Source organism: Rasamsonia emersonii, assembly GCF_000968595.1.
Source record: "Rasamsonia emersonii CBS 393.64 chromosome Unknown ctg1118621760023, whole genome shotgun sequence".
NCBI classification, from domain to species: Eukaryota; Fungi; Ascomycota; class Eurotiomycetes; order Eurotiales; family Trichocomaceae; genus Rasamsonia; species Rasamsonia emersonii.
The window spans coordinates 1-67,771 of NW_013563264.1; the positions used below are offsets into that span (position 1 = coordinate 1).

Genomic DNA, 67,771 nt, shown 5'->3' on the forward strand with positions numbered 1-67,771 from the left:
ATAGGCGGGGGTTTTCGTAGCACCTGCGGGTCCTGGGAGGGAGGACCCCTGGTGTGAGCTTTTTTACATGGCACTGTCATGAAGTTCGAAGTGAATTGTTGTCATTTCCATTTTTGGAAACTGTGCGCGTTCCTGGCGTGCATTTGGAGGATTCCTTTTTTGGACATCCCAGTCCTGAGGTCATACTTTCACACGGATAAGAGGGTTGGATTTCGTCCACCACTGATTGCGACATCATTTTTTTGAGCCTCATTTCTTAGATCCACGCTATGAAGCTTGTGCTGCATAGTCATACTGACCGAGCCGCCTCTTTGGCATGGATGCAGCTTGCAAATATCAAGACGTGATAACAAAAGTCTTAGCGCGCGATGCCGGATCCACCGGAGAACCTCCGGGGTCACAATCTACGAGTAGGTTATTTGTGAACAAGCAGGGACATCCCAGTATCGCCGCAGACCCGGCCAAGGGGGATCCAGCAGACTTACAGCAAGTTCAGCAACCATAATTAATTTAAGCAACTGCTAGTCAATAATCTCATCACATGGCTCGCATCGGCCAGGATCTCGGAAATTCGGTTCCAGCAAAGACCCGTCTCCTTGGTATTGATCGTTGCCTATCTGGAGCACTGGGCACATCAGCTGCACCTCTACAACATGGACTTGAAGCCAGCATACCTGGAGGCGGCTTCTACAGAAAAGATTTGCCTTTTGAGTATTTTGAACAACACGATCCTTGCCGATACTGCCGTGTGCACTAGATACCTGACCATCGTTTCAAAAACGTGCTCAGGCTGAAGTGTTCGAGTAGTGGGATGCGCATGGGTCTGCACGCAATTTGCGACATGGCTTGAAGTCTTGCCTTTTCAAATATGGGAACAGTTTCCTTTCCTACCAGCTTTCTCTCAACCCAACCCCAAGGGTCGTCGACTCGTCACGTCATTCTGGATCCAGTCCAATCCAATCCAATCCTACCCAAGCGGCTGGACGCAGCCCAACCGTCGGGCATCGGCGACCATCCGAAGAAAAAAAAAATTTAGAGTGCTGCTAGGGGTGTTGACGAACCTTCTCCAGGGTCTGCCAAGTAAGTCAGCGGCCGGGGTTCGGATCAGTAAGCAGACAATTTGTATTACCTGAGCGTGCGCTAGCCAGCAATCGTCAAGTCGAGGACGTCATACCTGCCTCCTTTCAATGTTTTCCGGTGTTTTCCAGTCCATCCGTTGTGTAGGAATTTGTATTTGTCGGAGCTAGCCACAGTCTGGCCGGAAACAAGAACTGAGGACAGTGACTGACCTGCTTGTCTGTGTACCTACCTAGCCGAGGCTCTGGCTGAGATGGCGGCTATCGGCGCTCCGGTGAATGCTTTTACTTTTGATTAATGCTCTGGCTGCTGCAGCGTGACACGCTTTCACGTCGTGGGAGTTTGGTATTTAGTAGACGTTTCCCCCGTTCTCCTCTCAGTTGGAGTCTGGCGCATTTCAGCAAGAGAACACTGTCCTTGCCATTCCCGTCCTGTACAGTATCTAAACATTCACCACACGATATCCAAATATCAGAGCCTTCCTTTGTGATTTCGCTACAAATGGACCCCCCATTTATGAGCTCCCCTTCCAGCTCACCCGACATAGCGGCCATGCCTGTCCCATTCCCAGCATTTTGCGACCTCAACTCAGATTCGTCGAATCCGAATTCGCCAGTAGTGAGTGTCACGCTGTTTCGTACTCCTCGCGCTACATTCATCCTATATAGATTGCTCACATTCACAGCAGAATAACAAACCAGTCCTCTTTCCTGTCGGCTCGCTATCATATAATGTGCCACTGTACGAGGGCGGTCCGATGGAACTCTACACACCACTGGGAGAGAAGATGCCCCTAACCACGAATACAACAGCTGAGGGGCAAAATCGACGGCGGAAGTCCAATACTGCTAAAGACCCAGAAACGATCGCGAACATGCAATTTGTCAGTGACATCTTCAATCTATATATATTAAGGTTGTTATTTATTACTCCAGCTGACATATTTTCTTCTCACAATCAGAGACGCCGTGCACAAAACAGAGCATCCCAGCGCGCCTTTCGCGAGCGGAAGGAGAGACATCTCAAAAGCGTGGAGAGCCAGCTGCACAATCTCCAGAGCTTACACCACGATCTCCTGCAGTCGTATAACCAGCAAGCAGAGGAGGTCGCCCGACTGAAGCAGCGGATCCAAGAGCTGACGTCGGAGATCGAGAAGCTGCGCAACGACGTTCGATATGATTCCGTACCCGAGCATGCCTTACACCTATAATAATAATAATTCCGGACCCGAATCTTGTTTTGGGAGGAGCGCAGTGAAGCTTAATACGCAAGTTGATTTTTCGAAAGATAATGACTCTTTGTGAGAATGTTTCTCTTGATTTCTCTTTCTTCTAATATGTTCTACGGAATGGCTGGCGTTATGGGCTTGAAAGAGGCAACCTCGAAGGATGCTTTGTTTTGCTAAAATTTTACGCAGATGGCGATCGCGGGATAGGTCTAATACCGAATTTGTCAAATTTGCAAAGGTGTGACATGTATAACAACTCATGGGCGAAGTACAGTGCAGAGATACCTAAGCTGTGGTTGAATCGTAGTGTGTTCACACCGATCGAAATGCTCACCTCCTCTTGGTAGCATCCCGTCCAATAAGGAGATGGCATTGATAGGAAATCGGCGCCCGCAGTCGGTGAGGTCGACAGCAGGACAGGGGGAGTTAATATCGCTGGAAGCAACTTGTCTTGAACTTCCTCTTTTTCTACTGTAAGTGGCATACATGGCCTCGGAGGTCATGCATGTCAGACTTGGCAGCCTCCTTATCCACCAGTAACAATGGCATTTTGATCTGGGTTTCCTTCAGCCCCTCATCACATGCCTGCTTGACCCGAATGGCGATTGCGTCGGGCACCCGGCCTTTCGCCCGGCCACCTCCCCCTCGCTCTCTGTTTCCCCGGAGTCTATCAAAAGTTAGTGAGTCAGTGGCTCACGAGTCACGAGTCAGAATACGGAGTGCCATCCTAGCTGGCTTGCGACTCTTGTTCTAGACCTCTGTAGTGTAGGTAGTCACTGATACTTACCTAGCTAGCCTAAACTCCGCAGCGGCTGAAATGCGTGGATTGCCGTCGCTTAGCTTGCTACCTGGCCTTGACGCGTGGGGTTGTCGAGTGGTTGTCTGCTCTGTAAGAGTACTGAGTACGTATCTGCGACTCTGCGATGATAATAAAAATAAAAATAAAAAAATAATAAAAAAAAATAAAACAAATGGAAGCCCATGCTGATGAACTTCGGGCATTTGTCGCGCCAAATGCATTGAAATCGAACCAGGCTATAAGGTTTGCCTTGTGTCACTCAGTGAGCAGCACCAACACAGTGGCTCCAGTTTACGATATTAACAGCATGACACATCACATATTTTGAATTACTTTCTCAATTCTATATATGATAACCCACATTATACTTATGAATGAATTCTCCAGAGCTTAAAGCACTTTAGGTGATTACCAGCTTACAGGAGTACCTTGGATAAGATCCATGGATTGATGAGCTCGATTTCCCATTGGCTCCCCGCATCGGAAACGCCTTTGGGGAGCCGCCGGCTGGCAGCCAATAATCGACCGCCGTTGCCAAGCAGGTCCCGCTGACTCAGCACTGTAATGTTCCAAGTTGTCTCAGCGATGACCTCACTCCTATCCCTACCATGGAATGAAGCTCGGTGCAGAGCCAAACTGATGTTGTTTGGGACGAAGCTTCCACTGCCCTGATCATTGGAACTCTGTTAATAATATACTTTCCATTTCTAACAGTTTCTATATCCTCTGACTTCGGCCCGCTCTCGTGGTTCTCAACGTTATCGAGGTAAACAGATGCTCGGATTATGACCATGGAGAAATCAACACCGCCAATGTTGGTAACCATCAACTCGATACGTGTAAGGTTCTAGGGACTAAAACTGCCTCAGAAATCAATGGCGAGAAGGGGGCTCTCTGAGCTCTGCGCCTCTATCCTCGTTTGTCAACAGCAAGGATGCGTTGACCGCTTATCGTGATGACGAGAAAGAGATGCAGCATCAGAGCAATGCTAGCCAGTATATCCCGCCTTTTTGGTCTCGAAGGCGCAGTTGGTTGAATTTGCGGGCGATCTCCAGATATGTCATGATAATTATTGCATTGGGTTATCTTGTTACTCGCATTGCTATGATAATAATATCAGGCACGTGATCCCAGTCTGTATGCCAATTGCCCTTTGTCTAACAAGGCCATGACAGATATATCACCCAAGGATGATTCTATACCAGTGACTGCGCTTGAGCTCTGTACTGCTCCCGAGTGTGTCCATGCTGCGTCCGAGATCCTGTACAATCTGGATCCTAATTACCAAAACCTCGATCCATGTACCGATTTCGAACAGTATGTCTGTGGGGGCTGGAGGGACCGCCACGACATGCGTCCCGACCAGGGGTCGATCTTCGCTGGTACCATCATGGAGGAGAATGCCCAGATGCGCTTGCGTCACATCTTGGAGTCTCCTCAAGTACCTGGGGTCCCAGCGTCGGCCGACAAGGACAATTTCCAAAAACTGAAGGCCGCCTACGATGCTTGTATAGATGTTCCCGCACTGAAAAAGAGGGGCTCGAAGCCTTTGGAGGATATGCTGGCCCAGATCGAGAGGGTCTATCCTCTAGGTCACGGTAGCTCGCGTGAAAAGCTGACCGATGCGATATTGTATCTGATCAACATTGATGTGCGAGCACTGACTGCCTTCTCCATATCTGTAAGATGACTGGCAATATTCCTTTTTTTAGACTTTATATACTGACCACTTTGAAGCCCGACGATCGTGACCCCGATTCTGTGGCGATATTTGTCACCCCTCCACGGGAGATCGGACTCCCGACAAGAGAATATTACAACAATTCGAAGACGGTTGAAGACTATACAAGTGTTGTACAACAGGTTCTCGGGAACTTTGAATCTTCTTTGTCGTCACACGGAACTTCTGGGTATCGAAGACTCGCTAAGAATCTCGTGCTCTTCGAGACGAAACTGGCGAATGCGACCCCAGACACGCAAGCACAAGAAGATGTGACCAAGTACTATAACCCCCGGAGCCTTGAGGAGACTCAGTCGCTCGTGCCAGAAATCTCTTTCGTCGACATCATCTCGACCCTGGGTCCGAAGGACTTTAAAGCGGACCGCCTCATCGTTGGGTCTCCATCGTACATGAAAGATCTTTCGGCAATATTGAACGAAACGCCAAGGGAGATCGTTCAGGCGTTCTTGAAGTGGAAGGCGATCCAGGCGTATTACTCTACTATCGAGGACCCAAAGATAGCCCCTCTACGGGAGTTTGACAACCAACTGGCGGGCAAAGATCCTCAGGCGACCGAGGAGAGATGGCGCAAGTGCATCGGGGTGCTGGACGAGGGCATTGGATGGATTTTGAGCCGATTCTACGTGCTCGACGCCTTCCCCGAGAAATCCAAGAAGCTGGGAGATCAAATCGTGTCGGATATCAAGGAGCGCTTCCTCTACGTTTTGGACCAGACCAAATGGATGACCGCGGAGGTGAGAAATCTTGGTAAAGAGAAAGTGGCAAACATTATCCAGAAGATCGGCTATCCCACCAAGAGCCCCAATCTGATGGATGCGGGGGACGTGAAGAATTATTACCGGGACCTGAAGGTCTCCAACGAGACGTTCTTTGAGAACACGCTGGCCATGGCTCAATTCCGGGTCAAGCAGCAATGGTCGCAGTTGGGCAAGCCGACTAACCGTGACGAATGGGGCATGACTGCGTCGACCGTCAATGCGTACTACAACCCGCCAGGGAATGAGATTGTCTTTCCTGCCGGGATCATGCAGGCTCCCACTTTCTATGGGCCGAAGGCACCGTTATATCTTGCGTATGGAGCCTTTGGTGCGATAAGCGGCCATGAACTCTCGCATGGTAAGTTCGATTCCAGGACGCTCTTGGGAATTGTTACTCATCCATTGTCGTAGCTTTTGATTCGACCGGCAGACATTATGATCAGACAGGCAATTATACGAATTGGTGGGATGACAACACGGTCGAAGCGTTCGAAGAACGGGCCCAGTGTTTTGTCGACCAATACTCGAATTTCACCGTTCCGGGACCTGAACCTGACTCGGAGCCTCTTCATGTGAACGGACGTCTTACGTTGGGCGAGAACATTGCTGACGCGGGCGGTCTGTCGGCGGCGTTCCATGCGTGGAAGAAGCGTGATGAAGCGTCCCCGGATCCGCTCCTGCCAGGGCTGGACCACTTTACCAAGGAGCAGCTTTTCTTTATCGCGTATTCGAATTGGTGGTGTAGCAAGACTACCAAGGAGGCGGCCATCCGTGCGATCTATGAAGATCCGCATGCCCCCAAACCGGCCCGCATTCAGGTAAGGCGTGGACCTATCCCCAATTTACGTGAGTTACTGACTGAGACGATGCAGGGAACATTGGCCAATTCACGCGAGTTCAAGGACGCGTTCCAGTGCGCAGACCGGCAGCCGACATGCAAGTTGTGGTGATGGATAAGCCACACCGCCCATCATGTTGAAGAAACCAGGATTCGATCTGGTTGGAATACAAGCATGTTGGTATATACGATCGCGAACACGTCAATTCAATACAACTCCAATATTTCCCTTTGCTATGGTGTCATCAGTATATTTTATCTGTTGAATTCGGTGATTTGTATTCAGCTACTTTGGTGATGGGCGAGCAGAGGATAGGCAGGCATCATTGGATTTGGTAGTTCATTTTGGTCTGTGACGCTCGATGTCAATTTAGGTTAAGCTCAGCTCACATTCCAATCCCGATCGATGGGGACGATTTTTCAATCGGAAGTGAGATGCGTGTATGCACGTCATAAACTGGACTGAACTGAACTGGGTTGATCCGAGTCTGGCCCTGCCACCGACCCACTTGTGTCTGTACGGAGTATACACCAGACATGACGATTTCCAGCTGGTTGAGGACAGAGTACATATTCATTTCTCACCGTATCTTCTCCTTGCAGGCTGCCAAATTAGAATACAGGACTGAGGAAGGTTATCTACCCAGGTTTGTGGGGAAGTATCCTCCGTACGGTGCAATTGTAATCTGTAACGGTGGGCTCTGCCAAGGGAGAGAGGGATCGATCCAGTGAGTGGGTACGTCCGTAGTGCTGGGATTTGAAGTGTTCACTTTCTCTTTCTGACTTGTACCTATCTGTACTACTGCACCCAACCAATAGTAAGAACGACCACTGGGTAACTTCGTCCTGTCGCTAGATTCATCGTGACCAGTATACTCCGTAATGATGGTTGCGAGCCATGTGGCCATCCCTTCCACTCCTTTGGCCCCCAAAGCTACCTGAGCATCGAGGATCCGTGGTTCAGACTTGTGAGGAGTCGAAAGTGTTAGCACTTGGGTCAGTTCCTGTTCTTTCTCAACAAACGTCAATCCTTTTAATTTCCCCACTCAATCATTGCCGCCTGGCTGAACACGATAGGATCGTTTACACTGATACCAAACACAGTAATTTGTTTTCCCAAATTTCGAGTGGTGGACCAAGGAACCCGCCTCTCCAGGGACAGCAGGACAACGGGTCCACACGCGAGGTTCCAAAGGTGCCTGCACACAATTGGCGTTAGTGCTATTCCGATCCTCTGGATAAACTACTCCGCAGACAACGGGCCGGCGTTCCGTCTGACATCTCACATCCACAACGCTCATTGCCACCCAACGACTTTGCCATCATGACGATGGAGTTACTCGATCATGATTTATCGCGTTTATCAGATCGATGGCCCGGTCGTCTGTTGGTACGGAGAGCCGGAAGCCAGGCCCATCACCCGCGAGCGAGCGTTGTTGGCGATGATTGGGCGGCCCAGCGGGCTGGTAAGGATCAGCACTGCTCGTCTGGTCGTTGCACCGGCGAGCTTGGCGCGATTGCCAGTCCAGGGCTCCGAATTCCGTCCGGCGTGATGGACGAGCCAAGGCCCTTTTGTTGGAGCCTCGGATCGGTCGATGGGAATCCGTTCCAATGGATCGCTCCGCAACTTACAAGCTGATACGCTTCTACTACAGCGAGCTGCAGGGACGGAGGCTGCTTTCTGGCTCACATACCACCGCCTGGCAGGCATCGGACATAATGTTCTGCAGGCAAGACGGTGAACACACTTGGGCAGGAGCACAACCCTTCCGGACTAGCAGGCGCCACCCAGCCTGCAGCCCCAAAGTTTGGCCAACGGCGCCGGCCCGCCCAGGCCTGCAGCGGCTCCTATTGGGCAGGCGCGCCTCTGCAGGCCGCCTAGCAGCAAGCTCGCGCCTGCCCATGCCCGGCTGCTGCCCGTCACTGCTGCAGCCCCGGAGTGGACGCTGGCGAAGCCGTCCGATGGCACCAAACCAACCACGGGCCCGTGACTCGTGTCACGCTTCTGTATCCCTCGCACCGCACCTTGGATCGATCCCTTTCCTCTCCTTCGCTGCGATCAACAAACGGCCAGCTCTCGCCCGTCCTCGCCGCAGCCACTCATCGCAAGGAGCTGCGGTGCTCCAGCGAGACTGCAGCGCCCCGGTGTCTCAGCCTATGTACGGTACATCCATACATGCCCGCTGCAGAACCCTCGGTGCGTCTCTACGTCTCTTGCTCCCGTCAATCGAGCCGCATTACGTTTGATTGCAGTCGCGACATCGTTCCAGAGCTTTGTTGACGAGTTCCGAACCGGCAGACATACGTCGAGCTTGAACTCAGCTCCCTTGCGCTGGACAGCCCCGAACAATAATACTACATCTTACCTCCTCAATTCGCCCGTATAATTTCCAATTGCCCTTTACACACCCCAGACAGCCAGGCGATGTCACGTCGTACGAATGAATTGGTCTCTCAGCTTTGGCTGCTTGCGCATCCCGCTGGCATGTTCTAGCTGTCCCAGACGTGGGAAAAGCGTTTGCCCTGCTGTGCCGGAGTTACAGGAGCAGCTGAAACTCTCCTCCGGATAGTTGCCGAATCTCGTTCTCTGCCCCGTATCGAGCAATCGCCCTGTCTCCCAGAATGGCATCTTCCACCAACAAAGCGACCCCCGGGCCTTCCTTCGCGCCCTCCCCGTCGAAGCGGAACGATGGGCCGACTGCGGAGTCGCCTGGTACAAGGGCGTCGACTCTGGGGATCTCTGCTTCCATCCGCGGCCAACGGTTCCAGTCCAATCTTCGACGTGCCCAAACAGTCACGCAGCCCGGAGCCACCGGAAAGAAGACTGTCGTCAATAGAGGGAAAGGGGATCTGGCAGCCTCACTGCTTCGGGTGAAGAACAGTACCGAGGTCCTGCGGCAGCGCTCGTTGAAACGGTCAAACCCGCCCCCGGCACCGGATGCCTCGTCCAGCGGTCGAGAAGGGACACACTTCACTGTAGGGAACGTGGGCAACAATGGAAGGATCTATTTGAGGTATGGCGGAGTATACGGGGATATCCCCAACCAAAAGATGTTTCCGTGATGATGCTGTCTCGGGAGTGAGCTGACGTCTGTTTGTGATTGTTCGTCCAGGCCCCTGGCAGATTCATCGCTGAAACGAGCTCATACCCAACCTTTGTCCAGTATCTCCGCGTCGGCTCCTACCAACACGCATCTGCAGCCGCCCAAGCCCGTTGCTCTGCGCGATGCGAGACACAGCATTTGGTCAACTTCTCAGCTCTCAGAGCTCCGTCCCGATTACACTCGGGAAGGCAGCGCGGAACCGAGTGAGTCTGGCGACGCAGAGCATCACAAAAGAGCCCACTCGTTTTCGACCATATCGGAGTATGCGCAATCAACAGACCAGAAACATCGAGGGGAGTTTCGGATTGTGATCGACCGATTCGAGCAGAGATCAGAGTCCAACGACAAACCCTCTTTGCCGGCTCTCGAGGTCCCGATCCCTCATTACCGGTTGGGCACGCTCCAGTTCAACTCCGACGGAATACCGGATCTCCGGAGCTCTATATACACGCGGACCTCAGTGTCAGATAATGTCCTGTCGTCAGTCCCCAAAGAGGACGCTGAAAGCCCCCGAATTCCCCCAGACTCTTATGCTCCAGATTCATTGCAACCAGGGCGGACACTTTCGGTAGCGATGTCATTGTTTTCTGGCGCGGCTCCGAGAAATTCCAGCTCTACGCAGAAATCGGCGATTTACTGTTTGAAAGGACCCATCGAGCCGTCCATCTTTGATTTTCTCATGGAGGACATGGATGACCCGGCCGTAGTTCGATATCTTCCGGGAACAAAAGACATTAGCGCGGCTACACCAGCAAGAATTGTCGCCCAAATTTCTTCGGAATCGTTCATGGACTACGAACTCGTGTCGGACTTTTTCCTGACATTCCGCTCCTATCTATCTCCAGAGACCCTTCTTGCCCTGCTGATGGCCCGGCTTGAATGGGCCATCAATCGGCTGCAAGAAGATGGAAGAATCATTCGGATCCGAACTTTCGCCGCTTTGAGACATTGGATTCTCAACTACTTCGCTGACGACTTTGTTACCAACCGCGATCTCCGTGTCCAGTTTTGCGACAAGATCAACTCCCTGTATGAGAGCGTTAAGAGCCGGAATACTGGTGGCACCAGTGATATCAAGATTCTCGTGGACCTGAAACGGTGTTGGCATGGACGGTGCGTGCTTTACTGGGACTGTCCAGATCTGGCCGGTCCTGACAGCCCGGTCGTTCCAGGAGGGGTTGCGGGGAGTCGAGATGTCAACAAGACAAGGCTCAGCGACACCCACTCGTCCAATGCGGATGCGGTAGTTGACGCTGAACTTGAAGCAGAACCGCCAGCGAACACCGCCGGAGCCGGACTGTTGCGTCGTTCCTCCACCACTCGTATGCGGAACGGCGCCTCAGGAATGGCAAAGAGGCGGTCGACGAGTGACCAGAGTATCCAGGCCCTGTCTTGCTCATTTCCCACGAAGCGATCATCGTCACCCCTAGAGAGGGGTAAAGTGCCTCATCCGGTCCCTATTCAGACGCAATTCCCTTCGCCTTGTTCCAATCCTTGCTCCCCAACCGCTGCAAGTGTCTACCGACACCCATTTCACGAACATAAGCGCAGTGGCAGTTTTTCCGACTCTGCTCGTGATGACCGGGCTCCTCTTTCCCGGGCGAATGCGGATGGCCAGGGACAGTTTCTGTCGCAATCCATGCCAGGCAGCGGCAGTCTCATCCGCGGTAACCTGCTCCCTCCTGTAGATGCCTCTGTGGGAGTGACGTTGCCCCCGTCGCCAACTCTCTTGGACCCGCCCGACGAACCTGAAGCTCTCAAAACTCGAAGCTCATCAGAGGGGAATGTTAAGTCGATTGGGGCCAGCCCAGGTGTTCGGACGATCATCGGTTCGATCCGCAAGGTCTTGCATAGCCGGCAGGGTGGACAGGGCTCTCCTTCTCATACCGCAAACGTGAACCCCTCTTCTCCGCTAAGAGGCAAAACGGCGACCCTCCCTGTGAACGTTGAATTCAGATCTGATCTTTACAAAGATCGAAAAAATCCGCCGTTGTCAAAGAGCTCCTCGCGGATAGACCTTCTTTGCGATAGAGCTATGAAAGACTACCGTGAGGCGCTGGGTATTCGTTCGGAGAAACCCACATATGATATCACGCTCTGTCAAGAAAATGCCGGTCAAGATATTAAATCAGAACCTGATCCTTGCCGGCTGCAGGCTCCGAAACCTAATGACCAACGTCTGTCCAGCCAGGTGACCTCGGGGAGTAAATCGATTGTTATCGTGGATGATACTGGTCTGGATCTTCCTGTGATGTCGGGAGGGGTCGGGTGGCCTCCCGCGGGTAGCGAGAGAAGGGACGATGAACATGGACATAGCGAGCAGTCTTCCATTACCCAGAGAGACCACTCGTCCTCTGAGCACGCAGAAGTCCCTGTTGCCTTCCCGGAACACCACCTCGAACGCTATGCCTTCGCTGCAGACACAATGACCCTGTCCTCCCGACCTTCAACCCGACATCGGCCAAGATCGTTCGCGTTTACTCGCGATGGATCAATTCAAAGGAGCGCTTCCGACTCGAGTCGACTTCGGAAGTATGCTTCTTATCAGAGAAGTATGACACGGCATTTTCCAGAAAGTGCCAGTGACAAGGTTACGTCTGCATCAAGTGAGAATCTGCCAGCAGACCAGCACAAGCCGCTTGCTCGTATGCTTCGTAGGAGACCTGGTGGGGACCTTCGCAAAATTCAGAACGTGCACGATCTGGAGCCACATTTACGACCCCGGTCCTCCGCTTCGGATACGTCTCTCACAGATTCCATTACCACCTCGGCTGCTCCTTATCCTGACCCGACATCACCAGACAGGGCCGCGTCAACTAGATTCTCACTGATCAACACACATTCATCCCAAAATCTGCGGCCTTCGTTTGAAGCCGCAGTCGCGGAGTTCTCCCGTATTCCTGATGACGAGGATGGAGGAGTTGAGTCAACACTCCTGAAGCTCGAAGGAAAGTGGCCGCCGAAACAGTCTCCCAGTGACAGCAACTATCCTTTTGCTCATCACGAAAGTGGAGAAAGTGATCACCATGGTGACAGTCAACAACATCAACAGGAGACTCCTGGCCATCCCACCTGGCTGGAGCAGGGTCCTGCTGGCGATACGAACGGAGCACAGGCCGTGGGAGGTCAACGCATGGTGACCTCACAGCTCTACCCAGAGTCGGTGGCAGAATCGGAATATTCCTACAGCTCCATCCCTCTTCTCGAAAGGGGCCTGAGTGATGATTCAATGAAAAAACCGAAAGTGAGTTCACTTCCGTCCGAGACGGCCATGTCTCGTCCTCCCTTTAGTGGGAATGTGAGTAAGGACACCAATGAACGTGAATCGTCGCATCCATCGATTCAAACTGTCGACGAGACGGAAAGCCTTCGGCGGATTCCTCCTGGTTCAACCGTCCCGACGACTGCGGATTTTGACAGAGACCATCGCTCGGAGCTGTCATCCGAACTCTCGGTTGATGTGATCGAGAAGGATGAAGCCCGTGAGGACTTGAGCAGCAGAACTTCGAGAGACTCACGGGGCCTGGCAATTTCTTCGCTCGACATACCCCCACATCCCCTTGCCCATCCTCCTTCTCCTCCGATAACTATTCCGCAGAGAGTGTCGACAGTGCCACATGCAAAGCCGGAAACTCCAGTGGCGCCTCAGGCGCAGCCTCTGACTCCTGGTCCGTCTCCGACTCGCAAGAACGGAGGTAGTCCTCAGAGGGGTGTTGAGACGCAGCAGACATCGAATGACACTACCTGTATTCAAAATCCGCAGCAACCCCGTCATGTCCCATTCGTCCTTGCCTGTGATTCTCGACTTCTCGCACAACAGTTGACACTCGTGGAGAAGGCGGCATTAGACGAGGTCGATTGGAAGGATCTTGTCGAGATGAAATGGAACAATAACTCATCCTCGGCGTTGAATTGGGTCCAGTTTCTAACCGAACAAGAACGGAAGGGGATTGATCTGGTTGTGGGCCGTTTCAACCTGATGGTGAAATGGGTTCTCTCGGAGATTGTCCTCACTCGAGATATCCACGAACGGGCTCAGACTATCACCAAATTCATCCACGTGGCGGCCCATGCTCGGCGAATTTGCAACTATTCCACCATGCTTCAAATTGCTATTGCCCTGTCCTCCGTTGATTGCACGAGACTGCGAAAGACCTGGGAGCTAGTCAGTCCGGCAGATAAGCGTCTTCTCAAGGGCATGGAGAGCCTCATACAGCCTGTTCGCAATTTCCATGAGCTCCGCGTCGAGATGGAGACTGCCAACTTGCAAGACGGCTGTATACCCTTTGTCGGTATGTTTCTTTGGTTAGTTGATTTGAGTTGTATGTATTGTGCGCTGACTCCACAACGCAGGCCTCTATGTCCATGACCTCACGTACAATGCGCAAAAGCCTTCACAGGTCGCAGGCACCCGTGATGGAGACGCGCTTGTCAACTTCGAACGGTACCGCACCGCCGCCAGGATTGTCAAATGCCTGCTTCGTCTGATTGACGCAAGCAACAAGTACACGCTGGAGCCTGTCCACGGCGTAATTGAACGGTGTCTTTGGATCGCATGCCTTTCTGAAGACCAAATCCAGGCGCTCAGTAAAAGCCTGGAATGATTGATGACTTGGAGTTTTGTCTCTTGCTTTATCTTTGTATACACCATATCCATGTTTCGCGCATTTCCTTGCGGTCTTCCCAGCCATTTGCGTTGTTCATATGGTGCCCTCTGAGTTTTGCCGTCTGCTTTCATATGCATATTGTGTCTTGGACCCGAGTGTTGCTGCATCTAGGTTCTGGTTTCTGGTATGATCTAATTACTATCTATATACCTCTCTGTCTATTGTTCTGGTCGTCTTTGTTGGACCGTCTGAAGCTTATTACACCGCGCATTTTCTGGCGTGTTTGTACAGACAGTATATACCATACTAATACAGTCTCGAAGAATTCCTGGACAGTGTTAATTGACGTCTTTTCCAATAAATTTCCAATAATATTATTAGGAATAATACTAATAGTTTTGCGTGCCGGTGCCCTGATCAATATTCACTCCCCTGCGTGGGGAAAAAAAAAAGCGTCCCACGAGGAGGTCACGTGCGTCGAGGTACCCCTGTGCATGATTTAGTACAGGTGAGAAGACCCCACGAAAAAAGCTGAAATGTGCTAAAGCGGGTTTAGTGAGATCAGGGCGCAGTCATTTAGCCAAGTCCAATAAGGTGTCTATTGTCAAGTAACAGAGGACTCGTAGCAGAAATCGAATTGATACCTAACTTGGAGGCGGTGTTCCCGCCCCGGGTTGTTAAATTAGGCACGCTGGTCGACGACACTGCGTCATTTCCGATGGGGTAATGGACATGCAGAGCACCCGACTGCCTGCTCAACGTCCACAGCCACCGTCGTATCTGCTCCACGGACCAGATCCCCAAACGAGCCTGACAAGCTGAGGGCGCTGCTCCATTCGCACATTGATCTCTCTCTCTCTATGGAGGAGGCGTCCGCGAATCGTTCTTCGGTTTCAGTTTTGATCCATCGACCTCGCAGTTGATTCTCGACTACTGACACCACACGATGGACTTTGAGAACCCCCCTCACGGGGGTTCGCCCGAATCCAAAGACGGTGGCACCGCGCCAGAAAAGCCCCGTGTTCTTCCTGATGACCTCCCAAAGTCGCTGGACGACCGACGCACTGTGCCCGAGTACGCGGGGGAGACAGAGATGTACGATGGCTGGCAAGGTTCGTCCGTTCGCATCTGGATCACTGTCACATTGCATTTCCTTCAGACGCGCTCATCTGCTGACTGATTTGCGACTTTTTTTTTCTAGGCCAATCTCAATATTTAACAGCGCCGATGGCTACGAAGCCTTTGACGTTCAATCTTGCCCTCGATGACAACTCCCACGATGAAGAGCATGAACTACAGGCACGATATTCTCGGGGATACTACGGCGATGATGAGTCCACTACGGCGCGCCTGGAGGACAGCGATGCCCGCTTGATGGAGATGCTGGCCGCACAGGCGGCGCACCGAGAGATGGATTCCTTGGGCACGGATGAGGATGATATTGCCACGGACCCCAAACTGCCCGATGCGGAGAAGAGGAATATCTTACAGAAGAGTCTGAACATGGCTGCCAGCAACGGCGATGTGGAGCGCGTGCGCAAATTGGTCAATGGGAAAGCGCGCGATTATGTGGATGTGAATCAGCCCGATGAAGAAGGAACGGTTCCATTGATATACGCCAGCTGTTTTGTGAGTATTCCTTGTGCAACGGATCGACTATACCGCCTGGAAGGCCGCTGACTCAACCAGGGCCATCAAGAAGTCGTATCGGCGCTCCTCGACGCGGGCGCGTATGTCGATGCGCAGGATCGCAACCAGTGGAGCGCATTGATGTGGGCCATGACCAACCGACACAAGACGATTGCGAAGATTCTCCTGGATCATGGCGCCGACCCGGACATCAAATCGTCATCTGGAGGGACGGCATTCGATTTCCTCCAACCGGGAACAGACATCTCCCAATATCTGCAGGAGAATGGCTATCACTTCGGTTCAAGTACCCTCGAGAATGATTTCTACGATTCCGGCTTCGGGCAAGACCGCTTCGAAGAAGAGATGGCCGAAAATGAAATGAAACGGCGCATGATGATGGAGGAGAGTGCCATCAATCTGGAGGTTGATCTGTCGAGTCTGGGACTTGACGAGAAGTTCGACGTATGTTGACTGTCTCTTTCACACCGTGTGGGATTCCGCTGACTTGGATTATAGTCGATGGATGAATTTGAAGACGATCAGCAGGAATTCGTCTGGGACAAGTGCCTGAACGATCAAATGTTCGTCTTCCAGGAGAGTGAACTGGATAAGATCCTGGACATTATCATCACCAATATGACGCCGCAGCGCTCGCCGTCTCAGAAGCCGGTGCCGGCCAATCTTATCTTCCTCAGCGCGCGGTACGCGCATTACCATGCCAGTCCTGAGCTGCTAGAGAAACTTCTCATGACGGCAATGGATAAGATCAACGACGTGGTGGAGCGCCACCAGTGGGACATGACAATTCTCGCTTTTTGGATTTCCAATGCGACGTTGCTCCTCCATTACCTAAAAAAAGACGGGGGACTGATGGAATCCACCGTGGAATTCCAACTACACCTGGCAGAGTTGATCAACGAGATTTATATTCTAATTATCCGGGACGCTGAACGACGGATGAACAAGGTGTTGGACGCGGCCATGCTGGATCATGAGACGATCCCTGGACTTGAGGACGTTCACTTCCAGAACGAGTGGAAGATCTTCCGCTCCAAGTCCAAGGCAAAGCCCGAGCCACCAGAGAAACGCTTCCGTCCGCCGTCCCCAAAGCGAAGGGCGCAAATCTCCCCTCGCAACATCACCTCTTTACTTTCCTCCACCCTCTTTGTCCTCGATCTCTACGATGTTCACTCTGTCATCACGACGCAGATCATCTCGCAACTGCTGTATTGGCTTGGTGCCGAGCTCTTCAACCGCATCATGTTGACCAAGAAATACCTAGCGCGAACAAAGGCCATGCAGATTCGGATGAATATATCAGTGATAGAAGACTGGGCCCGGGCGAATAACCGGCATCCGGAGCACTACGAGAACGGGTCCATGACGACGACGGGAGAGTCGACGGTCGAATCGGCGCGAAAACATCTGGCGCCAGTCATCCAGCTGCTGCAGTGGCTGCAATGTTTCTCGTCTCTTGGGGACGATACGGAAGCGCTGGTGACGACGCTGCTGCAACTGCAACAGCTGACCCCTACGCAGCTGCTCCAGGCCGTGAAATCGTACCGGGCCGAGGTTGGTGAAAAGGGGCTCACGAAAAACGCGATGAAGTTCCTTATCAACCTGCAACACGACCCGGATCTGTTATATCGGGAGAAGCAACGGATAGAGCGTGAAAAGGCGGCGTCGGCGGCGTCGGAGCAGGGCGATGCTCCTCCAGCTACGCCTCAGACGGAGCAGCCTCCACCGCCTCCGGAGAAGGACGATCGATCGGCTGTGCAAGAGCCGACTACGCCGTCGGCCCATCACCCTACGTCGCCGCCATCAATAACGTCGCCGCAGCCGGCCACTTCGGGACCGGAAAGCTACCTGCTCGATCCGTCGCTGACACTTCCATTTTCGTTGCCGACCAGTACGGACATGCTGGTGAGCTACGGTGCCGGGTTTGGAGGGACGAACCGGGAGCGGGCGCGCAAGTACATTCCTACGGTGCCGCCAGAAGTGCTCAGTCGGTTTGATCGGGTGTGAACATACTAGTAGTCGGTGCCTACCTATGTGGATCAGGTAGTAGTAGCTTATACATGATATGATACCTTGTATCTGGTTGAACTAGGGAATATATACCTTTGGCGTACAGCAAGATACCTTAACCAGGACAAGGCTGTAGAGAAAGCTTAATCCCACGCGGGGTTGACGTCTGGTCTTTTAGCCTTATTCAAGTTTTATCTTAAAAAAGGGAGTTCAATTCCAAAATGATGCTCGGCAGACAGATTTATTATCCCTGTGTTAGGGGGGTAGATTTTTCATTCATTCATTCATTCTTTTTTTTTCTGTAAAGTCCAGTTTGATATACTTACTTGAGTACCTGTCTGTATATTTGCAAGAATAGCCATAAACCGATCTATATAGGTAGATATGGGTATATAGAATGGATACTAAGTATCAATGACGAGATAATCTAATCTTGGTGGAGTCCCTACTACTTCCTATTAAAGCAGCAGAAGGAAAGGAGGCAGGGAGGGGAGGGTAGTGATCGTTATTAAGTGGCGTCATCATTAATTCATTATTAACTATGAAATGAATGCATGACGTTGGAAGCTGTGGTTCAGACATCCTGGTAGCTATTACTTAGGATGGTGATAATAATAATGACAATAGTAATTACAATGGTAATAATCAATCTGAGACAGACAAGCTCATCGAGGATTAATAATATAGTAGTAATTTCCACTGTGATATTTCTTTCTTAAGTACAGGCCAAAGCTACTCCTATACCAGTATTAGGTCCGTACCTAGGTTATCTACAGACCTGGGTAGGTACCTAGTACTGCTGTCTGAGTCTAGCCGCCAAGAGATAATTTCAGAGCTTATTATTGATATCTCCATTCGGAAGGAAGGTTTCCCTTTCCAGTCTAGAGGGGCACCGTGTGGATCACTGCTTACGTTGCCCAACATCAATCAGGAGACGCGGCGCATGGGATCTGTTTCATTGTTGTATTGTTGAGTCGAGGAATGGATGAGGGTATCTTCATCTCGGAATGTTATCATTACTAGAATACCTGTAGATTATGTAGCTAGTTCAGGTCTGTGCTGTATCAACCTACCAATTCCTGCTCATATGCACTGTGCATACATGCACATATGACTATGTACTTCTTGTCCTGCCAAGCAAACCTGACTAGGATGCGAGGTCATAGTGCATAAGCTCTCTGTCTAGTCTTGCCGAGGATACCCCAATCGTTCCTAGTCGCCAACGCCAAGGCCGCCATTGCTCAATCCACCAGCGTGGAGCCTCGCACTAGCTGTCTTGGGCAAGGAATACGGTTGCATCTGCAGCGCACCCCGTGACAATAACCCAAACAGGCTTCGACTGCTCGAAAAAGCTTCCGAGGGTGCTCTTCGCAGCAGCATGTCGCGAGCGCCGGCACGCAGGACGCGCTCATAGGGCCGTGACAGGGCCCCGTCGGCCAATGGCAGCCGCTGCCGATGGGTTCCGCGCGTCCGCTGGCTAGCCTGTTCACCTGCAGGAACCTCTCTTCTCATTAAGCGAGCAGGGAACTTCCCCAGCCGACTTCCGCGTCGTCAGCTACCTCTGCTTTTAGCTGTTAGCAGCCTGTCAGCCACATGGCCTCCCGCACTGTCCCCAAGCGGTTAGAGCATCCATGCAGGCGCTCGATCACGACGCGTGCCCAATCGCACGCGCCCTCCTGCCCGGGATCCCCGCGGCCAGCGAGTTGCCGGAGTTCGGCAGCGCTGCAGAAGCCCATTCAGCAGCAGACAATCTGCGACATCTGCTCCACCGCCAGTATCTATTCATTAATCTACGATCCCACGCTCATTTCGTTTCCTGGCCAAGCGCCCTCTAGCCTGCCATTAGCCGCGCCACGCGTGGCCCCGGCGGCCTTCCAGAAGGCTCGAACGAGCCCTGGAACGCGTCTCCAGCTCCGTCCCGCGAGCCTAACTGCTCCAAGAAAACGGGTTCCGGAAGCGCCACTTCCCTTCTTGGCTGCCATGCCATTTCGCGTGCATACGCCATGCCGGCTCCGGCCAATCCCGCCGCCCGCGCTGGGCCTGCGTCGGACTTTATTTGGAACTGAGTCGATACGGCTGACGAGCCGGTCTTCCCTGGAGAGAGCTGCCCGCCGCCCGTGCGCATCCATCGTGAAATTTCGTCGAGCAAGCAAGCATATTTATTCCTGTGCAAATGGAGACGCCGCCAGACCACTTCCTCCCTCCGTTCTGCCCCATTCCCTTTTTATTTAGCCTTTCTTTCTTTCTTGTTTGCGTCCCGTTCTTTTCGTTTCCTTTTCGTTTCGTGTCTCTCCCTTTTGCTTCTCTCGCTTTGTTTCTCGCCTGCCTGCCCGCATTTGCATTGCATTGCAACTCTGCGGAAGTGGGATCCGGCCCGGCCTCCCGCCAAGTCGGGGCCGCTTTGCTGCTCGCCTCGATCGACTGGTCCGATCGTGGTCTCGCGTTTGCCTGGGCATTCCAGCACCGGCAAGCAGGGCGTGCGCGTTGCCGTTGATGAGACGCTCTGCTCCATCATTGTGATTCTCCGGGGGCCGTGCTTTGCCCAGACCATTGCTCAGTCAGCAATCCCGGCTTTGCGTCGTCTTTCGTTGCCTCTGTTCTTTGGTCATCGTCGGCCCGGCAATACTCCCAGTGGACCGATGCTTACTGATTGATGATTGACTGACTGATTATTGATTGATTGATTGATCTGGCTCCATTTGAGTCTGCTCCTACCCAAGTAGGCAGTTCCCACGTCCCGCCAGCCGCGCGTTGGCCTGAAACAGTTAGAGGCGGGCGCGTTCCGAACGAGGTAATTGCAAGTCGCTCTTTCCCGATCAGTCCGCCCCTCGTACCCTCGCCGGCTGCCCTTGCCTTCTTGGTCTGTCTTGCGCGGCGGCGGAGATCTTCCTCGCAGCAAACGCTCCTTCTCTTGCGCTCCTGCACTCTTTCCTTCCTTTTCGTTGCCATTGCCTGGGGCGCTTTCTTTTCTTGTCATTTCCTTTCTTTCTCTCTCCTCGGCTTGGGGTTTGTTCTCGCTTATCTGATCGGCCCCAGTCAGCTTGGTTCGTATTGTATATGATCTTGCTGTCTTGGTTCTTGTTTTAGACTGTCCTCGTCATTTTACCTTTTCTTCGTACATATTGGTTTTTCGCCTGTCTTGACATTTTTTTTTTTACTTTGAATTTTTTTTAAAAAAAATTTTTCAATCGGGATCATTTCTTTGTTTCTGCCCTCCCGCCAGCTGCTTTTGCTCCCCCGTCCTTCATTGCAAACGCTTCGCAGTGATACCCATGTTACTCACACTCAAACCGCCCGCTCAGAACGGAATCAAAGGTCCTCATGAATACTCCGTCATTCGACAGTCTGTCCCGGCTTCCCGATCCTCTTCTACTCCTGTCACGGCCGCCTCTCCTTCGACCACAGCCTCTGCGAAACCATCCCCAGAGCGGCCGATGGACAACTCCCGTAGAGGTCTTCCTCCCCCGCCGGCCATGAGTCTCGCTCCCGAGCCCAGTCTACCCGCCGTCAGTCAGCTTCCCCCTCCCCCGCCGCAATGGCACAATTCGGACGAATCCATGCGGCAATGGCTGCAGGCAAAGGCCGAGGAGGACCGGAGACGGCAAGAAGAAGAGCGAACGCGCCAAGAGAGCCTCAGGCTAGAACAACGAAGGATTGAGCAGAGCATGCTCCGCGACTCGTTGCAGGCGGGCGTCCCGCCGCATATGGTGCCATTGATCTTCGTCGGACTGGGTGCAGGAAATCTGCCTCGCGCGACCGTGGACGCCATCCAACAACTCGTCGACCAGACCAGTACCCAAAGTCAGCCGCCGCAACACCAACGTCCCCCGCCGCCTCCCCCGCCGCCGCCATCGTCGTCCCAAGCGCCGCCGCCTCCATCCCATGCATTACCACCGGAAGTGCGACGGGACAGTCGGGGCATCCCACCGAATCCATACGGAGCACAGGCAGGGGCTCCCCTTCCGGCACCGCCTCCTCCTCCGCAGGGCGTGCCACCGTCGCCCACGCAGCAGCCGTATGGTCAGAGTCAGCAACCCCTATTGCATCCGCAGCCTGCTGATCCGCGCGCCCCTCTCTCAACCCTATCGCGCATCAATACGGCGGAAATACACATCCAACCTCCTCCTCCGAATGTAGGCGCAGGACAGTATCAACCGGGTGCGGCTGCACCGCCGCCACCTGCGGCACCCGTTAAATCGGAAACGCAGCAGCAACAGTCTCCTTCCATCTATTTCCACCACTGGGTTCCGCCAGGCCAGTCACAGCCTACGACGCCGTCCGGGAGAGGACAGCAGGAATCCACACCTTCCTCGCAGTCTCATCTCCGGTCGGAATTCCAGAGCTCCCCTGGGAGGAAACGCAAGGCTCAGGGCTCTCATCCGCCCCCTCCTCCACCGTCGTCACAGCCTACCGAACCATCCCAGTCACCGCGACATGCGACCCCGGCGCGGCGCGGACCCGGCCAAGGACATCTCCGTCAGCAGAGTGACACGAGTCATGAGCCCCGTTATCAAGAGTTTCAGGGGTCTGAGCAGGAGAGTGCACATCGGCAAGCCCGATCGGGTCAGTCCATCATTAATCCAGCACCTCCTCCCTCCGAGAGAGATCCGATCAGGAGGAGCAGTGGCTCAGGTCCCGAGACTCAACCAGTTAGTGACGGGAGGGAACAGCATCCCGTGTCGGCGCCCAGCGCTCCACAGAGCCGCTATGGGGAGCCCCAAACCTCCCAACCTGGTGGGTACGGCGGCTATCCTTCCCACGATAGCAGTCGCCGATAACTTGACAACGGCGGCGGTAGCAGCAGCAGCAGCAGCAGCAGCAGCAGCAGCAGACATGCCAGCACTGCAAAATAGTGCTCTAGAAGTACTTGGACATTTGATACCCTTTTGGGTGAGGAGTGGTTTCAGTTTATCTTTTTTTTTTCCCTTCAACGGGTTTCCTGTCTTGTCCTTTATGGAGGGATTCTGGCGTCCTGCCTTACTTCGTGGACATATCTATACTCTTTGATGATCTTTCGGCTGGTTCCGACAAGGTCTGTATAAAGTTTGGCTGGTAGATATTGGATAGAAGTAGCTGGATATCCAGCTTCGTTGCAAAGGTTTCCAAAGTATATTTTTCTGTCGACAGGCGGGTGAAACAGAGAAAAATAGAGGCAAACAGTTGTCAGGTCAATTAACGATGTACAAGAGACAAAATTAAGGGCGTATTTCTTTCCTTCGGAGATCTTAATCATTCCAGGTTAAATATCATCGCCTCTACCATATACTACCATATACATAGAAACATTAATGACTGTCAGTACTTTAAACAAGAAAAGAAAAAGAAAAAGAAAAACGGGAATATGGTGGAATGGACTATGAATGTAAAGCCCGCTTAGAAAGTGGATAGTAAAGAAGCCAGCCAGTCAATCAGTCAATCAGTCAATCAATTAGTCCTTGGTATAAACAGACAGACAGACAGACAGACAAACCAGGTAATATATATACGTATATATAGTTAGTTTTTCCCTATCTATAAACATATTTACATGAAGAAGTGCATGGAAATTATAACGAAAGTAAAGACTAAAGGGGTAAAAAAAGAAAGAGAGAGAGAGAAACAGAAACAGCAGCGAAGGTAGGTAGATAAGAAATAAGAAATCAGTAGGGAAAGTAATGTATCTGAGACTGAGCAAGTAGGATGATGGATGATGAAGGAAAAGTGTCAATGAGTGTAGTGTATTAAAAAGCAAATGATTTAAATATAAGGAAAGAAAATGAAATGAAAGGAGTGATGTAGGATCGACACATAAACCTATGGAGGGTTTGTAGGGTTACCCTCGATGTTTCTGCTGCTGTTCCTCTCATTGTTGGTGCTGTTGTTACTGCCACTGCTAAAAACACCAGACCCAGTCTGCATCTGGTCTGGACATCGTTCAATCTCCTCCTCATCAACCGCGGGGATCGTTGCTGTTGCGGGAGCAGCAGGTTTTGCCTTTACGCTCCGCCACTCCAGCAGCAACGTCGAGACAAACGCCAATCCCGCCAAAGGGACCGCCGCGACAAACACCTTCTGCAGCGCCGCGTTGTACACGGCGATCATGGCCGGAAGGTCGGCCGGGTCGATCGTGGAGCGGAACTTGGTCGCGCCGGCCGCGATGACGGCTTCGATGTCGATGCCCGGCAGCTCGTTCGCGTGGCTGGCCCGGCGGAGGTCGTTGGACAAAATGCTGTTGCCGATCGAGACGAAGACCGCGCCGCCCAGGCTCTGGAAGCAGGTCACTGCCGCCGTCGCGATGGGGATCTGTTCCAGCCGGAGCACGGCCTGCACCGCGGTGAAGCTCTGCTGGATCGCGATGCCGACGCCCACGGCTGCCAGGAAGACGTAGCCGACCCACTGCGCGGTGGTGGTCGTGGGCTGTAGCGTGCTCAGCAAGCCCGATGCCGCCGTGGCGATGGCGCAGCCGATGATGGCCGGCGGCGTGAAGTAGCCCGTCTTGGTGACGAAGATGCCGCTGAGCAGGCTGAAGATGGCGTTCGGCAGGACGAACGGGAGCATGTCCACGCCCGACCGCTCCGTCGACACGCCCTTGATCGCCTGGAACCAGATGGGGAGGTAGTAGCCGTGCAGCAGCATGGTGCCGTAGATGAAGAAGGCCATGATGCAGCTTCCGGCGACGGTGCGACGCATCAGGATGCTCGGGTCGATCAGGGCCCGCTCCTTGCGGTGCCACTGCCACGCGATGAAGACGAGAAGCGTCGCGGCAAATCCGCAAAGAAGGCCGACCACTAGCGGGCTGGACCATGCGTAGTCCTTGCTATTGTATTCCAAGGCCAGGAACAGCATCACAAATGCCGCGAGTACAAGGAAGCTTCCTGCGATGTCGAGCTGCAAGAGCCTTCGGACGAAGCCATTGTCGCGGCTGCGTTGCTTGGATGACTTGAATAAGAACACAATCACTAGCATGGTGACGCTGCCAATGGGCAGGTTGAAATAGAAGCTATGCAGTTAGCATCCCAGTCTGAAGAGAACGTCATCACAACTTACCACCACCGCCATGTAACCATGCCCGTGAACACGCCACCGAGGATGGGACCAGCAGCGGCCCCAACTCCGTACCTAGTACGACATTAGCATATTGCAAACTTGTCACGAGGAAAAGAGCCTACATCACTCCGATAGCAGCCGTATACAGAGGCCTCATTTCCAGCGGCACAGCGTGGGCCACCATGACGAATGCGCCCGTTAGGATTCCTGCACTTCCCCAGCCTGCAATAGCTCGGCCCACGATGAGGGCTGTCGAATTCGGAGCAATGGCACAGATCAGACTGCCCAGCTCGAAGACTGCCACGGAGTGGAGGAACGTCCACTTGACGTCGAACAGGGTGAAGATCCGTCCATAGGTGGGTTGTAACGCGCAGGCAGTGACGAGATATGCAGAGCCGTACCATCCGACGGCGGACGTCGAATGGAATTCATTTGTGATCGAGGGAATAGCCTAGTTGCATAAGTAGTGATTCCAACACAGAAAAAGTACACTCGGGGACAAGGCTTACCGTCGTAATAATAGTCCTGTCCAGCGATACCAGCAAGACGGCCAGACAGATCCCAGCGATCAATAACGAGAGCACGACAGCGTGCTGATCGTGAGGGTTGTTTCTTTCCTTTTCGTCTGATCCTTGCGGTTGCTGTTCTGCAACAGCACCATCCAATTGAGCTTGTTCAGGATGGGGAGGCTTCTTTTCCTCCCCCGTTGTCGGATTTGGCGAGCGCAAACTATCTTTGACCTCTGCGAAGTCATCTTCTAGTTTCGAGTCCCTCTTTGTCGTCGTCTCGAGCTTCGCTGAGGCTGCGTCCCGGATGGTGCCATCTTCCGGGGCGTCGGAGAATTGTCCGTCTTCGTGCTCAAAGGATTCTTCGTCTTCACTTGAGCTTTCCGGCACGGGCGACAACGTCTGCGGTGGCGTCGACTGCTCTATGCGTACCTGGAAAGGCGGCCCGTCATAGAGCAGTTTTCGTATGGGATCAGATGGTTCCATAGACGGCATTGTCTCAGCTGGGAAGTATTTGCCACGATGTCTTGCACCGGTAGAAACAAACGAATGACTTTCAGGAAGGAAAAAGCTCAAGCAAATATCTTCAGTCAAGACATGGATTGATTAGCGCTGAACAATGCCAGAACGCCGCCGTGAGTCCGTGTCATGGGGAGAAGGAATTCGACGACACGAGAATCAGCTGCTTCAACGCGACGACGATGTCATCTGGCTGGTATGAAGGATGGACTTTGTTGGAGACAGACAATTCCACAGGGGGCCAGTCCTACGTTCCGATCCCTAATCGAGCTTTGTAGTTCCTAGTTCCTTGTTGCCTAGTTTGCTAGTTGCCGTGCTCTGTTGACAGTTGACTAGGAAGAGAAGCGGTGTCTGAAGGTGGACCACGGCCGCATCACGAGAAATAGTGGAACCAGACGCATGCGTAGGAATCAGTAGACTCGAGGCAAATATGCATCACGCAGGAAGTCTTCAGGAAATCTGCATCTCGTCTCCACTCTGGGCAGAAACCCTGTAGAAGGGGATGAAGGCCCTGTCGTTCTTCAGCTGCAGGGAGCATTGGCGCGTTGCCAGAGATGAAGACCGTCACGCGCAGGAACAGGGGGCCAACGTGCCCTGCAGGTGGTAGTTGATTAACTCCTAGACAGGAACAGGCAAAACTAAATCGAAGCACAAATAGGACTAGGTAAGGGCTAGAATATAGCGAGCTATCGATCGGTGAAGTCGGAATAAACTGGTGGCCCCCTCGCATGACTAGTACTAGTGATTAATTTAGGGCTGGATCCGATCGATCGATCGGAGGGCGTTGCAGATCGGTATCGATAGCTGGTTTGTTACGGCGCCGTTACGCGTATTGCTACGGTACGCCGTACTATACAGTACATCGTACAGGCATACGTCCTCGTCCTTCAATAGATAAGGATGCATATTCATTAAACTAGCTTATGCACTTGGCATTTATTCTATAGTACCAGTAACATGCAAGGACTTGCACTGAAACTAGGAATTATGATCTTCATCCAGTCTCCTTTCCATGTGGAGATGGACGTACTATTGTTATGTAGGAGCCAGGAGGACAGATACGTAGCAGAGGATTCTCTTGAAAGGATAACGCGATGGACAGTCCTTGGCAGGGGAGCATTCTGACTTCTCTTCGGTAGGTATGAGGCAGTTGGATAGGCAGAGGCAATTCAGGTACATGATTCCCTAATCCCTACTTAGGATTCTGACCTTTCTTCTGTCACAGCGAACAGAAGAGCAGGACTGTTCATCTGTGGTCGTCGCAGTCAAAAGCCATCGACCACGTCCAGCGCATCCTTTTGAGGGCATGATAGGATTGTGTTCGAGTACGCCTTCACAGAATCATCCGGCATATGTCTACATGCCCACCATGTCGCTGAGCCCGTTGCCCTTCCATCTCGGTGACTTCTCCATCCCGTCATCGTGGATCTGGACGCTGCTTTTGACCATCGTCGTCCTGACCAATTTCAAGTGCCTCCCGCTAGCATGGCATGTGAGTATGTTGGCTGAATGTTCAGGTCCAGTTTCACAGTTTCTGACAGCACGCCGTCTGGTAGATCCGCGTGCTTCGAGGATATCGATACCTGCTACGATCCAACCGGCCGAGGGATGGTCCTACGCCCGCGCAGCTCTTTCAGCCGCTGATCATTTCGTCGGGGAATTCGCTGTTTGAATTGGACTATAACATACACAGTAAGCTTTTTTTTTCTTTCGATTGCAACGGTTTAGGACTTCGACTCATGCTCGCAGAATCGAACAGCACCTACTTCGCCGACCTGGACATCGCGCGATGCCATCTGATGTGCACGCTGTTCTCGCGCGGCGTGGACTACGCGCGCAACGCCCGAAAACGAGCCGGCATTCTGGGCGTCTCTGACGATCTGATCGGCCTAGCCCTGGGGGCTGTGAGCTGCACCTTCCGGAAGGAAGTGAAGCCGGGCCAACAGTACGAGATCTGGACGCGCGTGCTCACCTGGGATGAGAAATGGATGTACATCGTCTCACACTTTGTGCGCAAGGACGTCGTGCGACCGCGCTCCTTCACTTTCATGTCCAGCCAGTCTCGTGCTCCTCGACAGGGAAAACTCAAGGATCTGGCGGGCAAAGAAGACGCCATCTTCGCCTCCGCACTGAGCAAATGCGTCTGGAAGAAGGGCCGTCGTACGGTCCCGCCGGAGATCATGCTGCAGGTCTCCGGCCTGCTGCCCGCTCGACCAGGACAGGAAGACTTCGTGGCTGCCCTGTTCGACGAGCCGCTGGGCAAGCTCACGTTCTCCAAGCAGGCGGAGGAATACTACGACATCCCGTTCAAGATGCTCGAGAAGATCGAGACGGCGTGGGACACGCTCAAAGAGCACTTTGTCTCGATGGAGTCGGATGAGCAGACCGAAGAGGAGGGCCTGATCAAGGATATGCATATGGGTCGTCGCCAGCGGCGCACAGAAGAATGGACCTGGGAACGGGTCGAAGCTGAAAGGCAACGGGGTATGGAGATCGCCAAGTGTCTTGCGCAGCTGGACCAGCTGCATGGCGAGTTCTCTGCCGATACAGACGCCTTGGCATGGCGACGAGATTGGTGGTGAGAAAGGAATATCGGTGTAATTTACTCAACTTGGACATCTTCGAACAGCTGGACTATAGGCTGTACTGTCCTATAATATAATATCTACTCTGCATCACCATGTCTCATCTCTGAAACGGCATGAAGCAAGCCAAGCGTTACGTAGATGCGTACCTGATAAACGACGAGCTAAGCAGGAACTAAGGACATAGGTAGCGATTCCACATCTGAGACACGGTCTTTGTATATTGCAAACTCGGTGTTTGCCATCACACTCTGTCCATACTCAATAGTTCGATAACCATTGCATATGACATATCCGGCCAACTAGCGACTTGGCACATGTGTCTGACTCTGGCATCTGGAGCCATAATCATGGTACAGTAGTATGTGCAACCATATGCTTATCGTCTCCATTGATTGGATTGCATGCAACATGGCGAAGGTTGACATGGCTTCTTGTGTTCATTCTTTCTCCTGCTTATAGATATACTTTATTTATCTACCAGAAGTCGACCAGTAAATATCAGAAACATCATGTTCTCTGTACAGAATAGAATAGAAATAGACATGCATTACGGCATTACTATTGAGCTCCTTGCATCTGCAATACCGATTCTGTATCATACACCTGCATGTACAGTGCATACTACAGTTTCATAGTTCATATTACCTCTGTGCTGGATCTGCATCACATGGAAAATGATGTATGGGACCGAACAGGGTTCTTACGGGAAAACTGCCTACCAGATAAGGTATAATGTGTATTTGATATAAATCATAAGCATATAGGTGGCATGTATTTAGGACGGTAGATATAGATACAGGCTGATAAATTAACAATCGGTATAGTGTAGAACAATCACATGAGTTACGCCACGTGTGCCAACAAGAGCTTCGTTCAGATATCATATGAATGATGATAAGAGGAACAGAAACTATCGAAATATAAAATAACTCCCAGCGCCGAGCGCGTCAGCAAAAAATAATCACAGAATAATGGTCATAAAATCTTAGAAGAGAAAAAAAATAAATCGAAGACGGATATTAAAAAAAAGATTGGAACCAACGAAGGGAAGTCGAAGAGAAGCCAAGACACGAATGTAAAAATACCGAGCTGTAGTTCTTCTAGCCTGTTTATTCAATCTCCCGTCAGTGAATCGCTGGCGACCAACCGCCCTGCCCGTCTACCCCAAGACGAATATAAAAAAAAATCCAGAACGGTCTTGAGGTTCTGCCTGTAATCATACCCAAGTCACAATACCACCCAGACTTGCCAGTACAGCCAAACCTCCCATTTAATCATGCTGTCTCTGGATTGCTGACGCAGCCCACTGCCCCTTGCTGGATTCAACCATGTCCATGCTCGCAGGCCCGAAACGACTGCGAGCAGACTTGAGCGTTTCCGCCGCTCGTCCAGTCGCAGTAGCGGCTCCCTGCTCCTTGGCGGCTGACTGGGCGGCAACCTGCTTGCGATTCTTCTCCACTGGCTTCTTGTAGGTCGAGATGTAGAAGCAAATAAAGAGCATCAAGTACGAGGTGAGGATCAAACAACCAGAAGCTGCAGCAAAGAGCTCACCCTCACACCGGCCGATATGGAAACTGTGGTATCCCCATTCATCCGCGTAGTGATCCCAGGTTGCGAAATAGACGAATCCTGTGCAAGATGACCTCATCAGCTTCTCTTCCTTTATCGACTGCCGTGTCTGGAGATCGTACCCAAATCGAGAATGAACTGGATAATCTGCAACCGAGTGATCCACTCCTTCCACCAGATGCGGATCCCCCGTGCACTCTGGAAGTAGTACCAGTACATGATCACGTGCACAGTCAAGTTCAGCGTAATGGGAACCCATGAGAGCGGTGTCCTGCCAATGAGTTGGGTGTAGCAGAGGAACGCAGTAGCGCCGTGATGATACGTGTGAAGGAAGGCTGTATAAACCAGTTAGCCGTGTTGTGCTCCAACTCGCCGCCGGAAGACGACCAACTGACTCAATGGCTTCTTCTTCAGGACGAGGAAAATGGTGTCCAGCAGTTCGAAGTATTTCGTAAGATAGTTGAGCTATGATTCATTAGCAAACGGAGAACATCACCAGGTCCAAGCCTGGGTACCCACGTAGTACAGCACGACCAATTGCTTCGTCCATCCTGGGCCACTGCAGATGCACTTGTATAGCCCGTGCTTCCAGAGCGACGGGATTATCTGTTCCAGAAAGAGTGCCAGCAAGGCCCCGCTAATGACGGTCAAAACAAAGTTATGCAGCATGAACAGGGTCTTCAGCTTGAAGGGCTGGCGCTTTTTCATTAACTCCCACCCGGCCCAGATGGTGAAATAGTACAGCGAGATCATGACAAAGGTTTCTTTGAACGTAGACATGGGCGTCACGCCCACCCTGAAGCGAAACTGGGTCACAGGATATCCGACAATGGCGGTCCATGCTCGGTCGAACAGCGCCCACGGGGAGATCTTCAGCAAGGCCGGGCCGGGGAAGGCATCCAACTGGTTGGTCGACATGGTGACGGGACAAGAAAATTAGGTAAAAAGAAAGAAGAAAGATAACAGCGTAGGGAACGATCGAAAAGAATAGGACGGGTCTGGAGGTACTGAACGACCGCAGAGGGGTAGATATATACGGCGGAGCAAGGCTTCCCTGCAGTTCCGTGCTCTCCGGGAACCGGAAACAGAGCCGCCAGCGTCACGGGAGAAAAGACTGAGGCCTGCACGGGGCGGGGTCGAAAGAGAAGGAGAGACGGACACTGGGCTCGACACTAAGGCAGCTGTCAGCGATATATAATCTGTAGGAGATAGGAAGCTGTGGGCAGAAGGGAACAAGGGCGTACGGTGATAGCCAGAGAATCCGGCGAGACCCACTACATAGGAACGGAGAACCGGGGGGTTTCTGAGGTGAAAGGACGGGCACAGCTGCCTCTGAGAAACGCGACGACCTTGCAGACGCTTGCACGAAGGCTCTCCAATGTCAATGGGCGAGGCAATGGGAGTCCGGGTCGTGGCTGCGCAGATTGCTGGCGAGCGGCTGCGGGGGGAAGGAGGCGGTCCCAGATCGAGGAAGCGATAGATTCGATAGTTCAGGCTCGATGCGTGGCATGCAGTTAGGCGCGGAAATAAGAAGCGCCGAGCAGCTGATTACTCAGGCGCCAGTTGCAGCGCAGCCATGACGCATACACTCGTTCCTTCCTCAATTGGCCCGCAGCGAGGCCCGCCAAGGGCTCCTTCCTTTCTTCTGCCACGAAGCAGACGGCCGTGGACCAGGGAAAGGAAAGAGCGTGTCACGCGAATTGAGTCCCTTGGTTGCCCGTTTGGGTACATTGGAGATCCCTTTAGGCGATACCGCCCAAAGTGTAATTCCATTATTGAAGATGGAGTGGGATTTTAGCTTCCTGCAGAGTCAAATGCCAGTGGAGGGCGGCTGTTGTTTACTATACTCATGCAAGGATGGTGCCACGCTAGAGGAAATAAGGCATGTTTAGTATGCGACTTGGCAGCTAGGGCTGATCAGTAGTTTTGCCGCCACGAAGCTAGTCTACCGTTTTATCGGTGTTCTCCATCGTCATGCTTGTATAGCAGGAGTCCAAGGTTCAGACCGTGATCATTTGCAGGAGACGTGGAGAAAGCTGTCTCCAAAGGGCACCCCTCCGCAGTGCCTGCCTCTGCATGCGACCGATCTGTATTGTGTTCGGCCGTCATGTAACAATACCGTTCGATACCCGTCATGACGCCCCCTTACACGACATTACCGGCGTACGATAAACACCGCAATCACGCCTTCTCCTCGCATGCAACCTCCTCGACCATCCTTGCGGTCTTTTGTCACAACCTCGCAGCCAAGACGGCAAACGGCAGAGCTAGATGCAGATGAGCTCTTGTTCAAACTCAGACCGTAACAATGCCTTGTTCCCCCATTTTGATTCTCATTTGCCACTTCTTAGCCTCAGTGGTGTTGTATACAGTACGATCCGTACTGTATTCCAGGAAGGAGACCCGGATAGTCTAGTCGCCGAGTCCCTGCCTGAGGTTGGCCACATTGGCAATTTGGCATTCGCAGCTGCAGTCTTTCAATGACCATCCCTTTCTTGCATGTGAGGAGTCAATCTCCAGGAACTTGACAAAGGAGGCTGTTTCCTCAAATATAACTAGCAGGCCTATCTTTCGCTGTAGATCATCTTGACCGCGGTTCTCGACGCTGGCTCGTCTTGTGCTTCGTCGAGCTCGCGGCCTGTCTCTCGTTTTGTTTCTGTCCACTGTCACTCGTTTCGGCTGTCCAAAATGGCAGCTCCCAAAGCCAGCAAAGCACCCTTCAAGGTGCGTTTCGTCCCGTTGATGATTGCATCGACCATCGCGGCCGGTGTGCTCTCCAGGTTGACGGCCTTGAACACGGCCACGGCTCTCATTTACATCTACTCCATCGCCATTCCAGCCTACGTCTTCTACTGGTCGTACCTTTACCCTTATTACCTCTCGCCGCTGCGACATGTCCCCACGGTTCCCGGCACTCCTCTTTGGGGACAACTATTCGACATCATCAACAATGAAGTCGGTGTCTGCCAGCGTGAATGGCACAAAAAGTATGGCCCCATTGTTCGATACTTCTTCCCGTTGGGCACGGAGAGGCTGTCGATTGCGGAGGACTCGGCCCTCAGGCAAATGACGGTCAAAAACCCGTACAACTATCCTAAACCAGTCGGGGCGAGGAAGTGGATGACTCGAATTTTGGGAGAAGGAATTCTGCTTGCAGAAGGCAATGCCCATGTTCACCAGCGCAAGGCCCTCACTCCCGGTTTCTCAATCGGTTCCATCAGGACGCTTGCTCCCATTTTCTGGCGCAAGGCCTTCCTTCTGTCCAAGCTGTGGGAGGAGGAGATCGCCCAGAGCAAGACGAACACCATGTCCTTCGAGGTCCTCGAGTGGCTTAACCGAACGACACTAGACATCATCAGTGAGGCGGGTTTTGGTACCGAGGTTAACTCGCTGGAGAACCCGGATACCCCTCTGCGAGAGGCCTACCGGAAGGTCTTTGTGTTCGACACAGCCAGCCGGGTGATGCATGGGCTGCAGACTCTGTTCCCCATGACCAAGTACTTGCCGGTCAAGATGAATCGTGACATGGAGACATCCCGGAGCATCATTCTGCGTTCCGCGACCAAAATCATCAAGGAAAAGCAGGCCTCTGCGAATCCAGCGGACAAGGACATCCTCTCCCTCTTGGTCCGTGATAACCTCAAACTACAGGCTGCCGGCGAGACAGGCCTCAGCTTCGAGACGATGAGGGATCAAGTAATGACCTTCCTGGGTGCCGGACACGACACGACCGCCACGGGGGTCGCCTGGACGTTGCACCTTCTCAGCAAGCATCCAAACATTCAGACCCGGTTGCGCGAGGAGATCCGCACTCACTTCCCCTTCCTTTTCGACTCTGCCACTCGGGAAACCTTTGACACGAGCAAGATCGACCCGGACCATCTCCCATACCTAGACAACGTCTGCCGGGAGTCACTGCGGTACATTCCCCCGATCCCCATGACGGTGCGGGAGCTGGTCGAAGACGACCAACTGGGTGAATACACCGTGCCCAAGGGTACGACCGTCCTGGTCTACTCCAACGCCATCAACCGGCTGCCCGAATACTGGGGTCCGACCGCCGACGTCTTCGACCCAGACCGATGGGACAACCTTCCGGAGTCGTACACTACCAACGCCTTCATGACTTTCTTGCAGGGGCCTCGCGGCTGCATCGGGCGCAAATTCGCCGAGACGGAGATGAAGATCCTGCTCTGCGTGCTGCTTAGCAAGTTCAGCTTCGCGCGGGACGAGTCTGTGCAGGATCCCGAGGAGCTGAAGATGTGGCGGCTGGTCCTGCGGCCGAGGGACGGTATCTTGTTGAAGGTGTCGAAGCTTGAATAAATACATACATACGGTCAGCAATCTTGGAATGAATGAAATAAAACTTGTTGGTTGGAGATTGGGAAAAAAAAAGTGAAAATCATGTGGATGAACTGATCAATCCATTTCTTTCTCTCGGCTATTAGAGAGGCAGCTATACTCTCTATTTTGTTTGTGTGTGTTTCTTTTTTTTCCCCCCCCCTTCCCTGTCAATCTATTCCAACAGCCTGAGTAAGAGCTGCATAGCAGAATCTATAATATAATCACAGATAAATGAATGGACATTTATTTTCACTATTATGACTTAACCGTTGACAGATCTATCGCTGACTCGATCTAGATAAAGACTTAATAAATATATTGTCAGCGCCTAGATGTCCTAGGTAGGTCGTAGTGATCTATCTCATACGGGAGCTGATCGACCGACCAACACTAGTTTTCTTTCGTTCTCATTCCCCTCTTTCTTGATTTGTAGTGATCTAGATAGACAGTCAAAAAATAGAAATTTTTTTCTTTTTGGTCATTTTACCATATTATCATCGGCGTCGTCGACATATATACGCGTACATATATACTCCTATAGCAGGAGCAGGGTAGGTTGAGAAGAATGTCGACGGGGAAAAAAAAAGAAAAAAAACAGCCCATATTATTAATTACCGTAGAGACGTGTTAGTTACAAGAAAGCGCTGGGGGGAAAAAAAGACACAAAGGCCAAAGCCAGTTGGCTGGGGAGGAGGAAGCCCAAAGCCCGTCTTGCGGAGAAGAGATAAAAAAAAAGAAAAGAAACAAGAAGATGAAATAAAAAAATGCTAGCAAAGATCATCAATAGCAGCAGTTGTATTAAATATGTATTAGATATATGATCTGATATGATATTATATGAAACATAATAAAGGAAAGAAGAAAGCAAGGGGCAGCGTAGGGGGGGTATCGAATGGCGTGACTGTGGCTTATTAGCTGATTGATGAGATCGGATTATGCATGTAGACAAACTGGTGATGATGATGCAAGATGAATCCGGAATGGGGGAATACAAAATAACTGAGGCAGAGGCAGCAGTCCACTCAGAACAATATGAATGAGGGGAATATATAGTAAACGAGCGTCAAATCTGAACGGTAACACAAGGAAACAAAGCGAGTGTGATCATCGGCCGTCGACCGCCAGAGTAATACAGGGGGTATCATCGCAACGTGTAGCAAGGGAAAAAAAAAGGAGCCAGAACTAGGGTGAACGAGTCCATAATCAAGACAAGTATCCGACAATCACGGACACGCAGACGGCAAAGCCTGGTGGGACTCGGGGTATTGTTGATTGAATGGTCTGCCAGACCTCTTGGAAATTGACCCGGCACACACCCCGGGGCGGAGTGAGGCAGCCGTCGGGTGCTTGCTGTGGCCTCCTAGGTACATAGAAGCACCGAGTCGTCTTCCATGTGAATCAGACGTCTATCGTGTAGACCAAAAATAGGTCCTTAAAACATGCAATGACCGAGCGACGCAACGGAGCCTTCAATCCTAACTGTCTCCAGATATCTCCCTCTATCCGGCCTTCTTGCGATGGCGATGGACTTTGTATTCGGCCCGGGCAACCCGCATGAACAGTTCGATGTCCTTGATAGGGACCCAACTCGTGAGCACCTTCATCGCGTTTTCAAAGTCGGATTCGAGAATGATCTCTCGCATGCCATCAATCAAAGCAGCAGCTGTCGCATGTAGGACATCCAGGCCCTTTCCGAATGAACTCCTGGAAGTGCCCGGTTGTTCCGAGTCGGGCTCATCACAGTCGCCTAGAAGCATGAAAACGTCCCAGACGCGAAGTTGTGCTGGAAAAGGGATAGAGTAGTTGAAGAGCGTCAGATACCACCGTGTACCATAGGCAGTTGGGGTAATCCCTAATTGATTCTGGAAGCGGTCAGCATCACTGAGCCAGGATCGAAACAAGAGTAAAAAAAAAAGGCATACCAGCTTTTCAGCAACTTCACCACCTGCAAGCCACTCTTTCTCAAAGTCGTTCAGAGCCTCCATCAAGCCCGCGAACCCAGGCTTATAGAGGCGTTCTAGCCCTCGGAGTTGCCATAGCCGAACCAGCATTATGAATGCATGTTCCTCGTCGTAATAGGAAAGGAGTGTTGCTGCGAGAGCTGCCATGCCTTGAACATACCCAGTGTCAGGGAAATACAACGACATAGCGTGCAGAACCCGGAAGAGCAATCTCTGGCCTCCTCGATAACGTCGGCGGAACATAATGTGGCTGCTGATGGTGCGAGGCACATCAAGATCGATCTGGACGTCGTCCGGGGACGACATCTCCTGGAACTCATGATATGCCTGAATAAGCTCGTCCGCTGATGGACTGTTTTTCCGTTTCTTCGCGCTGGCCTCAAGAAAAGCATACCACGCTGTGGCTCGCCAACTGTCGGGAATACCTTTCCATGTCCGCTCGATGAGCTTGCTGCTGGTTGTGTCGAACTCGAATGTCATCCCGCTCCCATCTTGGGTCTTTTCGTTGGCTTGGCCATTTTCTTCCACTTATCTTCGCGTTCCCACTCCTTTCTCTTCATCGCCAGGGTTGCGGGGGTGTCTTGACTGGCCTCCAGAACTTCAAATGGAAGCGTTAGCATATCACCTGCCTCATCTCTGAATCGACGGTCTTTATTGTGCGGGAGACGATTTGCTGCGTATCGAAATTTCGACGGTGATCTCCTGAGGGACGGACTATACGCGCTTTGAGAAGAGTTCGGCCGATTTGACGACACGGAGTGTCTGCTGCCGTTGCGTGTGGGTGACTTTCCTGTGAGAGACCGGCTGCTTCTGATTGATGACGGGGCACGCATGAGTATGTGTCTCCGCCGTGGCGTTTCTGAGGCAATTAGCAAACTTGTTGACACCCGTTGCATAGGATGCGCATCGGCACAGGGCTCCTGGCTGTCTTTTGTGGCGCGTGGGATGATGAAGCCGTATCTGTCAACGTCACCTGCTTCGAGATTCTGCCAATCCTCGATGCCGCCAGCCAGCTCGTGGGCTTCCCGCTTGATGGCGCTCTTCGTACCGATGGACGAAACACTCCTGAAATCTGTTGTAGACGCGTTCCTATCGGATACGGCATCTGTCCCGTCTTCCGTCGGACTGGGTTCTTCCCAGAGGACACCATTCTCCTGAGCCATTGCTCTACTCACGTCCGCGTCGCTCACATCCTCTTCGCCTCTCTCGTACATCAATCTCACCCGTCGTGACAACATATCCTCATCCGCAGAAATCGCACGTGTGGAATAGACCGATTGCCTGACACGCAGGGAACTCGCCGCCCTTTTGCGCGGTGAAGCAGTCGAAACCGTCGTTGGGGGCTCGTTCGACGCCGACGTAGATGGCGCTACGGATTGCTGCTCATTGAGGAGGCTACCCCGTTTGGAGAATTCCATCGAATCCACTGTCAAGTCGTCCAACCCTCCTGTTGGTATACTCAGCTCGATTCCTTGGAAAGACGTTTCCGCCGGTGGCGCGGGCCGTGGTCTCAGTTCGGACTCAGTAGACTTTCTACCTTTCAGGATGCCCCATTTGCGTTCTGACCACCGTGAACTGGGACGAGACGCTGCATCGTCCACGACTATGCTGGGGATGCTGCGGGGTGACTTCAGGCTGCGGGAAGACCGGTTGTCAGATGGCAGGGCGGCCTTGCTGCCCTTGACAATTCCAGTGGATGGTCGCACCGCTTCCACCACCCGCACAGAAGAAGATTCCTCTTGCGGTTCCGCGGTCTGTTTGTCCTCGCCATCGGATGTCTTGGGTGTAGGATTTGCGGTTTCCGTCTGCTTGCCATTCGTGTCTGGTGATGATTCGAGCGGCGTGGGGGAAGACGCGGTCCTGGCAGGAACGGGAGCGGATGCTGCAGCTGTCTGGTCGGGGGCGACCGCCTGGACAGGCGAACTGGGTTCCTGCATCGCGGATGGCGATGGTGAGTCTTCCGTCTTGCTTACCATATCACTGGCATGGCTTGTCATTGACTTCGGCCTCGAGATGTCGTCCACCAGGACCGCCCGATGTAAGAGGCAAAGTCGGATCCGAGGGGACGGGGAACTTCAGATGGCGCGACTCGATCGAACGACAGCACGGGGCACTTGGAGAGATCGGGGCTGGGCCCAGCGTTCTCGATCGAACACCCAGATATAAGTACGTGGAAACCATGCGCGACTCGAGCGTGCAAGGAGAAAGAATTCGAGCCCCTTTGGGGCGGCACGTTATTATTAGCTGGAGTCCTAGTGTGGAGCTCGGCGACGCAACTCCGGTCCGGGACCAGCCAGCACAGACTGGGAAGGGCCTCTCATTCCAGGGAACAAAGGCCGGAGAAAAAGATTGGGCACGCGAGATCTAGATTTGGGAAACAATGTGCGGCATTGCTGATCAGCAGTGCAATTGCTCCCTGGCTCCAAAGAGGGCGTTGTGGAAGGGGCAGCGGCGTAGCCACACCTTGTCCCACAGCGCAAGCACGGACAATTAATTAGTTACGGCGATGGAGACTGGAGAGTGGAGCAGTGGACCGGCTGGAGCAGTCGCGAGCTTGAGATCCAATGCTGAGAAGAACAGCTGCGTATATTAATAGCGCTCGAGGTGTCATGATGTGAATGGCGTGGTCGAGGACCTAGCTCCCTTCCCAGCACATCCTTTGCTTCCTCTGCTGCCCACGTACTCCGGAGTACCGCAGGACCTCGCCGTTAAAGCTGTCCACTGACCTTCGCAAACGTCGCGCCGCGGCAGCTAACGGGCTTAGACTCTCCACAGGCGTCTAGACGGCGGGCAAGTAAGCTTTCGCCCAGCAAACTGGTTGGCGGACTATGAGCGGACAGCCCTCATTCTTACCCAAAACAAGGGAACCTTCTGCTTAGATGGCTGGCGACGCTACTAGGGGCAGCGGGAACTCGGGGCGGAGCTCCACCGGCCTCCTAGACAGCGGGCCTGGATGGAAGGGATGTCCGACTATACAGAGGCTCTCAGCATAGGGATGACAATGTACTGTACAGCACATACGCAGTGATCCAGTCCCAAAACTGTAGGTAGCCTAGGGAGCATGCTGTACAGAATTCAGCTCTTCATATCTCAACTCTGCGAGATCTCTCAGCAGCTACCTAATTACATCAGCAAAGACAAAGAAACGGAAAAAAAGTGAGAGACAAAACAATAACGACCAGACGTGGGGTAGGAAATGCCCCGACAGTACAATGCTCCAAAACGCCGGAGAACAGGGGTCCACAGACCGACCATGCAAATGAGAAACAAAAAGTGGATAAGGGATATCTTTAGGTCATAACTCAAGCATAACTACGCCGTCAGGTGTAGTGTCTCTACCAGCGAGCATAGCCAAGAACAATGAGGTGGCATCACGTCATCCTGCAGCTGATCTCGATCCGGCCGAGTGACCGGGCTCCACGGGCTCGTTGGGCAATAGTTCGATCTGGCGCACCAGAAAGGCCTTTTCATCGGTGAACTGGTCATCCTCGGTGCGATCCTCCAGGAATTTGGGCAGGAATTTGAGCAGTCGGTCGCGGTTATTGATGAGAATTCGCTGCACCGCCACGGATTTGTTCGGATTTGCAACAAAGACCTGCGCGCATTCTTCCTGTCAATCGTTCCGTCCCCCAAGCGTCTGCCGTTCTCCTGCCTGCCTTGGTGGGATGAACAATAACAATGAGAAGAACATACCTTGAACACGTGGAAACCCTCATACTGCACCATCTTGCGATCGTCCCTCAACAAGGTCATACAGAGCTTCAGGTGCTCGCCGCTGTCGACGTATGCGGTCATGACATTGTAGTTGGCCCGGTCGAGAAGGATTTCTCCCAGAAGCTTGATGCTTTGGCGCTTAGTCACATATGAATCTGATTGAACGAGGACTTTGTGGTATTTGGAAAAGAACAGATCGAAGTTGGTAGCCAAATACCTGGCCACCATGGTTTTGTGGCGGGTCAGGAGATCCTACCAACAGCTAAGGTGAGCTTTTTCTGCAGGTGATCAGGAACTACAGATCACATGTCTTACCCTGAAGATGTTAAAGGCGTCAGCGCTCACTTCGAAGCTCCCTTTGTCAATCCAATCGAAGAACTTCCAGAAGATCCCGTCACCCGACTGTGGCACATCGACATTGAGTTGCTGAAGGCGCATAGCGGATTGCGAGTCCATCGGCTCATTGTAGAGTATGATCGCCGCGATGACCTCGAACTTGACAGCCTCCTTGAGAATAGAGGCGCAAGCGAGAGCGCTATGGTTGTCTTCGAAGCCCCTGCATAGTTCAATGATAACCTCGGGTCGATGATGGACGATGTAATGGACGGCTGGCGGGTCTCCGGAGCTCTCCGTCGGCTTGAAACGGAGGATATGAGTAACGATGGCCTGCGTATCCTTGCGCGCTTCGAAAGGAAGTTTGCGAATACTGCGTGCAAGCAGGAAGAGCAAATCTTCCCGGATCACGGACTCGAACAAGGACCGCACCAGCGCTGGGGTACTGTCAATTTCTGGAGGCAGTTAGCACGAAAAACTGACAACCATCTAGGTAATCGACTTCGGCAGAGAGCTCCGGTACGTACCGGGAGTACCCTGCGTGATGATCTTCATTTGGGACAGCTGTTTTGCGATGTCTTCCTCGATCTATACCAGCCCTAGTTAGCAGAGTACTTGCAATATAAAGCCACCTCCTGAAACAAACCTTTTGCGACCCTGGAGACTCCCATAGTCTCGTGAGAAGGTCTTTCGTGGTCTTGGCAAGGTCGGAAGGAGATCGAGGGCGAGAACTCCTGTTAAATAGGAAGGACATGGTGACTACGGGCCAGGGCTGGCTCGGCGCCAGAGGCACCAGCGCATGTGACTTTACCAGACAGGAGGATCGGGATAATTGAAACTATACGCATAAACAAATTGACACAATTCCATCTACTATGGGTGGAAGGCGTGAAAGATCCGTGGAGGTTCCGTGGTAAGAGGGCACAGGATGTGGGAGGGTCTGGAACAGGCAGTTCAAAACAAGGGGCAGTAAAGGCGGTGAGCAAGGCGGGGTGCAGGCCCGATTCAGCAATCTCGTCGACCAATGCGGCGGGGCAGCGGGCACTGGACTGCGATAGGCCAGTGATTTTTCTTCGCGCGCTCCTCTCCCGTTGCAGGCGCTGTGCTTGCTCCCTTTTCTTAAACTTCATCTCGGAAGATTTTCTTAGCCCTCTTACGATTAGACGCCATTTCCTGGATTCAATTTCCCTCATCTGATGTCCGGTTCTCTCCCGTCTTCCGCTGCGGCGGCTGTGGACGATTTGCATTCAGAAGATAGTGAATCTGCGACAGATAGCTTGAATCCTGCCAATGATGAAGGTTGGGAGGACATTGAACCAGAGGACGATTCGCAGCCTGTTGTTGGGCTTTTCAGTGATGATGTCTATCCGGACGTGCGCTCAATGCTGAAGGAGAGTAGGGAAAGGTACAACTTCGACCTTGTGAAGGTGCAGAAGTCTCTCGGTGTGTAATCAATTGAATTTGTCCCGGAGACCTGCATCACATCTTCTGCCCTCTTTATTGTTCCCTATTCAAGGCAAAACCTACGAACGTGAAGGACATGATCATAGCCCGCTGACATCTATCCTCTCCCTGGCGATTCCCGCCTTTAGACCTCGACTTCTTCGGCACAGTGAAATTGGTTAACTACATTCGTTCCGAGGTCAAGAAGGGGAATCGCAACCCGGATGTTTCGTCCAAGTCACTTTTTGAGGATGACATCTACCTCAAACCCGTACTCGATGATGATGCCCTGCTTTATAGTCTGGAAGACCTCGAAGACGAGCCGGAGACAGTTGATGGAGGAGTGCATTTAGCTAATGGACGCAGTTCGGCAGAAAAACGGATCATTGAGCTGCAAGAAGAGCTAGAGCGCTTGCAAGGCCAGTTCACAGACTACCGATTGGCTGTGCAGAGGTCATTGAATGAACAGCTTTTTAAGGACGAGGACCCCATCACTTCTTCAGGCGCACCAGAGAGGAAAGGCTCAGTACGGAAAAAGTTAGAGAGGGATGAGGAAGCGGATGCAGACTATTTAACATCTTACTCTTACAACGGTGCGTCGAGGTCTCAAAGTGTGTTTGACTTTCACTCACTAATATAAATACGACAGCCATCCATGAGTCCATGCTTAAAGACACGGTGCGTACGGATGCTTACCGGGACTTCATCTACGACAACAAAGGTCTATTTAAGAACAAAATTGTGTTGGACGTGGGGTGCGGGACCAGTATTCTCTCGATGTTCTGTGCCAAAGCGGGCGCGAAGATGGTTATCGCAGTGGATAACTCCAATATCATCGAGAAAGCACGCGAAAACGTCTACGCCAATGGTTTTGGTGACGTAATAAAGTAGGTCCTTAATCCTCTTGGTTATCCTATTCCTCTAGTGGAGGCTGGCTCTAACATGTGTAGGTGCCTCCATGGAAAAATCGAGGAGGTCAGCTTGCCTGTTTCCCAGGTGGACATTATAGTCTCCGAATGGATGGGATACGGCCTCCTTTTCGAGGCAATGCTTGATTCGGTTCTCTGGGCTAGAGATCGCTATCTCGCGCCGGACGGCCTCATGGTTCCTTCCCACGCCACGCTGCGCATTGCTCCTTACGTTGATCCCGACTATATCGACTCACACGTTTCCTTCTGGAAATCTGTCTACGGCTTTGACATGTCAAGCATGCTTGCCAATATCCACGATGAGGTCATTGTAAAAACCACTAAGCCGTCAAATGTCGCTGCGGAGCCGGCCGTCTTCCTACAGCTACCATTGCACACAATCACAGTCGAAGAACTGACTTTCGTCAAGAACTTCGAAGTCACATTAACGGAAGACATCGACGCTCTGGATGGTTGGAATATCTGGTTTGATATATTCTTTATGCCGTCACGCACATCCAAAATTAAGGACGACGCCGTGCCTTCGGAGATGAAGAAGCAAGGCTTCGTGGCTTTCACCACTGGGCCCCATGGACCAGAGACACACTGGCAACAATGTGTCTTGCTTATAAATCATGGAGGGAAGGATCCTGTTCCGCTGAAGAAAGGCCAAGTCATCAAAGGTGAAATCGGGTATCGGAAGAAAGAAGAAAGATCGCGCGCTTTGGAAATCGAGATCCAGTGGGCCGCAGAGGGCATGGAAAAGCAACAACAGACGTGGTCGTTGCAGTGACCACATTTGCACATGTTTGTTAAATACGCATCGGAAAATTCTCCACATAAAAGTCATGATTTGGATTTTATGTATCTCGAGCAATCATATCTGAGACGAGAACTCATGCAGCAACACCTTTTTTTTTGTCGTACAAGATTCCACGTAATGTAAAACTGAGGTCCAGGGCTTATCTCGCAAACAGCTTGGGCTTCGCGTATGGATGCGAGTCCACGATCACGCGTGTGACCGATGTCTCGAGCGATCTTCTTCATCCCTGTGATGACGGTGAGAGCGGTGAGAATGCGAATGATGTTTGTGTTCGGAGTCGCGTTCTCGACTGCCATGTCGGTGACGATGAGAGTGATGATGATGTCGGTGTCTATGTCTCTTGCGATACTTATCATCGTTCCGAGAGCCTTCCTTCTCAGGTACAGCATCCAAACTGAAGCCTTCGAGGCTGCTGAGGGAGTCTCTAGATCGAGATCGGGATCGCGACCTCCTTCGTCGTCTCCGGCTCGAACTTTTCTCTGCTCTCCTCAACTCCTCCAGTTCTCTTGCTCTCTCTTCTTGCCACTTCTTGCGCTCCCGTTCTACCTGTTTGAGCTGTCGAACCCCCGCTTTCATGACCGCCAACGGATCGTTTGCATCAAGACGGGCCCTTTCTCTTTCTTTCCTCATGGGATCCTCGTTGCCCCAGACATCCTTGTCAGGCATATGATCCGGTGCCATCACTTCACGTGCTGATGTCGAATACCATGGTCTCTGCCCAGCTGATTCTCTGTACCCAGCGGCGTTCGAGAATCGCATCGTATATGGATCTTCATGCTCGCGTCTCTTCTTAGAGGCTTCCGCCTCCGCCTCTGCGTTCTTCTCTGCTCGCTGATTCCGCGTCATCTCCGCGGTGAAGAGGTTGATATGGCCCGCGCTGTCGACAATAGGCACGTGGTCATCCCGCTCCGGTCTGACGGACGCAGCCAGCAACTCATCCCGTTTCGCTGCGGCCAGCGCAGCATCCTCTTTTGCTAACCTGATGTCTCTATCTGTATCGTCCTCGCCTGCGAGACGTCTCCGCTTCCGGTGCCTCGTGAAGTCGTCGCCATGTCTCTTGTCCTGTCCGCTTGTAACTGATTCCTCTACAGCCGGAGGCGGAGGAGGTGGGGTAGGCGGTCGTTGTCCACGTAATATTTGAATGCGTCGCTCTGCATCAATTTCTTGCATGCGCCGCTCTTGTTCTTCCTCAAGAGCCTTTGCTCGGGCCTCGTCGCGACGGACCCGAGCGATATTCTCGGGATTGTAGACGTTCCATGATTTCTTGCCCAACAGATGGCTGCGACAGTCAGATATTGCGAACCAAGGTTCAGGGAGGCGTAGAAAACTTACAGCGGCATAATGGCGAAAATACAGGTATCTGAAACGTGACTTTTATGCCCCAGATACTCTTCGGAGAACTAGAGAGTACGTCGGTGGTCCGTGAGAAGCTTGCGCTGCGGCAGTGACGCCACCCGCTGCCAGCTCCGCGGCTCCAGCCCCAGGCGGTGAGCCGTGTAAGCCCCGCGGACTCCGGAGTACATGTGGCTGAAACCGGAGCTGTGCGAACTACCTGACAACATCCCACCAGCAGACGTCGCGACAACATCATCTCTCTTTCCTTGGTGAATTTGTTCCTTTTTTGGCCGGGCCCTGAATTTTACTTCCTATACGGGGCACAATATAGGTGCTGCATTTGTCGCCATTGACGTGCGCACCTAATTCTGCTGCCTGGTCATCTTGGTATTGGCCATCGAGCTGACCCTCGACAAGATTCATCTCTGCCTGGTGAGTTTGACACCTGTCCTCTCCGGTGACAAAGAAATAAATAGAACCGAAGCTGATCTCTGCTTCCTCTATCTTTCCAGAAACTATATCAGTATACATAACGTGATGTTCAACCGCAATAACTTACCATCCATGTCGAGCCCGTTCGGTTCTAGGCCGGACGGCGGTCGGCCTCCGCCACGAGATGGCTACGGAAATCCGCCGCAAGGTGGTCACCCTTACCAGCGAAGAGATGAATATGACGCGAACCGAGGTCCGATGGGTGGAGCAGGGTATGGAGCTTCTCGTCGTCGAGATGACTATGACACTGTGATGACTGATGTCGATTATGGTTCAAGGGGTTATGGAGGTCCTCCGCCACAACAAAGAGGGATGCCAGCGAGACCTGGTGGAGGAAAACCAGCCGGCGGAGCTGCTGGGAGCCCAGTCTGGTCGCTCCGTCCCGAGAAGAGTCCGAACAACTCTTATACATTTGGAAATCTGTCAGAAACCCCGTCCTGAATGGTTGGTGTTCTTGTTGTTAACGGTGTTTAGGGTTGCGGTGTCGACGTTGGACTTTCCTCCTCCACGGGATGGTTCCGATCTTTTACTTCTTGTCAATGATCTCTATGTCTTCTCGGCCCGGCCAATGGATGGTTTCCCGCAGGGTTGTATAAGCATGTCGGATCCGCAGCGGACGTGGGCTGGTGTTGCTTTGACGGACTTAGTCAAGGTTCAGCTATATGACCCTTTCAGCCAGGGAGGACAGGCATATTTAGGTTCTACCGACATTGAAGTTGGATTTGCTGGCAAGAAGAGGACAGACGTTCCATATGATCAAGACGAATTGGGGCAAGCTGTTACTAAGGTAAGTTTTCTGATCGTAATGCTAAGAAGCATTTTCTAATTGAAGCAGAATTTCGAGAACCAAATCTTTGCTCCAGGGCAGAAGATCTTGATGGATCACAAGAGCATCCCTCTTCTTTTGACTGTCAAAACTGTCCAGTTGGTGGACTTGACTTCGGAAAAGCAAGCCTCAACGGCACGCGTTGAAACTGAACCCACCGCAAGGGGTATTCTCACCCGGCACACCGTCATCAACTTTTACAAAGATGCGAGAACTGGAATCAACTTGAAAGCCTCCAACCGTAGGCCTGCCGCCAACTCCATCATCCAACCGGACTTCAAGTTCGAGAACATGGGCATCGGAGGTCTGGATGCTGAATTTAGCACTATTTTCCGCCGTGCTTTCGCGTCACGAATTTTCCCTCCGGGATTGATTGAGAAGCTGGGCATCCAACATGTCAAAGGTATCCTTCTATATGGTCCTCCCGGAACTGGTAAGACATTGATTGCGCGGCAAATCGGAAAAATGTTGAATGCCCGGGAACCAAAAGTCGTCAACGGTCCTGAAATCTTGAACAAGTACGTCGGTCAATCGGAGGAGAATATTCGCAAGTTGTTCGCCGATGCAGAGAAAGAGTACCGGGAGAAAGGTGACGAGAGTGGCCTTCACATCATCATTTTCGATGAACTTGATGCTGTTTGCAAGCAGCGTGGTAGTGGAGCTGGCGGTGGTACTGGCGTCGGTGACAGTATTGTCAACCAACTGCTTTCGAAACTGGATGGAGTGGATCAGCTCAACAACATTCTCCTCATCGGTATGACGAACAGGAAGGACATGATTGATGAGGCTTTGTTGCGTCCCGGCCGTCTCGAGGTGCACATGGAAATCTCTCTGCCCGATGAAAAGGGGCGAGTCCAAATTCTGAAGATCCATACTCAGAAGATGAGGGAGAATAATGTGATGGACCCCGATGTTGATCTTGAAGAGCTGGCGCGTTTGACGAAGAACTTCTCTGGTGCTGAGATTAGCGGTCTTGTTAAGTCCGCGTCATCTTTTGCATTTAGCAGGCATGTCAAGGTTGGTACCATGGCCGGCATCAGCGATGACGTGGTCAATATGAAGGTCAATCGGGAGGATTTCTATCATGCTCTTGAGGAAGTCAAGCCGGCATTCGGTGTCTCTGAGGAACAGCTTAGCACCTGCATTCAATACGGCATCATCCATTATTCGCCCACCATCAATGAGATTTTGAAAGAAGGTCATCTGTTCGTGAAGCAGGTTGGCGAAGCCGATGCAACCCCATTATTCTCAGTTCTACTGCACGGGCCTCCGGCCAGTGGTAAAACTGCATTAGCTGCACGCATTGCAATCGACTCGGGCTTTCCGTTCATTAAGCTCCTCAGTCCGGAGGATATGGTGGGCTTCAGTGAAATGGCAAAGGTGCAGCACATCAGCAAGGTCTTTTCAGACGCCTACAAGAGCCGTACCAGTGTGGTAGTGGTTGACAATATCGAGAGAATCATCGATTGGGTTCCGATTGGGCCTCGTTTCAGCAACTCGGTTCTCCAGACATTGATGGTGTGCTTAAGGAAGCAGCCCGAGAAGGGACGACGGCTTCTGATCCTGGCCACGACAACCGCGCGCGCTGTGCTTAAGCAACTCGACCTTTACAACTCCTTCAATTCTGATATCATGGTACCGACTGTCAACACGTACGACGAGTTACGGTACATCCTTCAACAGTCAGATGCATTTTCTCCTGCAGAAATAGAACAAGCGCTTGAAGGAATTGGTGACATCGCTGATGACAAGAAGATCGGCGTGGGCATCAAGAGAATCTTGCTTGGCATTGAGACGGCAAAGCAAGACCCAGATAAGGTGGGACGCTTTACACGTGTAATCAGTCGAGCGATTGATGAGGAGAATCTCTTCCAATAGAGAGATTGATAAGGTGGTAAAAGCTTCGTGGCTTATCGGCGTTTACCGGGGTAAATGGGATATAGTGTATTTAAAAGATTTATTGCTGAATATTTTACTGACTACCTATATGATGGCGTTTGTTTATAATGGAAACTGTCTGCCACGTGATGTAGTGGTTTCTCAAGCAGTCACCTTTGTCTCACACCTGGGGACTGGAAACACTTCACTCAGCTTCTGTAGATCCCACAAAACATCTTCTCACCATCCATCACTCTGGCCAACAACATAATTTTCAGGCCAATGCCGTGGTGTATTTGTACACTCCTGCACTCCTCACGGATATCTGTTGTCTTCTCCGAAGCCTACCCTTGCATTCTGTGACTCAAAATGGCACCTGGTGTCGACGCTGTGAATAGCCCGGCGAAAGCGTCTGGCAAGAAAGTGAAGAAGAAGAAACAGCATCGCAGCCAGAGCTTTCACCAGCGTCCTCAACCTGATAACGCCCAGTCACCTTCCGTGACAGCAGCTGATCCTTGCAATGGCAACTCGCCTCCAGCACTGTCAGAGACAGTTGCTGCATCACAGGAAAAGCCAAAATCAAAAGGTTCGTCTTTGTTCTTTCCAACTCATTGAGCACTTGATACCCCAAGTCATAATAAATGAATTCTCCTGGAACTGCATCATGGTTTCAACTAAATGAAGAAACCAGTTTCTTTGAGCAAGCATTTTTCCCAGAGGAATTGGACCGTGAAAGGTCCTACGATGACAATGGGGAAATCATAGAAAGAGATACACTTGCAGCATATGGATTTTGTGACTGGCACGCAATCAACGTGGCTGACCCGGGCCCTTATTATATAGTGATTGATAAGCCTGTTAACAACCATGATGTCCATGATGACGACATCATGTTTGACATAACTCAGTACCTGGACATGGACAAGCCTGACACCACGCTTACTCTGGAACCTCCCAAAGAAGACGTTACCATGGCTGACGGTAAGGCAATCCAGAAAATGCTTCTTCTCTTTACGATATCTAAATGGAGAATTGACTCCGACTGATGTTTTGATGTAATAGAACCGCAGGCTGAAATGTCCAACCTCAACGCTGACAACGTCAATAACGCCAACAAAGTCAATAACGATAACAACGCCAAGTCGCCTAGCCCGAGCAAGGCCAAGAAGAACAAGAACTGGAAGCGCAAGGCAGCAAAGGAGAAGGAGAAGGAGAAGGAGACCGGAGGAGGCTATTTAGCTCCCAACGGAACCTACATGTCTCCCGAAGAACTCAAGGCCTATGCGAAAGGCGTCAAGAATGAGAACGGTGACACTGTCGTGTTCTTCCCCGAGTTTATCGAGGATCCCTGGAAAGGGCTAAAACCTGTGCCGACTGAGTGCGAACGTCGCTACAAGTAAGTGGTTTTGCTCCGATGCAGGTACGTTCTTTTCTAAGTAGTAATAATGTTGGCTTTGATGACTGATCTACAATATTTTATTCAATCTAGGACGGACCGTCGTGGGTATGTCTAGGACGCCCAGACAATGTCATACGCCAGCAGGATACGACTCACGGCTACGGCTTAAAGTTGGCTGGATACAGTTTCTCTGATTTCCTTATTTCCTTTCTCAGGGGTTTGGGAGGACCAGGCGTCATGGTTTCTGGCGGTTGAAGGTTTACGTTCCTAGGCACAATACCTGAAATTAATGTGTACAATAGATTGAAATTCCGGGATTGCTAAGCTTCTTACTTAGAAAATACCAAAAAAAAAAAGCTCAGCCTGTTATGAAATTCCATTTTACAGCTCCTCCTTCACAGCATCTGCGAAAGTAAATAAGGAAATATGTAAATAAATAGATTCTAGCATCTATCATTCGTGACAAAAAAAAACACAAGTGGATAAAAAGATTGGAAATTCTCAACAAATACAAGGTCGAAAATCATCAAAGTTATGCAAGCACTCTCCAATGATATGCCGTTATTTTTATTTACCCTGTCTACTCTCGTTTGTGATTGCCGGAGAAAGTGTATAGGGCTTGATGGTCTGTAGATACTTACTTCCTTCTGTTTATAAATGAGATCCAACGCTTGTCCAGCAGGGATGGTTCATAATATTAATGGCCAAGGCAGATAGATGATGGAACATTCCATTCAGAATCTCGACTAAGCAAATCCTTCTTACAAAAATACCTAGGTATGTGCCAATGAATTGCTACCAGTAATGAAATGGAAGGGCATTGAGGAGGGTTTGGAAGAAACAGGTTATTTAGTGAAACCGAATTAGCTGCCTGCCCTCGGAAGGTTCATGAAACTGCGCTGAAACAAGTCACAGCTGCTCCAAATTCGTTGCTTGGTCACGTTTCCAACGTAGGAAAGGGTGGTGTGCCAGGCCAGTGGGCAGTGGGCACACTTAGTCATGTCCTTGGATGCCCACCTGGGGCAGGACCCTCCTGATTACCGAATCTGGCAAGGTGACGACTCGAAGGGCAGCGTGACAGGCGCCGTTGGCGCTTAAATAGCGTGTGATCACCCCTTCACGAAGACAAGCAGGGGTGTTGGTTCGACTGTGACTGGACTGGAGGGAAGAGGTGTGATACGGATGTGAATCGTGTGATAGAGGCGCGGCAAGATCACGGGGGAAAGAAGAGGGGGAGGAGGGAGGGGAGAGGGGAAGGGAAGCCGCCTATAGGGTTACAGAGCTACAGAACTGCCTGCTTCCCTCCAGCGTCTGACTCGATCTCTCGCTACCCTTACGGACTACTGCTGTGAGCGCCATGACCTCTGCAAAAGCGGCGAGTCGGCCGGTCCTAAAACGTAGGGTGGAGCGGAGGATGGCGGGTGCAGGGGTCTGTCTCGAATCTTGACCACTCCGCGGTGGGGTCTACGGAGCAGGATCAGGGGGATGATCCGATCGATCGATCGGGACCCGACGGGCGAGGGCGGAGGCTCGCCAAGGTGGAAATCTCTGTAATTCCCACGTCCACGTACCCACGGGCAGCTGTCACGGATTCCTGTGGGCACCGACAGCGGCGGCGGAGGTGGAAAAAGTGTCACGAGACAGCCATCTGGACCATTGCTGTACTCAGAAAGCAACAAGATCATGACAAAGGGTACATATATATAGCATTCGCCCAAACTGACAACTTAGAAGAACACAAATTACCCATCCAGAACGAGCCCACCGACTTGGAAAACAGCTGAAATCAACCAATGGTACGGTCGGAAAGACACACACGAAACACAAAAACAGAACAGAAGAGCAAAGTCATCACACAAGCCTATCCCAAACCCGGTTAAAACCCAATTTTTGCATCCCGTCGTCAATGTCGTTATTGTCATTTCCGTAGTCGTTACACAGATGATCGCACAGATTGCGGTTTTCGAAGGAAATCAGTAGTCGTCGTCGTAGGTGTACTTCATTGTCGCGCGCCGGAATTCGTCAGGGTGCGCTTTCTCGGCTTTGGCCTTCAGGGCACTTTTGGAAATCACGCTTATCAGCTCCACGTGTTCTTGCATAAGATCAAGGTTACGGCGGAGCCGTCCCCGCGACGAGCAGCTGATAGCGCCAGACTACAGACGCAAGGGGCTCGCCAAGAACAACAGGACGGCGGAGATCTCATTCCGCCGCGCTCCGCTCGGCGGAGTGGAATCCATTCGAGGGGTCGCCGAGAGAGCAATACTGGAGGGGAAAGAAGGGGACGTTGTAACTCACCTGACGCGCTTCTGAGTCCATTCCAAGTCCCGTTTTGTCTCCTTTGCCGCCTTGAGACCCTCGGCAAAGTTAGCGCGAACGCCCTTGAGTCGGCGTTGAGCGAGAGCCTGCAGTTCGAGCAGCTCGCGCTGTTTGGCGTTGAGTTGACCGGAACTGTTCAATCCGTTAAAATCAGTGATCCATGAAGAGTGGGAAGGTCGTTCTCTGCAGCACTGCCAAATCGCTCCCCAGGATCACCTGATATGCGAAAATGGCAAGTGCCACGGCGAACCACGCATTCCCGTTTCAGAAACGGCTGGGGTTGGAAACTCACGCTTGCGCCTGCATCGCCAGTCCTCGGTCCAGCGGCGTCGGATCGAATGCATCGTTCATTCGATCGTTCAACATGTCAACCACGTCGACTCCAGAAGCGGAGCTGGACTCATAGTCGCCACCGACGCTGCCGGCATAACTGCTCGACGTGCCGCTGAACCCCGAGGTGCGACTGCCCGCAGTCGTGCTGCTGTCGGAGAGTTCGGGAGGCGAAACTGCAACACGGGTGACGGGATAGTAATTCGCCGGCGCAGGAGCTTTCGATGGCACGTTGATGGGGAGAGCGACGGCGGGCTGATAGTATTGACGCTGGGTGGCCATTGTGACGAATTGGTGACGAGTTTGCTCACTCTCTGAACAATGAAGGACGACAGGTGTTGCCTTTTCTCGACAACACAGGCAGTGGAAATCAGGAGAGCAGAGACAAGACGCAGGAGATGGTGAGTAGAGGACCGACAGCAAGGCTAACAAAACGACAAGGGGGTTATCGGTCAACAGACAGTGTGCACAGAACTGATGGCTTGCTCCGGGAGCAGGGACACTCAAGTACTATGAGTGCTCAGGGGTGCTGAAGATTTGTGAAGGGGGCTGGGTGTGTCCGAGGCAGTCAGTCAGTGTCGGTCAGGGAGGGGAGGTATCTGTGAATCCGAGTGATAAGAAAGGAAGAAGGAGGAGGAGGAAACTTCGAGGAAAAGAAGCACCCTTTTATACCCATCGCCGGAGGGTTTTCTGTCCGACGGACACGTCTCCTCCGGGCTCAATTGCCTGTCGAGAGAGGTGGTATGGTTGATCGCTCATGGGGGGGCCTCCGGCGTCTCGCCCGACATCCATCCATCACCCCCGATATCCCAATCCCAACCCCCGTTGGCGTCTCTTCCCTCTTCCCCGTCAGCCAATTCGCTCCCTCCCTCGCCCCGACCCCGCTCTGGCTCGGAAGAAATCGAGAGGACAAGCCCAGCCGTCTGCATTGACTCTTGCCATGTCCCCTCCCCACTCGAGTCGCCGCCCGCCGGCCCAGCCATCGCCGTGATCCTGTGAGGGAGCTGCGAGACCCTCCACGGCCAGTTGGTGCTAGCCCACATATGGCCTCCGCGGAAGACGCCCCCCTGGTCCGCCGGCGTCTCATCTGCCTTGTTGTGAGTGATTTGGCACTGTCACCCCCCTCCGCAGCCATCCCGGGAGCAGGTAGGCCTTCCGTGTGAGGTTGGGCAGCTCGGCGTTGAGGGAGGGTGGAGATGGACAAGGGTCCTATATAAGTGGAGAGATGGCGCGGTTACGGTGCTCTAAAAAGGCCTCAAGACCTCAGGAACTTGGAACTCTGCCCATGTCCTTCCTTTCTTTCATCTTCTATGCCACGTGTGCAAATACTCTTGACTCCCCGTTGCTGCTGTTCTACGTTTGTTGGGGAGCATAGGAAAGGAAAGGGACTAAGCGAGATGGCCCGTTTCGTCTTGTCACCTCTCATTGAGGTATGTGCGCTGCTGAGTCTTCCTTCTGTCCAGATGGTTCGATGGCGGAACGCTTGAAAGACTGACGAGAGCAGATTAGATACGGAGCGGATGCCCCATTGAGAGGAATTAGCGCTAATCTTGCTAAGGACTGGGAAGCGTTGGACATTTCTGCATGGCGCTCGAGGAGGGAGAAAGCCTCTCTCGCATTTGGGTTGGAATCCCAAGCGAGCGGCTGAAACAAAGAAGCTAAGTTAAATCAAATTACCTGGAAAAAAAAACAGTGAGAGCAGAATGTACAGCACAGGTTTATTGACTAATGCTGCGGGACAGGCGGACATGTCGAGCCCAAATGGTCAGTGCTTCGGCGCTGTCCCGTGAGCAAAAAATACTGCAAGACGATCAACGCCACCATTGAAGAAGATCGACCGAGAATTTGCAGTTTGCAGGACGTGCGGCGGTGGCTTGTCTATCCGGCACTCGTTTTGGAAGCGGTTCTTTGATCAGCGAGGCAAAGCCGACGCCGACGCCTAAGCAGCAACTGAGGGGTGACAAGCGCTAGACGCGATCAACATGGGAGAGGAAAAAACAGCCTGAACGGCCGGATTGGATGCCCGAACTCGTATGGATCGGTCTACCATGGACTCGGGGAGACATTAGGAAAGCACTGCAGGTTTGATGCGTGAGCGTCTGCGAGGTTCTCATGGTCCAAGGCCCTATAAGAGGCTCGGGTATTCGCGCCTTCTCTGTTACTGGCCGGGACGGACGCAGAGACCAAGAACCAACGCAGGCTCACCGTTCGTCGCGGCCTAAACCAAGCAACGGCTGCCTGAGAGCCCTCTCGATAGTGATACGATGCCCATCGTGTGATCGAATGCACGGCAATCGATCGGCTACTACAGTGCAAGAAGATGTCCAAGCCTCGAGTACCGGTTAGCGGAATCGACGGATGGAGCATTCAGTACGTTGATTGCTCTACAGCATCCGACACAGAAGAGAAGGCACTCAAGGTCGCCTTCATTAGATGCTTCTTCCATCATTCACGTGCGGTTGAGCATTTTTGTCAATTCGGAATTCCTGCATCAGACATCTATGTATATACATCCGAAATGGACAGCCTCCCTACTGACATACCAGACTGAGGAAAAGATTTTTCTGGAAAGTGCCTGGTTCCATAACTTTTCGATGATGATGCAGGATCTGAACAATGAGACAAGCCGTCTTGACAAATTTCATGTTATTGCCTCATTCCTATGCAGCTTTCCCACTGCTATCCGGTTCGAGAGCAACCTGAGGCAAACATGGCTGACGCAGATCAGGTGAATCCTGGCCAGTAAACCGAATTTCCAACTCTTTGTTCTCTTGACATTGGCCATGCTGAGGCTGCCTTTAGGTACCGTGAACTTGAGAATTATTTATTTGCTTGTGCTCGCGACAACTCATCCTGAAATCGCTGCACATCTGATTCGGTAACTTGACACAATCCACCCGGAGTTTACGCAGCCTTTTTTTTTCCCCCAGTCTCTCCTATCATTCGCTCTTTGTCCCATTTGCCGAAGTCTCTTCCCAATTGGCCAACAGGTTCAGGAATAGCAATTTTGGGCAACGCGCGTGAGCTGAGACGAAATATGAGAATCAGACAAGCCGGCTGGCTACGCAGTAGCCTACCAGGAGACCGGCGGGCCACACCGTTCATGCATAGGTAGCGTCGCATTGGACTGCAACCTATCCATCCATCTTCAGCGGGCAGCAATGATATTTGGTCAGGGATGTATTACTGTAACTTAAACCATGATCATTGTTGTACACTTCTTTGCTTTACGGCCTGACCGTTGGATTTTTTTCTAACACCCCCACCACCTATATTCTTCTGTGGCTGAAGAGCAAGAACCAGTTGTCTCATGATAATAATAGCAATAATAATAATCCTCGAGCAGCATGATCTAGAATCAGCCAGGCCATTATTAGTTAGGTGTGTTATGTCGTTATGTGCGAAATATGCAATATCATTCAGTCTCTCATAGTCACCCTGCTTTGCAAAAAAAAAAAAGAGAGAGAGAGAGAGAGCATAATAATTTACTTCATACTTCCCCTCTCTCGACTCCCTCCCTCCTAAGGATCCTTCACCGCCAAAACAAAAACCACGAACCTAAAATCTGCGGCAACCCCAGCAAAACGTCCGTGAACTAACCGCCTTTTGCCTTTCCCCACAATTGCTTTTTTTTCCCCGAGTCTACCCTTTTCCTTATATTAGCCGCATTTCCATTGATTGATTGATCGATCGATCGATTGTGTCAAAACGAAAAAGAGACAAAAAAGAAAAAAAAAAAGAAAAAAAGAAAGAAAGAAAGAAAGAAAGAAAGGCATTATTCAACAATGATGATAGCCAACAGATGTGTTGCGAGGATGATGATCATCATCAACTCTATAGAATACAACCCAGGTCACATAAACTAAGTACTACGACTACTACTAGGCCATCAAGAATAACAATGATTGATGATGACGATGATTAAATAAATAAAAAGAAGCCATATAGATATAAATATAAATTATAAATGTAAATATCGACTAGTATACTCCATTTCTAATTAATCTAAAAGGACTAACTACCTAGGAAATATTTATTAATTACTCAACTTGAATGAATAATGAGTGACATATCATCATCAATATCGATGATTTGGGAGGCTGATACAATGATTCGAATAAAGAAAGAGAGAATGAATGAATGAAGAAAAGAACCCGTGTCTTTTACACACTTACTACGGACGGATGTCTTAATAAAACTGAAGAATGAAGATGATGATGTATGTCGCCCTTGGTATATGTAATTTATTATATGTACAGTCCAAACAAAGAGCCATGCATAGTCAGTCAGTCAGTCAGTCAGTCATTACTTCGGAGACGCCACCAACAAATAAATAAATAGTGATGATATATAGAATGTAAAATAGATATTCCATCCTACCCCACCATATCCCCCTTGGATCGAAAAACGGTAAAACAAAAAGGGTGAGATGGGGTAGATACATAAACAAAAAATAGAAAAAGAAGGGAAACAAAAACCTGGACGACCCGAGACTCGACTGCCTTGCTGACCGCAGCCAGCCCAAACTAAACGCCTAGATCATGATGTATAAATGCGTGCGTTGCTCACAAAAAATGAATCTGATGATTTTTTTTCTCACCCGCCAAAGGGAACAAAAAAATACGCTTTTTTTTTCTTTCAACAAGACATGCTTGGCACATTTGCAAACCCATAACCCGTACGATGATGATATAACCAAATGCATGCTAGTAATTCCCATGATAGATAATAGATCGACCCATGCAATCCAGACCGGCCCAGGTCTCAAAGCTTACCCATGGCCTTGAGACAGAACACCCCATAAACCCCGAATTCATACCGGACAGACAGTAGGCCGGGGGGGGGGGGGGAAAGTACAACAAGAACAAAATAAAGCCCAAAGGGAGCAGTCGAGGAGAGGGTGAAAAGAAGTGACTGGTCCCAGACGAGACATGAGCAGAGGGGAAGAGCGTATGTGGCATGACAATCGCACCTAAGGCGGGTGGCGTCGCTGACAGTTAATGAGGAATGGCTTCAAGACGACGGGAAAAAAAATAAAACATAAAAAGGAAATGGGGTATGTATGGGGTTCAACAAGAACAAATTAACGCCAAAACCCAACCACAGCATAACATAAACGCCACCCGTTTGATGCAGAAACATCTATAGGCAACAAGGGAAGAAGGCTAAACAAGCGTAGGGAAAAGGCCCAAAAATATATAAAGAGGTATCCCCGAGGGACAGAATTGAAGGAAGCGTTCGAATCCTGGCCCTAGTCAAGAGACAAGCCAGGTGAGAAATCATGGCATGATGTCCCAGAAAGAGCGACGCTAGGAGCTCTTTTGTTTCTCCTTTTTCGAATCTCTGCGGTCTCGAAGCAATACTTGAGGCAGATTGGGATCCAGCAACCCCATCATCATCTTTCCGAGTTCGTTGTGCTTGATCGGCTTTGTGACATAGTCGTTGAAGCCCGCTCGTGCCGCGTCGTCGATCTGATCAGTCATGGCATTGGCGGATAATGCCATAATGGGAATTTGCGGGAAGTGGTTCTTTGCCTCCCAAGCCCTGATCTCGCGACAAGTATCGTACCCATTCTTCACGGGCATCTGGATATCACACTGTCGAGGTAATACAAGTTAGTCTCTGCGTAGAGTACGTCAGCAACAACGTCAAAGGTCAAACTCACAATGATCAGCGAGTAGTAGCCAGGCTCTTTCGAAAAGACCATCTCAAGGCACTCTTGACCATTGCTGGCAGTCTCTGAAAACACCTTGATTTTATCAAGGTATTTCAGCATGACCTAAAATCAGCGTAAGCGACAGTTTACCCAAGACCGGCTCGGTGAGATTGATGTCGAAACCATACCATGCGATTAGTCTCATCGTCCTCGACGAGCAGGATTCGATGGCCCTTATTCCCAATGACTTCCTTGACCATTTTGGACATTGTCTTGAAGTTGTTGTTGACCTCTCGAGCCATGTCCTGGTTGCGGTCTTTACTTAGATCACGCCGACGGTCGGGATCGAAGATGTCAGAGAAGGCAGACGGTTTGACTGGCTTTGGTACGGTATCTACTCTGATGCCCTCCGCGACTAATTCCTCGATCTTCGAATTGATCCGCCGCTTCTGATAGAGATCGGAGATAATCACCAAAGCGGGTTTGGACTCGGCATCTGACTCCTGAATATGTTGCATCACTTCCATGACATCATCCGCGCCAGGCAGATTGAGAACGAGATGGGTCAGTGTCGGAGCGTCACCCGCGTACACGAGATCCTTCCAATCCTCCACATCAGGAAGTGACATCACTGTCGACGGGACCTCATGGGGTATGACTTGCTCAATGTGCTGTTTGATAGCTTCCCGAGCATGGTCAAGTGGGCAGAGAATAAGGACCGAGTAGGTGACCGGAGGATGAGAACTGGATGCCTGAGTCTTCTCCACCGTGGGCGTGGACTGCACCGACGGAGGTACGGTGGTGACACCACTCGCAGACGTCGTCTGGCTTGAAAGATCTTGACTGGACGACGACTCCACCGGAGGGTGGCTGTCTTTCGCGGAAGGATCATGCTGCGCTGCAGGATCAGTTGCACGGTCGGGAGTGGGATTGGAGCCGGAAGGGTCTGAGCTGCTCGAATCTTCGGCCAAAGGAGAGAGGTCATGAGAGGGCGACTGATCCTGGAGGGTCGATGAATCCTTCGACGCGAGAGGCTGAACACTGTTCTGGGACGTGGCTGTCGGGGCTTCGGAGACATCCGAGGATTTACGGGTTAACGAGGGATCCTGGGGGACCGGATAAGAAGGTGCATCCACTTTGACATAGAAAGAGAACTTTGCTCCTTGACCCTCTCGGCTGCTTGGTGTCAGTTTCCCGCCATGCATCTCGACGAGCTGCTTGGACAGAAACAATCCCAATCCACTTCCAGCATGCTGCTGTGAGCCGCTTCCTCCGATTTGGCTGAATCGTTGCATCAGTCGTTCGGCATCAGCGCTGCTGAAGCCTTTGCCAGTATCCACGACCTCAAAGTTTAACAAGATCTCGGTGGGCTTCAGAGGAACAGACGGATCATGATGGATCGAACACCGAGTATAGATCTCCCCCTGGGAGGTGAACTTGACTGCATTCCCCATGAGGTTGATAAGCACTTGCCGGATTCGAAACCGATCACCAATCACCATGGCAGGAACGTCGACATCCATGAGGTAATTCATCTCGAGACCTTTATCGATAGCTCTCGAAGCGATGGTGTCTATCACATCCTCGAGCACAGACCGGACATGGAACCATGAGTTGACTAAACTCATCTTGCCTGCCTCGACACGGGAGACATCAAGGATATTGTCGACCAGCTCGCGAAGGTTGGTAGAACTGTTCTGGATGGTGTCAAGCATGCGCCGTTGGTCGCTATCAAGTTGCGTGTCGAGGATGAACGGAATGGTGCCAAGAATCCCATTCAGCGGCGTTCTGATCTCGTGAGACATGTTGCTGAAAAACTTGGTCTTGGATTCCATTTCCCTATTCAGTTTCTGCATCGCCTTGTTCAATTCGCGCTCCAAGTTTTTCCGGTCGTTGATGTCGGTGCACGTCCCGTACCATGAGGCCTCGCCATTACCAAAACTGCTCGTCTCAACTTTCACCAGCCGGACGAGGTGCCATCGGTAGTCACCCCCCTTGGACCGCAGGCGGATCTCCGTTGTGTAGAATACGCGACCGTTCTCGTCCTCTTGGGCAGCAACGACTCCCTGCTCAACAAGCTTCTTGAGCGCGGGAGTGACCCCTTGGGAGAATATCGTGCTACCCTTGATACCTTCAATACCAGAGCCAGATGGATCCGCTTGCTCGGCGTTCTCCGTGAACAGCGCGCCGCACTTTTCCAAGTCATCCTTGTGTATATGCTTGATGAAACCGAAATTCATGGCTTCTTCGATGGTTTGGCCGGTATACAAATGCCACTGTTCATTTGCGGAGATCAGACCGCTCGTTTCACCCGCCTCGAACACCACCTGCGGTATGGAATTCGCAAGCGCGCGGTACTTGGCATCCGTAGCGAACATCTCACGCTCTTGTGCCGCTTTCATCTCGGCGACATGCTGCTCGTGGACGTCGAGAAAAGAGCCGATCCAGTAAAGGAGTTCTCCCGTGGGGGACAGAAGAGGGTTCGCACGGAAAATGAACCACCGATATGCATCGTCATCGTTGAACCGTTTGACCCGAACCCGCTCCGTAAACTGTGTTCCCGTCTGCAGGGCCTTGGCCCACTGTCTGGAGACCGATTCCAGCTCGCTCGGGTGTATATTTTGCCATGGATCCCTTACTCGCTGCTCTTGGGGTTGACTTCTCCGGTAAGCATCGAACTTGGAATTGGTCCAAATCACTTCTCCGGTCCGAGGTTTGGCCAAGAACAGGTGCAGGGGAACCGAATTCAGCATCAGCTGGGTGATTGTATCGGAGAATGGTCGTGAAAACTCGCGGTGGAGTTGCGCAAAAACGGAGGTGCTCGAGGTATTGCGGGAGGATGTTCGCGTCGGCATAGACGCTGGGATAGGCCTACCATCCTGGGGGTGGGAGGAAGGCTCGACAACGCCGGAATCTTTGCTGACCGGTTCATCGTCGCGACCGGATTTCGCCCTGGCCGTACCAGGAGATGCCGGCGTCGATAAAAGAACGCTTTGCTTCGCTTTAGAGCCGCGGCCTTTATTCTGAGCCGCCTGGCCACCAGAGCTCCGACTTTGCTGCAGGTTGAAGTAGTCATCGACTAGTTCAGTGCTCTGTCGGACACCCATGGCGCTGGGGTCGTTGGCCGGGGGCGCAACGTTACTTCCTTCCAGGCCCGGCGTTCCCGCCACCGAAAAGGAAGGGCTGAACTTGGACGCGTCGTCGGGACTGGAAATGCTGGCACGAGCGGATATGGGGCCGTCTTCCGTCATGACGTGTCCACTGAGTCCTGCAACCAGTTCCAGTTCGCTGCTCGGATCCGAAAATGTCCCACCCAGACCGAGGAGATGGCCGAAGCGCGGTTTATCGAATCCCGCCGCGAGCTGTTTTTCGAGATGACTATATTGCTGGGCTAAGGAGAATGAGGTCGTCAGGTGAGGGATAAGATACATGAGGGAACATCGGAGGTTTGCGGGATACGGGATGATTGGCGACAGGAAGGAGATGACGGCCACGGGAAACCGGAAGGTGTCTGAAGAGGCGTGCTTGAATGAAGTTGCATGCAACAGCGGAATATGGACCACCGACTTTGATCGATCCACACCAATGGCGGCAAGAGGTTGCACTTTGGAATAGTCATGAGACGGTGGGTCCTTCGCAAACGCTTGTTCATCGACCGCATGGTTGGTGAAGAACGGGTTCTTCTCAGGATGTGTCCGCGGGGCAGGAGAGGGAGCGGGGGACTGTGACCAAGGCGACGGAGGCGTTTGTTCGTACTCTTCGTAAAGCTCGAGGGGGCCGGACGAATGATCCTTCTTCGTCTGGAGAGAGATACGGGGACTGAAAGTCGGTTTCGGGCGAGCGGGAGGTGTCGACAGAACGGACGGTTGCGATCCCTCCTTGCTGGGATTTTCAGCGGCGGCGGCGGCTCTTGGGGACTCGGTGGCCGGGGTGGTCTGCTCTTTGTCGTCTGGCGTGTGGACGGCTGAGGCATTCGACGGTTGAGAGGAAGATGGGTCATATGCATATTCTCTTGTTAGCACCACAGGCTTTGTACGCCCGAAAAGCTTGACGATGCCAGTGCGCTTTATCAACGGGTCCGCTTCCATCTCCAGTTCTCTAGGAATGGTGAAGACTGTCAGCGGAGAGTTTTGGGAAGCGGAACCCGGCTGGGGCGGGGCAGACGTCGCAGGGCTATCGTGTTCCTGGCCCTGGGAGGCATTGCCAGACGTTGCAGACTCAAAGCTACTACAAATATTGACCGGCTTCTCATTAGACGGAACTCGGTGCCTCATCTCCGATAGACTCTTGTTGCGTGTGTGATAGAGAGGTCTGTCAAATTCGCGGACGCCGGGGGTCTTCTTGTCCTTTCCAAAGCCTGCAAAGGAATGACGCGACAGCAGCGACGGTCGTGTGGGGGATGAGAATTTCGTGCCCTTGCCTCGTGATGCACCACCTATGTCCTCCCTCTTGGCTAAATCATCTGGCGATCCGTCTTCTTTGAGTGCGTTCTGGGTTCCTGAGGACGTGACATTATTAGACTGTTCGTCGGCTTGGTGCGGGTTGAAGGTTGCCTTCTGACCCCACGGGACGTTCTCCAGGTCGGTCGAATCTCCGGGAACGGCCAGGGATGCCCGTTCTGCGCCGTAATGGGTCCGTAGGATTTCAACCACGTTGGCCCACCAGGCGTCCAGGCCCGGATCGGAATTCAATTTCAAGATCACATCGTACAAGTTCGGACTCGGATATTGCGGGTCATCTGCGATGGGAGCTGCACCGGGAGGCAAGCAGATATTGTGGGGGACAGACGTGATCTCTGACGCACGAGAACGCATGTCAATCGTTCCGGGGGCCTTGGAGGGCCGTGTGTTGACCTTGTCAGCAGCCGGAGATTTCAGGGTAGAAGCGCGCGTTTCTAGGGATGGTCGAGCATCATTCGTCTTCTCGGGAGTGCTTCGCGGCGGCATGATTGGAAACGGATAGGAAGGAGTCTGGGGAACATGCTGATCGGGGGTCTTGGTCGCAGAGCTGGGGCTGCAGGATCCGTTGGAGTCGGCATAGGGAGCAGAGCGGACGGCTCCGGGCACCACCGAGGGGGAGGAAGGTCGAGAGCGGACGGTCTTTCTCGGGGTTGTCTCCCCCGGCGACATGGCCTCAGCATGCTGGGAATGGTTTGACGGGCTGCGTTGTTGTTGTTGGGCCTGTTGATATAGGAGCTTCTCGTCCATTCGCCTCCGCAATTCGTCCAAGGTTCGCGCACCGCTTTCCGAGTTTTGTGCAAACTCTAACGCGGGCTCCAGGTCCTGGGGAGGCTCACGTGGCTCGAGGTCAATGCCAGGACCCTGGGACGGAGCACCATTGGGTTCGGGAGCCGGGACAGGACGAGCAGGAGAAAAATCAGGCGGGTGGTGAGTCGCAGGATTCAGGTCCAGCCCGGAGGGATGAGGCGTGTGCGAATGGGGAACGGTCGACGGGGACGGCAGCATGGCGGGCGACGAGCCAGGCTGGCGTCTTGAGCAGTCGTCCACGAGCCCCGGGACGTGGGAGACCCCTCCTACACCAGGCGACAAAGTATCTCAGGCCCCTGAATCCAGCTGGAAGAAGAAGGATAGGGCACGCATCGCTCGATCGGGAACGACGACTAGCAGGGGAGGCGGGCAGCAGGGCGATCCATACAAGGGGAGCGAGGGCGAGAGCACGCGAGAGGGCGTGGCAGCGTCACAAAGGACAGGAATCACGGCACGAGCGCGGTGGTGAGGGAGATGGCGATGGCGAGATGGGAGTTTCGCTGCGTCTGGAGGCGCGGCGGCAGGATCTGCCCGGGCCAGCGAGCCAGCGCCGGGAGTGGTGACTCTGGGCGAGCGCTGACAGGAAACGCAGGGTTGGCTATGACGTAGCCAGGCCGGGGAGCGGGCTTGCCGATTGAGTTGGGTGACCAGCAGCAGCCGGCCGTAGCCCCAAGCCGCCAGCGTGGGATGCCAGACGGCGGCACCCGCGTCGCTGCGGCCAGAATTATTATTTTCTCTGCGTACTCGTACTCTACGCTTCTCGCAGCAGGCCTCAGCTGCCCGTCTGCGACGCTGGGGACGCGCGTGGCGGGCGGCCAGCAGCCAGAGCCGTCGTCCGCGACCGTCGACACGGGCATTGGCATCGCCGGTGCTGTGCTACAGTAGCGGTGGCCTCCATGGTTCCCCCAAACTGCCCCGCCCAAGGAGTTTTCTCGGGCTTTCTTTGTCCAGGCGCCTCCCCACCGGCCGGCAAACAGCCAAACCCAGGTGAATCAGCACCCCCGTCGCCCTCACACGTGTAGCCCTGGCTCTTCTGCCACTCAGCGCGCAACGGGGCCTGGGGGCAGCGCGTGATCCGCGGCCACTTAGCAGCACCGCGTGCTCGCTGACAGGCAGACGGTGGACCGGCTGTCATGCCCAGCGAGCACTGGCGATGGTCCGACTCGGGTCTCGCTGGCGCCCTCTAGCGCGGCACTTTTATCGGGCCCAGCGCGCCCGCCATTGGCCCGTCGCGATACCTCTCTATACTGCCCTCATGCAGGCCGCAGCCGACGTCACTGGCGTCTGTGCCGCTGGCCCACTGCACGCCTGGCGCTCGCCGACTCCAGAGCGCCGGATCCCGCTGGCTTGCCATTCATTCTTCTGCAACGGCATCCTGCTGACCCTGCCGGCCCTGTCCTCCCTGCTCCCAGCCAAGTGCGCTTCCTGGACACATGCCGCGCCGTCGTCCGTCCTGCGGTGGCGCGACTGCTGCCTCACTCGCCACCTCAGCCTCCTCCTTACTTCCCAAGCTGGCAGGTTCTGTCCGTAGAAGGTTGCTAGGACGAGGTGCCGTCCGATCGAGCACTGCAAGACGTCAGTGCGACGGCTTCTCTGGACAAGAAGGGCTCGCTGGCCCCACAGTTTCTCTCCTGTCTGGCTCTGGTCGCCTCAGCTTTCAAGGTTTGGGGTTGGGGAACCAGCTGGAAGCTTAGATCGGCAATCAGGTACGTCAGGAGAGACCACGGGTACGGTTGGTGATTGCCTTGGTGAACGGTTGCATTCCGGGGGCTTCGAAGCTCCTTCGGTGCTTCCAAGCCTTTCCCTGACCGCTCAGATTGGCTCTAGTGGCTTGCAACCAAACTCATCAAACAAGCTTCGCGGTGCCGGTGCAGCCATCGTCTTGGCCGCTTCTTGATTCATTTAACCCTTCCTGTGATAGCTACAAATAATTCCTGGCTTGCCAATAATGCGGTGTCCCGCCTGACCTTTCCCAGTTCCTTTCTTGGTCGAGAATCGAGAATCCCAAATAACATGCAGCCATGCACCCTTGTAGAGTATCGACCGTAGTGCGCATCTCTTTCCCTGTACCTGTATAATCGACCAGAATAGCGTGACCTGGAAACTCGTGACCTGGAAACTCGTGACTATAGCCGGATTGCGCACGTGGGAAAGTATGTCTGTAGGCAAACAGAAACTCAATCCAAATCACTCGTGCTCCCCTCTGAGAATAACATCAGCGCTTATTCAATTGCTTTGACATTGCTTTCCTGATCATGAACGGGAAGATGCACCAGACTGCCAAGTCTCACCATATACTTTCTGTGTCAATTGCCGATTCACATTGAGGACGCGTTTAGAGCCGTCCGTTACAGTCTCGTGTCATTACCCGCATCAGAATAAAAATATCAGCCAAGGGTAGGATTCTCGTGTGGCATGCCCGACTCGTGTCTTGATATCTGTCGCTTCGACAAGCAGGTCCAACTGCCTGACCCTGAGGTCATCATGGTTCATTATAATTACGCGTTTGACAGCCGTACAGGTAGAAGAGTCCATCACCAAAAGGCCCGCGAAACATGTGACCTGAGCCGCCTTGCGGGCCAATACTCCCAAGGAGGTGCTGTCGAGGCCTCGTCTTTCTGCTGTACTACTGTACGGACTGTACTACTGCACGGGACTGTACTACTGTACGGATTTTCGAACCACTGGCAGATATCCTCGACCCAGCAGCAAAGAGGTGGCGGTCAACCTCAAAGGAAAACAAGCCAGGAATCACGATCATAACAGTATCAAGACCCCTAGCAATGTTGATAGAGCGTTCTAGGACTCTAATTATGGCAAAACTCCGCAGACCCCGCCCCTTCGATCAAGTGGAGATAGGTCTTATTATGGTGCTTATTTGTGGAACCGGCGGAAGTCTTGAGCGAACCCAGGAATCGATTCCCTCACATAATGATGAAGGCCATAAATCAAGGAAGAGGGACCGTTAGAACAAGACGAGCGAGGCAGGAGATCAATCCACGTCCTTGAGAGAAGACCGCTGGATTAAATCCATCCTGATGTCTGGCACCGATCTCCTGCTGGATAAGAGAGCTATCCACCCAATGCATGGCTCTCCGGCGCTGATCCACCTCAAAGAACTAGGTACGCAGTTCCCCCTAGGCGATTGGATCAGACAAGCGTGAGCGTTGACCGTCGCCGATACTATCGCCATCTAGTCAGGTACGGATATTTTTGTGCCTGCCTTGCAGCGCGTTAGGCACCAACTGCGGCGGCTTAGCGGCCGCGCTGCTTAGCTAACGACCAAGCCTCATGCGGCCCGCCTGCCAAAAGCGCCGTGCTTGCCGTTCCCGTTGACCTTCAGCCGAGCCCAGACCGTGCCGCTTTTCTGCCCCCCAGATGCGTCGACCTTGGAAGTCACACACATTCCTGCAAGAACCACCTTCGACGTGATCGCGGTGCATCCATCCCGTCCTGCCCGTCCTCTTCCTCCTGTGCCCCGACATCTTAAGAGCGACCCTATCTGCTGCTTCGTTGACGCGGCGGTGTGCCCTTTCATCCTGTCCTCCACGTCGCCTGACTGGCCGCACCTTGTCCAACGGTTCCGCGCGGCAAGGCCCGATCTGACAGTTTCGTGAAATCTCCGACCGCATCAGCAGCCTCCGGCGTTGTCCGCGTTAGCTTCACGATCCCTTCCCGTCGCTGCGACGCAGCCCCCGTTGGCCATGTGTTGATCCATTGATCCCGCTTCCTCCTCGCCGCTCTGATATGGAGGATCATCACGTCCTGGGCGAGGACCTACCGCTGCCGCCTGCACGACTCTTCGAGCGGCTGGCTCTCCTGCCGGGCTACAGCTGGGACCAGACAATCGAGCCTTTCCACTCGACCTACGATAACTGGCATGTCTTTGGCGTCCGCCAGTCGTTCGACTCCGATGTCTCGACCCCCGCGGCCACTTCCTCCGGTCCCTCCAGCGCGACCCGTGATTCCCCCCACATCGAATCCAGGCCGCCGTTTCGGCACCACTGGCGGAGTAGCCTCAGCGAGTCCAGCAGCGATCTCTCCTCCCGCATTGAGCAAGAACCATCATGGATTCCCGTTGTCGCCCGCGTCTCGACCCATGTCGTGAGGCTGGAACGGGAATTTCACATGATGCGATCCATCGTCCAGACCTCCGACCCCGACTGCGTTCACACCGTTCGTCCGATCGACCTGGTCCGACTGCCACCTGAACCAGACGATCCTGGTCCGATCCTGGTGTTCATATCCGAGTCGCCGGGTCCGAATTACCTCAAGGAGCTGGTCGCCTTTGGCCCCGCCTGGTTTGGGTTTGGCACCAAAAGCGAGAACAGCACTGGCTCCACGCCCGGAGAGCAGGTCTCCCTTCCCCTTTTTCTGGACTTTGCGATTGGCGCCTGCGACTGTCTCGAACTGCTGCATTATGGCCTGAAGACCATCCACGGCGAAATCAGAGGCGATGCCTTCCATTTCAATCGTACCACCGGCACGGTCAAACTGATCAACGCGGGAAATGGTGCGAGGGCGTTTGATAATGCGCTAGGTGAAGGATGGTCGGCGTTGTCCCGGGAGTTAGGCGTGAAAACGAAGTTGCAATTCATCGCCCCGGAACAGACGGGGAGGATGCCCACCGAGCCAGACAGTCGGACGGACATCTATGCGCTGGGTATCCTCTTCTGGACCATGCTGGTGGGGAAACCAGCCTTCACAGGCAATAGCCCTGTCGAAG

General features: G+C 52.5%; 18 protein-coding genes across 18 annotated transcripts in view; 11 read left to right on the forward strand and 7 right to left on the reverse strand.

The window, feature by feature from the left end:
* Window positions 1-1,629: 1,629 nt before the first annotated feature.
* T310_2334 (uncharacterized protein) lies at window positions 1,630-2,287 on the forward strand (the record flags this gene model as incomplete). The annotated part of the gene is made up of 2 exons (XM_013474775.1): window positions 1,630-1,695; window positions 1,763-2,287. The coding sequence occupies 2 exons, from the start codon at window positions 1,630-1,632 to the stop codon at window positions 2,285-2,287; spliced, it is 591 nt and encodes a 196-aa protein (XP_013330229.1).
* A 1,608-nt stretch (window positions 2,288-3,895) lies between these two features.
* Window positions 3,896-6,553, forward strand: T310_2335 (endothelin-converting enzym; the record flags this gene model as incomplete). Its single annotated transcript, XM_013474776.1, has 6 exons — window positions 3,896-3,918; window positions 3,974-4,223; window positions 4,270-4,785; window positions 4,842-5,961; window positions 6,015-6,421; window positions 6,476-6,553. The coding sequence occupies 6 exons, from the start codon at window positions 3,896-3,898 to the stop codon at window positions 6,551-6,553; spliced, it is 2,394 nt and encodes a 797-aa protein (XP_013330230.1).
* A 2,510-nt stretch (window positions 6,554-9,063) lies between these two features.
* Window positions 9,064-14,149, forward strand: T310_2336 (Guanine nucleotide exchange factor; the record flags this gene model as incomplete). Its single annotated transcript, XM_013474777.1, has 3 exons — window positions 9,064-9,455; window positions 9,555-13,837; window positions 13,899-14,149. The coding sequence occupies 3 exons, from the start codon at window positions 9,064-9,066 to the stop codon at window positions 14,147-14,149; spliced, it is 4,926 nt and encodes a 1,641-aa protein (XP_013330231.1).
* Window positions 14,150-15,098: 949 nt separating this feature from the next.
* Window positions 15,099-17,809, forward strand: T310_2337 (DIL and Ankyrin domain protein; the record flags this gene model as incomplete). The annotated part of the gene is made up of 4 exons (XM_013474778.1): window positions 15,099-15,264; window positions 15,354-15,781; window positions 15,842-16,246; window positions 16,301-17,809. 4 exons carry the CDS (start codon window positions 15,099-15,101, stop codon window positions 17,807-17,809), a joined length of 2,508 nt encoding a protein of 835 aa, XP_013330232.1.
* Window positions 17,810-21,084: 3,275 nt separating this feature from the next.
* Window positions 21,085-22,590, forward strand: T310_2338 (uncharacterized protein; the record flags this gene model as incomplete). Its single annotated transcript, XM_013474779.1, has 1 exon — window positions 21,085-22,590. The coding sequence occupies one exon, from the start codon at window positions 21,085-21,087 to the stop codon at window positions 22,588-22,590; it is 1,506 nt and encodes a 501-aa protein (XP_013330233.1).
* A 1,015-nt stretch (window positions 22,591-23,605) lies between these two features.
* Window positions 23,606-25,839, reverse strand: T310_2339 (uncharacterized protein; the record flags this gene model as incomplete). Its single annotated transcript, XM_013474780.1, has 4 exons — window positions 23,606-24,791; window positions 24,839-24,910; window positions 24,961-25,289; window positions 25,348-25,839. The coding sequence occupies 4 exons, from the start codon at window positions 25,837-25,839 to the stop codon at window positions 23,606-23,608; spliced, it is 2,079 nt and encodes a 692-aa protein (XP_013330234.1).
* Window positions 25,840-27,232: 1,393 nt separating this feature from the next.
* T310_2340 (uncharacterized protein) lies at window positions 27,233-29,339 on the forward strand (the record flags this gene model as incomplete). The annotated part of the gene is made up of 6 exons (XM_013474781.1): window positions 27,233-27,355; window positions 27,420-27,555; window positions 27,613-28,441; window positions 28,755-28,809; window positions 29,087-29,178; window positions 29,276-29,339. The coding sequence occupies 6 exons, from the start codon at window positions 27,233-27,235 to the stop codon at window positions 29,337-29,339; spliced, it is 1,299 nt and encodes a 432-aa protein (XP_013330235.1).
* Window positions 29,340-29,721: 382 nt separating this feature from the next.
* Window positions 29,722-30,938, reverse strand: T310_2341 (GNS1/SUR4 family protein; the record flags this gene model as incomplete). Its single annotated transcript, XM_013474782.1, has 2 exons — window positions 29,722-30,485; window positions 30,536-30,938. 2 exons carry the CDS (start codon window positions 30,936-30,938, stop codon window positions 29,722-29,724), a joined length of 1,167 nt encoding a protein of 388 aa, XP_013330236.1.
* A 1,770-nt stretch (window positions 30,939-32,708) lies between these two features.
* On the forward strand, window positions 32,709-34,343 carry T310_2342 (Cytochrome P450; the record flags this gene model as incomplete). Its single annotated transcript, XM_013474783.1, has 1 exon — window positions 32,709-34,343. One exon carries the CDS (start codon window positions 32,709-32,711, stop codon window positions 34,341-34,343), a length of 1,635 nt encoding a protein of 544 aa, XP_013330237.1.
* Window positions 34,344-35,863: 1,520 nt separating this feature from the next.
* Window positions 35,864-38,262, reverse strand: T310_2343 (TBC domain protein; the record flags this gene model as incomplete). Its single annotated transcript, XM_013474784.1, has 3 exons — window positions 35,864-36,226; window positions 36,287-36,677; window positions 36,872-38,262. 3 exons carry the CDS (start codon window positions 38,260-38,262, stop codon window positions 35,864-35,866), a joined length of 2,145 nt encoding a protein of 714 aa, XP_013330238.1.
* Window positions 38,263-38,815: 553 nt separating this feature from the next.
* On the reverse strand, window positions 38,816-41,126 carry T310_2344 (Conidiophore development protein HymA; the record flags this gene model as incomplete). Its single annotated transcript, XM_013474785.1, has 8 exons — window positions 38,816-38,905; window positions 39,052-39,151; window positions 39,347-39,389; window positions 39,737-39,935; window positions 40,019-40,291; window positions 40,355-40,827; window positions 40,900-40,960; window positions 41,019-41,126. The coding sequence occupies 8 exons, from the start codon at window positions 41,124-41,126 to the stop codon at window positions 38,816-38,818; spliced, it is 1,347 nt and encodes a 448-aa protein (XP_013330239.1).
* Window positions 41,127-41,568: 442 nt separating this feature from the next.
* On the forward strand, window positions 41,569-43,516 carry T310_2345 (Protein arginine methyltransferase RmtB; the record flags this gene model as incomplete). The annotated part of the gene is made up of 4 exons (XM_013474786.1): window positions 41,569-41,815; window positions 41,986-42,426; window positions 42,465-42,702; window positions 42,766-43,516. The coding sequence occupies 4 exons, from the start codon at window positions 41,569-41,571 to the stop codon at window positions 43,514-43,516; spliced, it is 1,677 nt and encodes a 558-aa protein (XP_013330240.1).
* Window positions 43,517-43,732: 216 nt separating this feature from the next.
* T310_2346 (uncharacterized protein) lies at window positions 43,733-44,886 on the reverse strand (the record flags this gene model as incomplete). Its single annotated transcript, XM_013474787.1, has 2 exons — window positions 43,733-44,825; window positions 44,879-44,886. 2 exons carry the CDS (start codon window positions 44,884-44,886, stop codon window positions 43,733-43,735), a joined length of 1,101 nt encoding a protein of 366 aa, XP_013330241.1.
* A 532-nt stretch (window positions 44,887-45,418) lies between these two features.
* T310_2347 (Vesicular fusion ATPase) lies at window positions 45,419-48,077 on the forward strand (the record flags this gene model as incomplete). The annotated part of the gene is made up of 3 exons (XM_013474788.1): window positions 45,419-45,795; window positions 45,848-46,160; window positions 46,209-48,077. The coding sequence occupies 3 exons, from the start codon at window positions 45,419-45,421 to the stop codon at window positions 48,075-48,077; spliced, it is 2,559 nt and encodes an 852-aa protein (XP_013330242.1).
* Window positions 48,078-48,446: 369 nt separating this feature from the next.
* T310_2348 (uncharacterized protein) lies at window positions 48,447-49,912 on the forward strand (the record flags this gene model as incomplete). The annotated part of the gene is made up of 5 exons (XM_013474789.1): window positions 48,447-48,663; window positions 48,762-49,058; window positions 49,140-49,473; window positions 49,567-49,581; window positions 49,864-49,912. The coding sequence occupies 5 exons, from the start codon at window positions 48,447-48,449 to the stop codon at window positions 49,910-49,912; spliced, it is 912 nt and encodes a 303-aa protein (XP_013330243.1).
* A 557-nt stretch (window positions 49,913-50,469) lies between these two features.
* On the reverse strand, window positions 50,470-52,404 carry T310_2349 (uncharacterized protein; the record flags this gene model as incomplete). Its single annotated transcript, XM_013474790.1, has 4 exons — window positions 50,470-50,742; window positions 51,048-51,135; window positions 51,772-51,924; window positions 52,085-52,404. The coding sequence occupies 4 exons, from the start codon at window positions 52,402-52,404 to the stop codon at window positions 50,470-50,472; spliced, it is 834 nt and encodes a 277-aa protein (XP_013330244.1).
* Window positions 52,405-57,431: 5,027 nt separating this feature from the next.
* T310_2350 (Sensor histidine kinase/response regulator) lies at window positions 57,432-64,180 on the reverse strand (the record flags this gene model as incomplete). Its single annotated transcript, XM_013474791.1, has 5 exons — window positions 57,432-57,719; window positions 57,788-57,871; window positions 57,967-63,268; window positions 63,434-63,916; window positions 64,029-64,180. 5 exons carry the CDS (start codon window positions 64,178-64,180, stop codon window positions 57,432-57,434), a joined length of 6,309 nt encoding a protein of 2,102 aa, XP_013330245.1.
* Window positions 64,181-66,792: 2,612 nt separating this feature from the next.
* Window positions 66,793-67,771, forward strand: part of T310_2351 (Sensor histidine kinase/response regulator) — a gene marked incomplete at both ends in the record, with an annotated part of 2,358 nt that continues 1,379 nt past the window's right edge. Inside the window, one exon of the mRNA XM_013474792.1 lies at window positions 66,793-67,771. This exon is cut by the window's right edge and continues 1,379 nt beyond it. Within this exon, the coding sequence (XP_013330246.1) occupies window positions 66,793-67,771 (979 nt within the window).